General features: G+C 42.1%; 3 protein-coding genes across 3 annotated transcripts; 2 read left to right on the plus strand and 1 right to left on the minus strand.

Annotated features, from left to right (window-relative positions):
* The first annotated feature begins 18,873 nt into the window (after nt 1-18,873).
* On the plus strand, nt 18,874-27,907 carry LOC139464900 (putative defense protein Hdd11-like). The gene is made up of 4 exons (XM_071246479.1): nt 18,874-19,063; nt 24,847-25,081; nt 25,899-26,011; nt 27,795-27,907. Exons 1-4 carry the CDS (start codon nt 18,874-18,876, stop codon nt 27,905-27,907), a joined length of 651 nt encoding a protein of 216 aa, XP_071102580.1.
* A 3,265-nt stretch (nt 27,908-31,172) lies between these two features.
* LOC139464242 (UPF0538 protein C2orf76 homolog) lies at nt 31,173-34,522 on the minus strand. Its single transcript, XM_071245765.1, has 5 exons — nt 34,367-34,522; nt 33,731-33,781; nt 32,922-32,959; nt 31,987-32,068; nt 31,173-31,375 (listed from the first exon to the last, which is right to left on the minus strand). The coding sequence occupies exons 1-5, from the start codon at nt 34,503-34,505 to the stop codon at nt 31,299-31,301; spliced, it is 387 nt and encodes a 128-aa protein (XP_071101866.1). The 5' UTR covers nt 34,506-34,522; the 3' UTR covers nt 31,173-31,298.
* A 1,936-nt stretch (nt 34,523-36,458) lies between these two features.
* On the plus strand, nt 36,459-60,113 carry LOC139464838 (transcriptional repressor NF-X1-like). Its single transcript, XM_071246370.1, has 23 exons — nt 36,459-36,616; nt 37,360-38,177; nt 38,603-38,767; nt 39,243-39,320; nt 39,556-39,658; nt 40,944-41,015; nt 41,690-41,829; nt 42,468-42,558; nt 43,361-43,569; nt 44,164-44,295; nt 45,322-45,404; nt 46,868-46,976; nt 47,965-48,084; nt 48,502-48,581; nt 49,086-49,190; nt 50,105-50,233; nt 51,158-51,249; nt 52,578-52,658; nt 53,630-53,764; nt 56,259-56,325; nt 57,267-57,412; nt 57,815-57,922; nt 59,570-60,113. Exons 2-23 carry the CDS (start codon nt 37,421-37,423, stop codon nt 59,685-59,687), a joined length of 3,120 nt encoding a protein of 1,039 aa, XP_071102471.1. The 5' UTR covers nt 36,459-36,616; nt 37,360-37,420; the 3' UTR covers nt 59,688-60,113.
* The last annotated feature ends 835 nt before the right edge of the window (nt 60,114-60,948 follow it).

Below are 60,948 nucleotides of genomic sequence, written 5' to 3' on the forward strand. Positions count from 1 at the left end.
AGCATGCCCCTGAGTGGTGTGGGAATATGCGCAATATGAAATAGCCTATTATTATTATTATTATTATTATTATTATTATTACGCACAATGAGTTTGATCAAACATTACGACCAACCAATCTCCATTAAATGAGCGTTGACTCATATTGACCAGACAAATACTGAGTCTAAGAAAGAGGGGGTTGTCCTATTGTGTTAACCATGATTCAATTAAATACATGATAATATGGCTGAGATATTGCAGATGCGAAAATATTCAACTTTTACCTCTCTCACTTACCGTTCAATGTTGGACTTGTAGAATATGGTCTTCTTTTGAACAAAGAGGAAGAGGCACTCCGTTTCATTTCGTAGGATGGTGCGTTCCTCTCCAAACGGCTGCTGCTTGGTACTTTTAATACTTTTATTCCCACTGTATCCACTTTCCACCCAGTACAGTGTCTTGTCTAAAGAAAAATAGTATTTTCATACTAAAAGCAAAATAGCCTGTATACTTTAAGTGAGGTGAGGGGAAATCGGTATCAAAGTCGCGTTCAAGATTATGACACTTATATAGCGTGCGTGTACTAGACGGGACTAAAACCGAATTTATAGTGCTAACCCACTGAGATACCATGACGCAGATTAACATGAGTACCCCAAATCAGACACAGTACACTCCGAGCCGATCAGTCCTCAATGCCGAGCGGCAGGCAGGGTAACAACAAGTACCATCTTTTAACGTCTTTTGTTATAACGTTGGCGGGAATCGAACACCCCACCTTCCGCTCTCCTGGCAGACGCTCTACCACTAGACCATGGAGGCTGTTGCATAATTTAAAGGAAACAATTATCGGACTGGAGTCTGCAATTTAATCAATACTTTAGTTTTGTTTTGGGCTTCACAATGATGACACGCAATCCACCTCGACCTCGAATCTACATTTTAAACTGTAAGACATACTCGTAACGAGACCCGTTTTCAATTAAATTTATATCAATAAAGAGTTCATTCACCACAATTTCGATATATTTATATCAAAAAAAATATTAGACACCACAAAATTAATCGATATCAATCATGATCATGGGTAATGAAAATAATGAGTTCTAAAGTCATATCGCAGTGTATAACATCTATTACGAATTTAATTTTTACGTTTGCAGTTTTAACAATATGTGTCAAGACTGCCATTTTATGAGCTAAACATTGTTATGTATCAGTGGGTTCGTATAAATATTTTGCAGTAATTGTCAGTGGCAGCCAATGATTGAAGGGCGAGTAAACTGCCAAGGGTTGTCGCTGACTGCGAGTGGAATTTAGAGTTATCCACCCCTGGTTGTTTACAAACGCCATGCTTGTTCGTTTGAGAAGTTTTGGGAATGGGACCGTTTCTAGAAGGGTAGCTGTACCGACACGAGGGCGATTCGAAGTCTTTTTCGAACTAACGTCCTATCATCTTTCCAAATGTAGACTGGATATTTCAAAACAGTGAATTCCTGCCCAGCAGGGGGGGGCGTTAAACCCAACTCACTCACTCACTCACTCACTCACTCACTCACTCACTCACTCAAGACATTCCTGTTCCAAGATAATCGACAGTGACAAACTCCCGGACATTCGTGAGTGAACTAACACATTATATCATTGCTGCTGCCACTTATGTCACACGTTACCTGTTTTGTTTGATAATATCCCCGTGTTGTGGGTTTTCGGACGCTTAAGAAACATTCGTAGTTTTCTCGCTAATCACAAGAACAACAGTAAAACATCTCAATCACTTATAAAAGATGACATTATCTTAAAAACAAGGCATCATCTGAGTATTTACAATGTCTTCGTGACGCCACATCCCTCGTTACAGCGCGAGTATTCGCGACAAACATGGCCTTAGAAAACGTATGATGTCCGAAAACCTATGATCCGACGCTATAACATATGATATAGAATCTGTGATATCCATATATTCTTTTGGGATATCAAGAACTGGATTGTTAATATCATAATATAGGGAAGGAAGAGTGAACCGGTGCCGCATGAATATATGCCCATGTCTCGTGCTGTTAACTCACCTGCCTCGCTGTAAAAGATGGCGCCAAGGTATCCGTAACCCCTAATACTGATTATTTTTTTCAACCCTCTTCCATAGTAGTCAATCCTATAGACTGAACTACTTTCTCCAATAAAGATGTGCCTGAAATATGACACAAGCATGATGAGGAGGACTAAGGACCAATATGCATAGTATTATCTGACTCATGATCCAATTAAGGTGACCATCATCTCAATCTTATTAAAATCAGGACCCTTGAAGATCCGGGTTAGAATTGGTCTTCCGCATCAGGTGGTCAGGCTCGGTTGACGCACGTCGTCGTATCCCAATTGCGTGGATCGATGCTCGTGATATCAATCACTGGATTGTATGGTACAGATTCGATTATTTACAGACCGCCGTCATATAGATGTTATACTGCTGAGTGCGGCGTTAAACAACAAACAAACATTAAAATCAGATTTTTTAGTACCATACTATTCTCCACTGTACCAAGAACGATACCTCTAGAGCATAACGCGTCAAAACAAAGGGCGCGGGGGTTCTTGCGCCAATGAGATGTCAGCGTTCTGAAAGATTCGGCTTCATATAGTTACCTGCACCTCGATGCGAAGATTTCGAAAACCGCTTCAGGCTAACCTCTATAATACACCCTCTTCGGTGTAGAAACCATGGCGCTAAGAATTGGCACGATGACCTATACACAACAACATACTCGTGTGGTTTTATATTTTTGCACTCGGAAATCACCGATTGAGCATTGTTTTACGCCGCTTTTAGCAATATTCCAGCAATATCACGGCGATGGACACCAGAAATAGGCTTCACACATTGTAACCATATAGGGAATCGAACCCGGGTCTCCGGCGTGACGAGCGAACGCTTTAACCATTAGGCTACCCGATCACCCCTCGTTTCCGAAATACGGTAAGCATACACTCTTCAAAAAAGAACCGCACAGGTAGATATTTAGGAAAGTTATTGTACCTAATAAAGTCGATATATTGAATACAATATCACAGATACAAATATGAAATTTTGGAGCTCGATAGTCACATGTTGTCGTTGTATAAAGGCATTGAAAACTGTTCATTGTCATGTCACATAAGGCCACAAGGTTGCGCTGAACTCGTGTATCTCGTGTGACCGCCCCGGGCAGCAATCTCGGCTCTGCATCTCCTCGGCACTGACTGGATAAGTGTACGACTTCTGTCCTGCGGAATTCTGCCCCATTCTGCTTGTAACGCGTTGGCCAGTTGTGGAAGCGTCTGTGGCGTTGGTCAAAACGCTCATATCGACTACGATAAACACGTTGTCTTCCATCTCGCCGGTGAAGAAGAAATCGTGATTCATCGCTAAACCACACTCGTCTCCAGTTTCTCAAATTCCCAGGCTGTAAGGTATGGCACCAACACAAGCGTCACTGTCGATGGATCTGTTGCAAAACAGGGACGATAACTGGTCTTCTGGGTCGGATTCCAGCCTCGCGAAGATGGTTCCTGACAGTCTGGTCGATATCCTCTTCAAACCAGGGATGCATCCTGCAGTCTCCGTAGCTGTGGCATTGAAATGACGTCGGTGGAACAGTCGAATGTAGCGATCCTGTACAGGGGTAGTAACTCTTGGTCGGCCGGTTCTCGTACGGTCTGCAGTTGAATTGAACTGTGTGAATCGGTCACAAAGGCGGGAAATGGTGCTGTGGTGGACGTTGAAGTGGCGTGCAACTGAAGACTGCGATTCCCCTCTTTGGATACGTCCTATGGCGATGTTCCGATCGGCAGCGCTGAGTCTCTGCATTTACGAACTTGAAAAATGTTGACAATTGAATGACAAATTATTGGCTTATGCTTGCCTTTTATAGCCACTACCACGAGTTACGAATGCCATGACTTGCACGTGCATTTTTCTTTACTGTTTTCCTCCATGACATTTTTTAACAAGGGTGAAAACAATGCCGGTTAAGACATTGTAAATCGACAATGGCTGCGTTTTTACGCACCGTTTGTCGAATATCAGGCCACCAACATTTTCCAATAACAAATATCCAGTTTATATACCGGATTTTTTGTGTAGTCAGGATCAATGAACTACATACTACCAGTGCGTTTCTTTTTTTTTTGGAAGAGTGTATATGTTGGTCTGTATGTTTCGCCCATTGTACTAAATATGTAGAAACCTCGACACCAATTTGTTGATTCGAACCTTCCTCTCGCACGACCTCAAATAGATATGTCTTTAATCATTACGCAGAGGTGTCATGTCGGAGCAAAACTGAATAAGATTACAGTTATTTAGAATTCGCATATTAATATTTCTGCGTTTATTGTTTTATATTGAATCTTTAATAATTGAAATAAACTTAGTTTCCCAGAGCTCATTACATCAATCACCGGTTTGTCTGGCTCGGTGTCGATTATGTACGGACGCCGTCATATAGCTGGAATTTGGCGGAAAACAGGAAAGAACGACAAAAAGAGATCTTACTTGTTAGCTCTGTCAATAGCCAGATGCAAAATCCATTTCCATGTGATGAGAGGTTCAGGGTCTTCATTCTCTTCCTCCTCTGTGATGGAAAGGGAGGTGCGTGATACTGTTTGGATTGTCATCCAAATAACCTCATTTCTCTCAATATGTAGTTCAAAGTGGTCGATGTTAACACCTGTAAACAATTACAAATAGATCAGTAGAATGTGGAGTATGGGGAGACGATTGAGGGCTCCCATAGGTTAGACTAGGTCCCCAGCAGCCTTTGCTTGTCTCCACATGGGGAGTCGGGGTTAGAATAGGTCCCCAGCAGCTTATGTTTGTCTCCCAGTGGGGGCCCGAGTTAGAATAGGTCCCCAGCAGCCTATGTTGGTCTCCCCGTGGGAGTCCGGGTTAGAATAGGTCCCCAGCAGCCAATGTTGGTCTCCCACTGGGGAGTCGGGGTTAGAATAGGTCCCCAGCAGCCTGTGTTGGTCTCCCAGTGGGAGGTCCGGGTTAGAATAGGTCCCCAGCAGCCTATACTTGTCTCCCCGTGGGGGTCCGGGTTAGAATAGGCCCCCAGCAGCCTATACTTGTCTCCCCGTGGGGGTACGGGTAAGAATAGGTCCCCAGCAGCCTATGCTTGTCTCCCAGTGGGGGTACGGGTAAGAATAGTTCCCCAGCAGCCTATACTTGTCTCCCCGTGGGATTCCGGGTTAGAATAGGTCCCTAGCAGCCTATGCTTGTCTCCCCGTGGTGAGTCCGGGTTAGAATAGGTCCCCAGCAGCCTAGGCTTGTCTCCCCGTGGTGAGTCCGGGTAAGAATAGGTCCCCAGCAGCCTAAGCTTGTCTCCCCGTGGGGAGTCCGGGTTAGAATAGGTCCCCAGCAGCCTAGGCTTGTCTCCCAGTGGGGAGTCCGGGTTAGAATAAGTCCCCAGCAGCCTAGACTTGTCTCCCCGTGGGGAGTCCGGGTTAGAATAGGTCCCCAGCAGCCTAGACTTGTCTCCCCGTGGGGAGTCCGGGTTAGAATAAGTCCCCAGCAGCCTAGACTTGTCTCCCCGTGGGGAGTCCGGGTTAGAATAAGTCCCCAGCAGCCTAGACTTGTCTCCCCGTGGGGAGTCCGGGTTAGAATAAGTCCCCAGCAGCCTATGCTGGTGGTAAGAGGCAGCTAAATGGATCAAAGGGTCAGACTTGGTGACTTGCCTGACCCCTTGTCATCGTACCCTCATGACGCGGGACGCTATTCGTTATATATGTATGTGTGTATTCATATTCAGTTACAGACAAAAATGATAACGGAATAGAGATTACCAATTCATTAAAGAAAAAAAGGATACATATAAAGAAAGTCTTTCATACCATGAGGAACACCCCAATGTAATTACCGCAATATCCTTGAGTGAATTATTTTTTTACGCCAGCCAATAGCCTTGTCGATTCTCGGTGTCTCACGCCGTGATGTTGCTAGAATATTGCTAAAAGCGGCGTAAAACCATACTCATTTCTACTATTGTCCGGAGGTCCTACGGGACAACAGTACCTTTGAACATTGCACGCTTTTCAGGGCCGATCTTTCCAAGTGATAGTTGAGCAGAGTGAATCCCTTCCAGGTGATCTGTCACCCAGTATAATGTTTTCGTTGCCTGAACATATCCAATGTCGATGACCAATGAACCATGGAATTTCTCCTTTGCCACGAACTGCGATCTATCCCCGCCGTACCAATACAGGACGCGTCCATCGCAGATCAAAAATGCCGCTAAAACAGAATAAAATTGGTACAATGTAACTAGTATTATAATAATAATAATAATAATAATAATAATAATAATAATGATGATGATGATTATGATGATGATAATGATGATGATGATGATGATAATAATAATAATGATGATGATAATAATAATAATAGTAATGATAATAATAATAATAGTAGTAGTAGTAATAATAATAATAATAATAATAATAATAATAATAATTCAGGGTGTTGACACCCTCACGAAGGATCATGTCAGATCCCACCACCCTCGCTCTTCCCCCAATCGCTTATATTTACCAATCATTATGGGAGGGCGTGGTTTGATTAACGTTTGGGCTCTTCGTGATAGAACTGTTTTGTGCACTTTTGCACGCATTTATCTGTCTGATGATCATTTTTTGAAGCATGTCAAGACTCATGATGAAAACAAGGCATTCCACACTTTTCTAAAACGAGCCAAGGATGTGGGACATAATCTCAATGTCGGTGTTGATTTTGTTGATGGTTCTGTACTGCTGGGCGGTACAGAAATGAGTGTCAACCAAGCGAAGTGCCATATCAAGTGGGCCCAGGCTCAGTTTTTCAAGGAGAGGCTATCTGAACGGAGACTGCATCGAGTTTATGTGCAGTGTGTTGAGAAGATCAGCAATCTTGGAGTCCTTCACTTGAATGAAGTCGTCTGGCTTGAAAAGTGAAACACAAGGATTTCTGTTTGCTGCTCAGGACCAGTCACTTCCCACTCGAAACCGTCAATGTGTGATTTTGCGTCAAAATGTAAATATCAAATGTAGATTATGTAATGAATTTGATGAAACTTTCCAACACATTGTCAGTGGATGCCCAGCTTTGGCACAAACACAGTATCTTAAGCGCCATGATGGTGTAGCTCGATCATTTTATTACCGTCTTCGCCATGCTTGTGGTTTTGACACAGAGGTCCATCCATAGTACGTCCCGGAATAAGAAGAGGGCGTCATGGAAAATGATAAATACAATATTCTTTGGAATAGGCCCATTTACTACCTTAGACGTATCCAGGCCAACAAACCTGATCTTGTCCTTTTTGATAAATCCAATGAAGTCATTTATATCATTGAATTTTCTGTCCCCTTTGACACTAATGTGATTGACAAGATTGAGGAAAAACATGGCAAATCTGCGGACCTCGTTTTCGGAATGTTACGCTGGCATCCCAAGTACCATGTTGTCCGACTCCCCATTCTCCGAAAAGTTCTGGGTGGGTTTGACAAGGCAGCGCTTCCTGGGAGAAGTCCCATTCGCTGTCTGGACTGCGTGTTGAGGGGGCAAGGGCCCTGAGCTGATGAAGAGCTTAACCAGCCTGATTGTGCCAGGATCATCCAAACCCTCTTTGCTGCATTATTTTATTTTCATCTGTAAATAATAACAATTACCCGGGCCATTCCATGAGTGCACTCACTTTTGATTCTTAGCTCAATGGGATGTATACAAAACAAACGGCCTTGGCAGGCGCTAGAAGGTTAAGAGTCACGTTTCCATGTCTTCCCACCGGGTATCCATTTTTACTGCTGGGCACATTTCAAACAAAGTATCATGCCATAGGCCAGATTCACACAGTGCGATTGTGACTCCTGTTTGAGATCAGACAGCGCTCCAACACGAAAAGTGAAAAAAGTCGGTTTACTATCCTCAATGATCTGGAATGTCCTATCATTGTCTGAACGCAGTCGTATACGTTCGTAACAGATTCCTACGGATCGGGAAAGGTCCAGAGAGTTCGGCCGACAGTATGGTGCGTCCCAACTCAGCCGATATTGTCTAGTCGGATTACAATCGTGACTATGTCATGACAGATTCTGCTGTATCGGAACAAAATCGTAACAATGCCCTGTGTTGTCTGGACGGTGTCCTCTGTATCAGGACGCTGTCGTGATGAACGGGCATGAATTGTACATTGCCGTTTCTTGTCGATTGAGTCCAGATTGCGTCCAGATCTTGCCGAATGCGACCGTCTTTGTCGGTTCACTGTCCGGTCACTGTCGGATCTCTGTTGGATTGCATTTGGGAGAACCGGGACGCTGTCGAGACAGATTCGGTCCGTTTTTTTCCATGCGGAAGATACAAATCGGATCAGATTCGGACTGAGAACGGGAGAATCGGGACGAATTCGGCTTGAAACGGCTGAATCGAGACGCTTCCTGAACAATATCTGATTGTTTGTGAATTTCACGCCACGAATCACAGGATCTTGATCAGATTTTTGGCAAATTTTAACGGGAATGGTCCTATCAATGACGGCAGTAAAATTCCTGAATGTGTGACTGAGACCTTAGGAGACACCACATGTGCTACATGTGCTACCTACATGTGCTACATGTGCTTCATTGTGCGGCAGGAGTGAGTGAGTGAGTATAGTTTTACGCCGCTTTTAGCAATATTCCAGCAATATCACGGCGGGGGACACCAGAAATGGGCTTCGCACATTATACCCATGTCGGGAATCGAACCCGGGTCTTCGGCATGACGAGCTAACGCTTTAACCACTAGGCTACCCGACCGCCCCTGTGCGGCAGGACTGAGACCTAGATACGCACGCTGCCTGTTACCTGTCCAACAACTCGCCGTTGCTCCGGCGTTGCTTGAATTCACCTGATTTGTCACCATTTTAAAGGTCATAAGCAAACACGGAAATGAGTTCCCATACGTTGCTTCAGATAGTGACCCATGGACATCCGGAGCAGAATAGGTCTTCAGCAACACATGCTTGCCGTAAAAGGTGAACATGTTTGTCGTAAGAGGAGACCAACGGGATCGGGTGGTCAGGCTCGCTGACTTGGTTGATGCATGTCATCGTATCACAATTGCGTGAAGCGATGCTCATGATGTCAATCACTGGATTGTCTGGTCCAGACTCGATAACCCACAGACCGCCGTCATATAGCTGGATCATTGCTGAGTGCGGCGTTAAACAACAAACCAAAAGCTTAAGATAGTTATCCGTCTTGGCAACAATATAACAAGTTGACACCACTGGTGCTCTATCGGGTTCAAATCCGGGGATCTGGAGGGCCAGGGGATAACATCAACGTGCGCAGACAGGCTCTTGTGTGGTCGAGCGTTGTCCTACATTGCCCTTGTCTGCAATTGGGAGGACGTGTGGTAGGAGAATTTCGTTGAGCCGTAAGATTGCCCTGCATATGGACCAAACCTGTCCTGCCATGATGAGGGATAGCCGCTCACATCATAACGCTACCCCCTCCAAACCTGTCCAAACAGGACGTCTTGCTCGTAGATTTGCTGCTCTCAAACGGTTTCGTACGGTCTGATTGGAGTTTCTGTGCAGTCCGGGTATTTGGTATGCAGTTGAGGTGGCTGTGGTCGTCCATTCATCTAGGTGGCGCAGTCGGATGTAGCGATCTTGGGCGGAGGTGGTTACTCTTGGTCGTCCCGACCTTGGCCGATCACGCGTTGACCAATGTTGTTGATCCCAAAGCCTTGTTATGGTGCTGGGCGCTACATTGAAACCATGGAAACAGCTGATAGTGACTGCCCTGCCTGCAAGCGGGCTATGGCTTAAAACCCTGCACTTTAAAACCGTCCATAGTGCTGCTGCACGTGCAGTACGTGCAGCTCCATGGCCCGTTTGTAAATGCACTGGGTGCGTTTTTCCGAATCGTACGTGTTCCCCGACTAATGGTTTGCATGTCCTTTGGTGATCCTTTTGATCCGGGAAATTTGTCACTGACACTATAAGACATCAAACCTCTTCAGTTTGCACCTCTTGGTCCAGTAATTTTGCTTTTATAGCCAAAAATATCCGTTTTGCGTTTCTTTTTTTTAAGAGTATATAATACTCACACGCAAAAGAAACGCAGGTGGTTTTAAGCAAATAGGTAACAAACACGGAACCATAAATTGATACGAGTTTTAGCATGTTGTGAAGCCTGATGGTGTTATCAATATTTTTGGTTGCATTTTGGAAGCCCCGAGTAAAAACTCAACATAAAAAACGAATCGCCAAAACGCACCATTATAATTAATATGTGGGTATCATGCACCCTTTTCTCGGGGAATCGAAAATGCGCGAACTGTCACGAACTGTAGAGGGTATAAAACTGTGGCCGATTCTTGGACCTACCACTCCTTGGTCAACAATGCCACGCCTAACTCAAATTCAGAGAAACCAGGCTATGGGACGTTTGGAAGCTGGAGTCTGTCCAAAATGTTGCCCGTCATTTCAACGTTAACATAACCGCAATCTACCGACTCCTGCATCGATACAATGCTACACAGACCACAGATGACCTTCCTCGGAGCGGTCGTCCTAGGGTCACCACACCTCCACAAGATCGGCAGATTACCCGTCAACACCAACGACATCCGTAACGGTTCCTAACTGCAAGTGAAAGTGCTCGACATACCATAGGAACACATAATCGACACATTAGCCGGGACACTGTTATCCGACGTCTCCGTTCCAACAACCTCAGATGTCGCCGACCAGCACGTCGTCCTGTTCTCCAACTACGGCATCGACAAGAACGACTTCAGTGGGCACAGGGTCATCACAATTGGCGTCATCGTGAGTGGAGGCGTGTCATCTTCTCTGATGAAAGTCGCTTTTGTGTCTCCCATGCAGACGGAAGAGTCAGAATTTGGCGGCGTCGAGGTTATCGTTTCGCTGACAGAAACGTTGTGGAAAGGTATCCATGGGGTTGGACCTAGCGTCATGATATTGGCAGGGATTGGACTTAATGCGAGACTTGGACCCATGTGCTTTCTGAATGTTGGTCAAGGTCGGGGACACGGCGTCACTGCTCAGCGGTATATCGACCAAGTGATCAGACCCCACGTTGTTCCATTTTTTGCACAACATCAACAACACATTTTTCAGCAGGACAACGCTCGTCCCCATGTTGCCAGAGCTACCATGGCCTTTCTGCAACAACACAACATCCGTGTTCTACCGTGGCCAGCCCTCAGCCCTGATCTGAACGCCATCTAACACTTGTGGGATGAGGTTCAAATGCGTCTGCACAATGTGCGCCCAGTCCCTACAACTGCCGATGAACTACGCACAGCTGCTCTGGATGTGTGCAGCAGGATCCCTAGGGCCTTCACAAATCGTCTGATCCACTCAATGTACAGGAGATGTGTGGCAGTGATCAATGCTAATGGTGGTCACACCAGGTATTGACTGACATTTTGGGTATTGACCCGAAACTGTGTAAGCCCTTAACATTTGAAAAAAAACAATTATGTCATCTGCCTTTTAATCCATTAAACTGTCTTCGGTCAAATTTTTGTCAATCTTGCCCTATTAGTATTTCTTGTCTTTACTGATGAAAATAAATAACCTGTACACTGCATATTCGACTTGCGTTTTTTTGCGTGTGAGTATATAATGTCATTCTTAATTGCTATCGTCGAAACAAATCAAACTCACAAACAATACCTCAACATTGTAGGTTTTACTGGATTGCGCACATCAATTTATTACATCACAAAGTCAGTGGTTAGTCAACGGACAGTTGTGTTTCAGACAGTGATCGCCTTTCGCGGCTATCCATCGGTTCGCCCGCTAGAGTAATTCAAAATTTGACAATGTACTTTCTGTTTTAGTCCCCTGAAGATCCGGGGTAGAATAGGTCTTCAGCAACCCATGCTTGCTGTAAAAGGCGACTGTGCTTGTCGTATGAGGCGACTAACGGGATCGGGTGGTCAGGCTCGCTGACTTGGTTGATGCATGTCATCGTATCACAATTGCGTCGATCGATACCCATGATGTCAATCACTAGTGTGTCTGGTCTAGATTTGATTATTTACAGACCGCCGTCATATAGCTGTACTATTGCCGCGTGCGGTGTTAAACAACAAATATACACACAAACAAACAAACCTGTTTTGATTTGAATCTTCCATAACTCGAAGGTTCCCTTCATCAGGGATGCAGAGTCCGCATCAGTCACACACTGACAGCGTCCGTGGTCAGCGTACAGTAACCCGCGGGGGCTTCTCTCCCCCGTGCCACATGCCATAGCACACTCCAGCCTGCCGTTTACAGCAAAGTGCACCGCGCCTTTAAGTTGAACGTTGTCTCGAAGTTTCTCGAGGTGGGTTTGGTCAAACTTTGAAGCCACTGCACAAACTACACAGAGAGCTACAAATGTGGCGCTTTTCATTCTCATCAATGTTTGGGGTTGTCCTACGAAGTTTCTCGACTGAGCTCATATGAACCCGAACGTAGTTTTGTGTTGTGCTAGCCGTTATTTGATATATACATGTACATGCAGCTATAAATAATGTACTTGCGCATAATAAATAGCGCATGGAAACCCGTTAAAAGGTGCGAGTATCAAGTGTATTTCATATATTATTGATAATAATGTGTGTTTATTTGTGGGCAACAGTCATGGTATTAGAACTGGTTAATATTTCTCTATTTTAGAAAAATACTAAACATATAACAAAAAGTCATAATAATGTACGAGCTAAGAAGAAAAACGGATTTTTGTCAAAAGTAAATTTAATTTAAATACATTTCGTATGGTCCGAGCATTGCTGGGGACATTAAAACCGACTCTATAATTTCGAATTGAGCAGGCCAAGTTTTGTATTACCGTCTGTTATATATTGGTCTGTTAAACAAATTGTTGTCTTCCCTTTGACATAAATAACCATCACTAAAATGTGTCACGTCAAGACACAATTGATGTATATTTCTGTCTGAAGTTCTTGGTCACCTTTTCAGCATAGGAATTTATGGTCCGAAAAAAGTTTTATGGGAGATGGGTGGAGGACGTTTCCTTGTTTGGCGCGTCATTGGCAGAATTGGTGTACGGTGCTGGTCCCTCTTTTGACTTCTGCCGTGTGTTCCCGTTTTCTTTAGGTGAAATGTTGACTTGCCTTTGCATGTGTTTGTGACGGGTGCCACCGGTGGGACAAGATACGTTCGCTTTAGTCACATAGACACATGCTCATGATATAGTCGGATACGTACACTGGACTTTTATGGGTAACGGAAAATCAATGGTTCTGTAGCTTTTATTTCGCATCCCGCCTCTGACATTTCTTAACTACGTGGCCTTCGAAGATGATACTTTCAATACAGAAGCAGCCACACGTTCATTTTTCAGATTTTTGGATACCACAACTGTCTGCAACCGACGGGTTTCACCATGTAATGTAACAACATAGTGATGCTCTCTGAAGTAATATCTTATATAGACAGATAGATTTTATATATATACCAGATACGTTTGACGCTACAGACAAGAAACACCAGGTCACTACATAGCATGAACATCTAGTGGAAAGTATATAACGCCTTGTTTAGTGGAAAGTATATAACGCCTTGTTTAGTGTAAGAACGTGTTGTTAAAAGGAGTCTATATCGCAGGATCCCAGTTAGGTATAGATTCGTATGCGCGGAATTTGATTCCAGATATCTTTCGTCGATCTGTAAATAATCTAGTCTGGACCAAACAATCCAGTGATGAGCATGAACATCGATTTGCGCAATTAGGATACGATGACATCCATCTACCAAGTCGACGAGCCTCTTACGATATGCGAGGGGGCACGGGTGGCCATGTCGTCTAAGGCGCTGCGATTCGCTGTGCAGAATTGCGTCCCTTGGACACGCCAGAAACCTAATAGTATGATTGTGGGTTCGAATCCCGGTTCGCCCCGATTATGTTTCTACGTTTGTCAGCACCAGACCCGTGCTCGTGGGTTTCACCGAAGTGGTAAACGTCTGAGACCTGCATCACTTCGGACTTTCCTCCCACATTAAGCTGACACGCCGTGATATAACTGGAATACTGTTAAAAGCGGCGTTAATCCCAACTCACTCACTCACTCTTACGACAAGCATAGTCTCCTCTTAAACCGCTTTGTGTGTGTGCGTTCGTGCGTGCGTGCGTGCGCGCGTGTGTGTGTGTGTGTGTAAGCGTGTGTAAGGTTTCCAAAAGGGGGCACGTGACCAGCCCCCATAGCATAATGGCCGGAAATTACATTTACACCCGGTTGGGATGTGCAGAGGATATATATACCCACATTTCAAGCAGTTCAAGAAGATAAAGAGGTTTGTTTACTTCTTTCCATATGAGTACTACCACTACCGCTATTTATTCGGCGCATCTCCCGTCTTACCGTATCTCGGTATGACACGAGTGTTCACGAAAAAACGCGCATAGCGAAATTTGACCTACATTTCGTTATGAAATCCTCATAATCGTAAAATGTTTTCTAAAAGTTAAGACTTAGCGATAAAAAACAAATGGGGTTATATATATAGCGTGTTCTCGATAAGATTACCATGTGTGTGACAATGAAAGCGGCAAAACCCTTTCCATAAGCATGGCAAATATCTGCCACAACCCAAGTCCATTGTACGATTCCGACTACATCTATATCATGAACATGTCTTTATAAATCACTATCAAATAGTGAAGATACCAGTTGGTCGTGAAAAGGTGAGCGTACCCTGCCCCATCGATGACACCCGTCACAAACACATGCAAAGGTAATTCAATTGTTCACCTGAAAGAAACACGGGAACACATGGCACGAGTCAAAACAGGGAACCGCACCGGACACCATTTGTGCCAATGACGTCCTCCACACGTCTAACATAACACTATTTTGTCTGACCATATATTCTTATACTGAGTAGGAGAGCTAGAATTTCAGACTGAGAAGTATACATCAATTGTGTCATGAAGTGACACATTTTAGTGATGTTTGTTTATGTCAAAGGGAAGACAACATCTTGTTTAACAGACCAATATATAACAGAAGGTAATACAAAACTTGGCCTGCTCAATTCGAAATTATAGAGTCGGTTTTAATGACCCCAGCAATGCTCGGACCATACAAAATGTATTTAAACTAAATTTACTTTTGACAAAAATCCGTTTTTCTTCTTAGCTCGTACATTATTATGACTTTTTGTTATATGTTTAGTATTTTTCTAAAATAGAGAAATATTAACCAGTTCTAATGCCATGACTGTTCCCCAGGAGACCATGGGTAACACAATACTTGGCCTGCACAGTTCGAAATACAGTAAACTACGGTTATAACGAACTCAAAGGGATCATTAATGTTAGTTCGTTATAACCGCAGTTCGATATATGCATATATACAGCATAACTACAGCAAGTGGCAAGGACCAAAAATAAGTTCGTTATATGCATATATACAGTCTATATACTGCAAGTGGCAAGGACCAAAAATAAGTTCGTTATATCTGTTAGTTCGTTATAAGCGTGTTCGTTATAAACGTAGTTTACTGTATATTGATTGTCGGTTTAAATGTCCCCAGCAATGCTTGGACCTTACAACATGCATTTAAACTCAAGTTACTTTTCATAAAAAGACGCGAAAAAGGAAATGACAACACACAGCAGAGTCTAGGTAGAGACATAAGCATTAGACACGGTGACAGGAGAGACACACGGACAACACAGGATGACTCTGGGAGCGGGGAGCAAAGGAGACGTTATCTTAGGTCAACCTCTCGCTCCCAGACCCCTGGTCAGAAGGCTGTGAGATAGGGGTGTGGCCAGGGCCATGACAATTTACGGGTGCCTCGAACAAGTGTACCCCCACGGTACTATCAACAATGTATCAGGGCTGATGGCTAAATTACAGGATCGAGACTTTGTAAGCTTTATATGTAAATGCGACATCATTGGATTGACAGAATCCTGGTCCAAAGAGATTGACTTACTATCCATATTTCCAGATTTTAAGGTTATAACAAAACATGGAGAAAAAATATCTAAATTCGGCCGCCTTTCAGGTGGAATAGTAATTCCTATTAGAAAAAAGTTTGAGAATTTTGTGAAATGGACAAAAATCCGTAAAAGTGGAATATTTGTGTTATTAGACAAAACCATGTTCAATACAGATAAGGATGTAGTGTACTCATGTGTGTATATTCACACAGAATCGTCACGCTGGTACAGTGCGTTATCACCTGATTGTAGTAACGGTGTGCTATTGTTGCAAGAGGAGCTACTAGATGTACCATTTTAACATGGTACGAGCGTCAGCAGATAATAATAAACAACTTTGGAAAAAGTTTGATAAATTTATGCAGTGTCTTAAATATACATATCATGAATGGAAGATGTGGGTCAGACTCAGAAGTTGGAGACTATACGTTTATTGGCAATCAAGGTGCTAGCGTCATAGATTACATAATCTGTTCATCTGGGTTGTTTGACGTATGCTGTAATTTCACCATTGTATCACGCACGGAATCTTGTCATTTTCCTGTCATGGCTAGCATACATACTTCTGTGTAGACTTCACCCGTGCAAGCTCATGGTAATAAGAAGGCTTCCAAATTCGTTTGGGTCAATGATAAAGCTGACCAATTTATGTATAACTTGTTTAGCAGTGAATGCTACTCTTTATTAGAAAAGGCTGTTGATGAAGTGTTTACACAATATAGACGAAAGTGTTAGATACATGTCAGAGGCCTTGTGCACGGCAGCAAGCGACATGAAAAGAGTGTGTACTTCTAACACATCTAGTCAACAGTGTTTTGACAGTGAATGTGAGCTACTCAAAAAAGAAAGACGAGGGTATCCAACTCCATCCAGAAACTATTAAACTTTTCCTACTCCTTTTTGCTGATGATATAGTTATGTTCTCGAGCACTGTACCTGGACTTCAAAAGTTAATAAATGAACTTGAGTATTATTGTAACAAATGGAAATTGAAGGTCAATATCGACAAGACAAAGGTTATAGTTTTCAAAAATGGAGGGAAATTATCAAAACGAGAAAAATGGCTATATAAAAGTAAAAGACTTGTGGTTGTAAGAAGTTACAAATATTTGGGGGTACATTTTACAAATCGACTAACTTGGTCACTGTATTACAACAAAGCCGCACTGCAAGCCAAAAAGATTTTAATTGGCGTTTTACAAAACCTAAAACCCCTTGGAAATATTAGCTATGAGACATTCTCTAAGATTTTCGACACTAAAATCAGTCCTATTCTACTCTATGGTGCTGAGGTCTGGGGCCTAGAGAACTGTTAAAATAGAGAAGGTACATCTATTTGCGTATAAAAGATTTTTAGGAGTAAATTCCAACACTCCAAATGTTACAGTTTACGGGGAATGTGGGACATACCCAATGTATATATTTAGTTACATAAAAGTAATAAAATATTGGATAAAATTGCTTAAAATGCCAAATACCAGATTCCTAAAGAAATGCTATAACATGATGATTCTTTACGATAGCAGAGGTAAAAATAACTGGGCCTCGGGTGTCAAAAAGATACTCCAATCTTGCGGGTATGAGTATGTTTGGAGAGAGCAACATGTAACAGTACCAGATCGTTTCATATATAATTTAAGACAAAGGCTAAAAGATATGTATTTTCAAAAGTGGTACTCTTCACTAGGTTTACACAATAAGTTAAAGCAATTACACCTGTTTTAAATCATTCATTCTGACCGAAAAATATCTTTTGGATATAAATGTTAAGAAATTCCGAACAGCACTATCCCGTTTCAGATGTAGTTCTCATGACCATCTAATAGAAAAAGGTAGACATTTAGCGATACCAAGGGAAAACAGATTGTGTAAATATTGTACTTGCCAAGAGATAGAAGATGAATACCATTTTTTGCTAGTCTGTCCATTGTATGCAAATATCAGAAAAGAATACATACAAAAATATTTTTATCTGAATCCTAGAAAAAGACAAATTTTATATCTTCATGTCATCTCAAAATGAAACAGTCACAAAATATCTTTCAATGTATATATATCATGCAATGAACATCAGATCCTCTGCATTATAGATGTGATATTTTGTTACGATATATGTAATTCCTATTGCACCCATTGCTACTGTATGTATATATGTACTATAGGCCTATGGTCTTTTCAGTACTTGAAATAAAAATTGATTGAATAAAAATTCTTTGCTTGAACAGTATTTTTTAGTTGTTTTTTTCTAAACAGAGAAATATAAGCCAAGTTTATTACCATCACTGTTCCTCACAAATAAACACACATTATTATCAATAATTAATTAAATATACTTTGACACTCACACCTATTAACAAAAATAAATACGAGAACAAGAACAGTCTACTATCAGTTATAAACTGTCGGGGGCAAAAAAGTATACACTTAAAAAACGATTTGACCAAAAATAAGTTAGAAAACGGTCACCGAAACACTGCAAACTTAAGGTTTAAAACATAACTATGATTCCCGTATCAAAGACCTCACCATCCTTGTTGGTTTCATTGTAGCCACTGTCAAACATGGGTGTATACCTTACTTTTCCCGGCAGTGTATACGAGATATTACTAATATCTTAGCATGCGTGGTATCAAGTGGATTACACACCCATGTGATAGAGATCGTTAGTGATCGTGATTGATTGATGTCGCCTCCAGCACCTCCTTGTCACGTGATCAGGAAGTACCGATGCACCTGTAAAGACTTCCGACCTGCCCGACGTCGTCATAACTTGGTCAGGCCTCATCGTTGATACATAAGTAAACGCCCGTCAGAGGAGCCACGGAGTAGAGAACGGAGGATAGACAGAATACCCAAGATAAAGAACCACCATTCAAAGGAGCTTTATATCATAGGATGGAAATGTTAGCCCTACTGGCGTATGTGCTCCATGCAACGTTGATCGCAGCCTACCCCAGCGGTGCCCCCAACAGGGCGTGTCCTGGGCTTCTCCCCCTTCACAGAGGGACAGCCCCCCAAGGGACCAACGCTCCCTACAGGATAGGTGTCAGTAGTCTACAGTATGCCCCCAATATGCCCATCACTGGTAAGTCAAATGCAGTTTATCTCACTTTTAAATGTCATTCAAGAACATTTTGTATATTTTGCATTTCAAGAATGTCCATAATTTGATTACATTTATTTTCTTTAAAGGATTAGGAGTTTTGTAGGTCAGTTTTTGTTGTTCATCAAATGTAAAACTAAATCACCTTTGACAAAATGTATGAACATTCTATTATGACGTTAAACAGAAGATAATCTACGTAATCAGTAAGTTGTGAGTTTAATATGAAATATTTCCAAGAACATATTTCATAATTAATTATTCATATTTTTACTTAACTTGTTCTGTGGAGCATCTGTTACGTCTTCTATCCCCCCCTCGGGGCTTTCACTCACTTGTTACATAACATCTTTGACGGCACTGAAAAGATAAACCCGCCGGTTTTTCCAAGGTGTCAGGTGAGAGGATATGGCGCTGTAGCACGCCTCCAGCTGTTGGTACTTGGCTGCTGGGGGCGACATGAAATGACTCGATATCACCTCATGCTTATTAGGTATCCTCGGTTTGTTAATCCGGAAGTTTCCGGGTTAGAATTCAGTACCTCATGCTTGTCGTAAAGGGCAACTAACGGGGTCGGGTGGTCAGGTTGATTTTCATGTCATTTATCCCAAATGCGTGGATGGATGCTCTCGATCTCAATCTTTAGATTGCCTGGTCCAAACTCGATTATTTACAAACCACCATCATATAACTGGCATATTGCTGAGTGCGATGTTGAAAGGACATGACGTCAATTGTGACGTCATAATGCATATCATTTAAAATTATAACATCTTTATAAGTATGCATTACGTCATCAATGCTTCAGTGTTTATGACATTATCATTCCATGTGTCCTCGATATGCGTGTTTTGTTAAGTTATAGATCGTATGTAGGATAAATAGAAAATCTCCTAGAGGTATGTTATATCTAATACAAAAAATGCATGAGAGAAAGATTTGATAGTTAATTATCTGATGTAATTTTAGGTCTCACATCTAAATCTATTTTTGTTGATAATTTCCGAATCCCTACGGAGAAATGCCACTATAGGGGCTTTGGGGTAGGCTTGTGGTTTAAGCGTTTGTTTGTTTCTCCGAAGACCCTGGTTCGATTCCGGTGTAATTTTTAAATGCTATTCTTGGACCCTCCCTCCGTGACATGGGTGGAACAATGATGAAAACGATGTGAGACTCAATACTACCATGAATCTGAAAAATACTCGATTATGTTCAGTCAATCAGGGGTATCAAATCCCAATAACAACTTCTGATTGAAACATCTAATTTGACTCTCAACTTAATACATATATCTAAAGGTGGAAACGTTATACTCAATTATGGTCGGTAGGCACATTTAAATCTCCCGTAGAAACCCGGAAAGGAATACGTCATGATCACTTTATTAGGTGTCGTGAGAGCCGACGAAATGGAACGAGTAGGTACGCATTGTTTCGTGTCTTCGTACCCGGACAGAGTGGGACGTTGCTTACAACAGTAAACATTTATATCACTGCGTGACAGCTTAATGTGGGAGGAAAACCCGAAGTGATACAGGTCTCAAACGTTTACCACTTCGGTGAAACCCCCGAGCACGGGTATGGTACTGACAAACCTAGAATCACAATCGGTAGTGTAATGTAGTGACGTCAATACATCACAAGGGTTTAAATATTCCACCAACAGTATCCATAACGCCATCAGTGCTGTAGTGTTTGTGAAATTAGCATTACATGTGTAGTTTATCGGCATGGTTAGTCAACTGGATTAGGGCCACACCCGATAATTTACAGTAGCTGTGATTTTAATGGAATGTCGCTGACGGCGGCGTTAAACAACATTCACTCACTCTTGTAAACAGGTAAAATCGTTCTAGAATAGACTACACAGACATTCTCTCTACTTCATTCCATCATTGTCTTTAGTTGATATTATTGCGAATTTAGTTTTTCTACTGCACAAATAGTGAGAAACCAATATTTTGTGGTCTGACCAACGAACTGCTGTGTCGTATTCGGGCGACAAACGACGCCTACAGCTAGTATGCGTGATTCATGCGCATTGACGTCTTCACGAATCACTTAAACGACATGGTCCGACATTGCTTAGATTCACCTGTCCACACAGATATTTGGGAAGTAATGAGTAGCAGTCCATACTCAGTGACAAAAACATGATGGCAAATATAATCTGTGTGTGGTGGTGCGTGGTTGATGAACATATAGAATAGCTGTCAGCTGGATGATCGAGCGACGCCCGCAAGAGATCAGATCTACATGCAATATGGGATTTAAAAAAAATTATTAATTCTAACGAAAACCTTATTTTAACAGTATTTGGTCCTATGCCTCGCAATCTCATTAAAATCAGATCTTCGTGTTCGCTACCGATACACAAAAAAACATTTGTGTCGAGGAAGCGAGCAATTAGATCTGATGTAAATGAGACTGTATGATTCGTTAATCCGAAACATTTGCAGCGCGGATGATTGGCAACGATAGTGTCTGGATAAATGGGGTTTCTAAATTGTTTGATAGGCATTGCTTAGAATTAAGTTGACGGATGACAAAGGAGACACAGTTTATAGATAACAACTTCTTTAATGCTGTAAAGGCGACGTTTCGGTATAGATCCTTATACCGTTGTCAAGCAAGACTGAATGAGGACTTACTTACTTACTTACTTTGGAGATTTAACGTGCGCTTTCCGACTGATGCGTATTTCGCACACGGGCCCGGCCAGGCCATTTAATGTGTTTCTGAAAGGGGCGAGGGTGGTCTGTGCAACCCAAGAGGGTGCTTTAGGGGTTGCTTATATAGAATTTGGGAATTTTGAGATTTGGAATAGATGCTGATGGGGTTGGGGAGGAGAACTAAGGGAGCTGGGTATGGTGGATGATTGTTTGTTTATGTGATTTTGATTTGGCAGGTTATTATGGTTTTAGATGCGTTTTATTAGTTCCGTTTTTATTAAGAATACGCCTAAGGCCTTGAAGTTTTCTAGTTTATTTTGTGGGTTTAGTATTGCTTCTAGAGTGAGAGCCTTGTTTAGATTGAGGGTGGTTTGTAATGCGGTTCGATGTGTTAGGTAGTGTGTGCAGTGGATGAGTGCGTGTTCTGGGGTTTCTGGTTGTTTGCAGTGTGGGCAGTTACCTGTAGTGTGTTTTTTTTAATTTTTTAGGTGGTTATTTAGGTTGGTGTGTCCTGTTTGGAGTTTAGTGATTACTCTGTCGATTTTTTTTGATGGATGGAGAATTTTTGGTTTGGTTAGTGGTTTGCTGAGCACTCTTTTGATTTTGCTATTTGAGTTTAGATATAGGTTATGCCATTTTTTTGTGATTTTTTGTTTGTTTACACTTTTAATTTCTGTTTTTGAGATGGGTAAGTTTAAGCTTATTTCTGGGATTTTAAGGGATAGTTTAGCTGCTTTATCGGCGTTTTCATTACCGTATATTCCTACGTGGGCGGGTATCCACAAGAAGGTTATTTGTTTGCCTGCTTTTGTTAGGTCGTTGGAGCTTTTAAGTATTTGATTTATTAATTTAGGTGGGTTTTTGGTATTTTTGTTTTGGAGGGCTTGTAGTCCACTTAGGGAGTCAGTAAGTATTAGGATTTTTTGGTTGTTTTTGGATTCTTGATTGTGGAGGGCTGAGGCCATGCCCATTAGTTCGGCCGTGAATATTGATTGGTTATTTGGGAGTCGGAAGGATTGTGTGGTTTTAGTTGGTTGTGTGGTATGGACTCCGAAACCCGTGTGTTTGGAGGTCGGATCTGAGGATCCGTCCGTGTAAATGTGACACCAATTTGGCCAATTTTTGTGTATGTATGCTAGTGTGGTAGTTTTAGCTATGTTTGGGTCGGTTTGTTTATTTATTTGGCTAGCTAGTGTTGTGTCTATTTTGGGTATTTTAAGTTTAGGGGTGAAGATATTTGATTGTTTGCAGTTTTGTTTAAGATTTTTTTTAATTTGGTGTTCATTTAGGTAGTTTGTTATTCTTTGGGATATTGGGGTAAGTAAGGGGTGTTTACGAGCTAGAGCTTGGTTTTTAGGGCTGATGTTTTGGTTTATTAAGTTTTGGATGAGAGGGTTTGATTGGGACGCGGCCCAGAAATTTAAGCTTAGCTGTTCCCTGCGTAGACTTAGTGGCATTTCTCCTGTTAAGGCCTGAAGTGAGGTGTAGGAGGTGCCATGTTGGGTGCGTGTAATGAGTTTGAGAGCCTGATATTGTATTGAGTCAAGTTTTTTGGATAGAGAGTTGTTTAGGGTGTTGTATATGGCGCAGCCGTAGTCTAGTTTTGATCTAATTAGGGATATGTAGAGAGAGAGGAGAGTATCTTTGGAGGCTCCCCAGTTAGAGCCAGTTAGGCATCTTAGGGTGTTTAGGTCTTTACTGCATTTAGTTGTTAGGTTTTGGATGTGAGCATCCCAGGTGAGATGTTCATCGAAAATAAGTCCTAAGAATTTGGTTTGTTTTTGAAATTTGATTGTTTGGTTGTTTAGCTGGAGGATTGGGGAGGCGGGTTTCATGTTTTTATGTTTGAATACTATTCCTGTTGTTTTTTCTGAGTTAAGGGAGAAGCCCCATTTGTCAGCCCATTGTTGTATTTTATTAAGAGATTTTTGGAGTAGATTTGTGGCCATTTTCATGCTTTTAGTGCGGATCCAGATGGCTCTATCATCCGCGAATTTTGATGTGTTTACTTTAGGGGATAGACCCTCGAATAGATCGTTTATCATTATATTGAAGAGGGTGGGGCTGAGGATACTGCCCTGTGGAGTGCCATTTTCTAGGGGACATTGGTCCGATAGAGTTTGGTCTATACACACGGTTATTTTACGATTGTTTAGGAAGTCCTGGATGTAGTTTATTATCTGACCTTTGAGTCCTATTTTTTTAAGTTTTTGTATTAGCCCATCGTGCCATACCATGTCGAAAGCTTTAGAGAAGTCTAAGAAGATGCCTGTGGTATATTGTTTATTTAGTTGTCCTGTCTTAATATCTTGTTCTAGTCGGGCGAGGTTATCTAGGGTTGAGCGGCCAGGAGTGAAACCGCTTTGATCTGGGTTTATGGTGTTATTTTGGGTTAAGTAAAGATTGTAATCTGAATTAGGAACATTGTACAGAATATATATAGTAGGTGGAGGATTAACAGTAACAACCATTGCATGCATGAGTGGGATAACATGAGAAGGTAATAACAACTGAAGGATAACACTGTCACTACATGATGGACAGAGAACACACAGGTGGAAGCCAATGGGACATGAAACCAATTAAACAGGATAAGTTTATATAGGTGTGGCAATTATTGCTTAATGAGTTCACAGTAGGCGGATGGGATGAAAATGGGGTTTCAGTGTATGGAGTTTCGTTTCAAGGTAGGGGGCACGGGTGGCCCAGTCGTCTAAGGCGTCGCGATTCGCTGTGCAGAGTTGCGTCCCTTGGGTACGCAAGAAACCTATGATTGGGGGTTCGAATCCCGGTTTGCCCCGTTTATGTTTCTAGGTTTGTCAGCACCAGACCCGTGCTCGTGGGTTTCACCGAAGTGGTAAACGTCTGAGACCTGCATCACTTCAGGCTTTCCTTCCATATTAAGCTGACACGCCGCGATATAACTGGAATGCTGTTAAAAGCGGCGTTAAACCCAACTCACTCACTCGTTTCAAGGTAAAACTGCGAAAACCAGAGTGGTTATTTATTGACTTGATATGTATATCCCTTGAAAAGTTGACTTTGTAGAATGGAGATTATACCCTCTTACAATGTACGTGTCTATCTGTTCCAGTTACCATCCACGCCAACGATCAGTCGCTGCCGTTCATGGCGTTCCTGTTGCAGGCGCGAGTAAAGGGGAACAACAGCACGTCTGTGGGTCAGTTCTCCCAGCCTCCTGTGTCAACCAAGCTCCTCACTTGCTTCTCATCCGGCGACTCCATCACGCATTCCTCTGCGCAGCCGCGGGTCATGCTGCAAATGACGTGGATGCCCCCGACTAGAGACATGGGGCAAATTGAAATACTGTGAGTTTGTTTTCGTTTCGGCTTGTTTTTGTTTTGTTTTTGTTTTTTATAAATTATTTATATCTCTTTACTGTTACCAACATTTACTATCTGAAGCTAAACAATACACTTTAAAGGCAATGTGAAATTATTTTTTTTTTTAAATATCAATAAATTATGTTTACAAGAACGTCCAATCTCATTAAAATTAGATCTTTTCACTCTCATTTGATACCTCTCTACGTGAAACCCTAACCTTGGAGGTCGCATCTTGTGAACTTTCGTACAAGCCAATCGAGCCTTCTGATGTATCTCGAAAACGAACTTAGACGACCTGTTCCGAATTTATTAATAAAGGCCGAGCCATTCTACCCGTTGTGGATATTTTTTACACCATGTCGTTTCTGAGCGACATGGCATCTACGCCGAAAAGGGATTGCATTCGAAGGAGTATCTATATTGTGCATGGGTTTTCTTTTGTGAAAATCGATATTTCCTAATCGAACTGATAAGGAAATGATGCCAAGTTGTCATTGGCCTCCTGTGGATGGGTTACGAGATCTTTAAGCAGAGAGACCGTATCAGAAAAAAAACATCTGATCTTAATGAGATTGAGAGAAGGTTAAAAATGGTATTTCTTCATTGAGAGGGGGATTATGGCTAGAGTCAACTCAGAGAAAAGTGTTTAGGGAAAATCATACGGTAGGGTCATGGGAATTAACCTTATTAACTTAAATTTAACAGACATGTTTTTAACCATTTCGTCATAAAACAAATTGAAATACCCCCACCTTAAACATATGTGTCACGTGTCTGTGATTTTCCTTTATCCATTCAGCGGCACTGTAGCCCAGAGCAAGCAGATATACTTTGGCGTGCTTTCATCCGGGGCCCTCTCGTTCTCAGGCTCGTCCTCACCACCAGCAGGTACATCCGCACCCAACCCTGAAGGTGAGCTACACCGCCTGTACAGTGTTTTTTTTGTCTACCAAATAGACGCATGTGCGCAGTGCTTATTGCATACCTGGAAGACAGTCATTTCTATCCAGTCTAAATGTTTAAATATATGTAAATAATGGTCTACGTTTTAGACAAGTTTGTGTTGTGTTGGATACATTTTGATGTTACACAAACCGACGTCTTAATTTGCTGCTAATGTCGCCATGATGCCATACGTCAGGTGCACGTATTTGAATGTGGATGGAACTGGATGCTTTTCACAGAACATATGGAATTTGTTGTCGACGTTAAATTGGCCATCCATATTTTTTATGTTTCTCATCTCCAACCTCAATTTGCAAGGGAGAGGGCAGACGAAACATATTTTGTTTAAAATATATATAAATATCTAAAACTGTTTTTCACAAAGTGTGTAACTTATGTTATGCCATTTTAAAGTTTAAAACACTTGGTACAAGTCTTTAAATTAATGTATGACGTAGATCGAGTCGCTTTGCAACAGTAGTAATAAAACTGTTATCACATCGGGGCATAATCTTCCACAGAGGCGGGGATACGAAAACCTTTTTTTTCACGTCGGAATGAAAAGTCATGGCGGTAGGAAGATGGGAATCTCAGAAAGAAATACAGACAGACATATATTACGCATCACATTTGTCCAATAGTGACACACTCCTGCAAGCGGAGTTTTCGGGAGTTTGCGGCGAAAAGATACAAATCTCCGCATATGTCTACTTCTTTCATATAATTCAATGATGAACACTTCATCTAAAAATGAAAACCTATAGGGGATCACAATTTAAGACATCTTTAGATACAGTTGGGAAACTATTGTGGAAGTACATCGTTGGTGCAATGGACATTGATGTATGTGAATACGGGAGGGGGAAAGTGTAGGGCTGGCGAAAAGGTAGATATCGAAGTCTCAGCAGAATGCCTAATAACACAAAACATGTATATATTTATACAACTGGGGTGTGTTATGGCCATTGTTTCAGTTGGTTGTTTTTTATAACTATCCTGTCTGTGCAGGGGCCGAGGTTGGAAGATTCGATTTAAAAATACTCAAAGAGTAAAGCGAATCCTACTTAGCAATGATTTATTAAAGATAATGGTACGTCAAAGCTTTCGAGTATGTCACGTTAACTGCTTCCGCATATGTCTTCTCTTATACACGTCTGAGGTGATCATGTCGTTCATTTTTAGAGCTGTTAATTATATACGTGACCCATAATAATAATAATAATAATAATAATAATTATCATTATAATAATGGGAGAAGTCCCATTCGCTGTCTGGGCTGCGTGTAGAGGGGGCAAGGGCCCTGAGCTGATGATAAGCCTAACCAGCCTGACTGTGCCAGGATCACCCAAACCCTCTTTGCTGCATTTTTTTAAATTTTAATCTGTACAAAATAATAATAATAATAATAATAATAATAATAATAATAATAATAATACATACAATAATACATTTAAGGAGATAATGAAATTCGTCTCCAACGGCAGTAGAATTACATAATTAATCATATCAAAACGTTACTAGGCAGACCTTGTAAGATACTCATTGACACGAGGCACGCAATATCGCCTATGATACCCGTACTAAATACATCACCATCGAATACAAGGAACCATTTCTTGTTTTTTTTCATTGTCAGCCACCTTCAAACATGGGTGTACTTTCCTTTGTCTGGCCGAGTATTCTTCCATGTTCGTTAGCTGTATCTACAAACAGCGTAGTAAAACCTCTCTGTCCGTCTTCTGTATTACAGGCACAGCGGAGGGGGCAGGCATGGGCGGGGCGGCGACGTCACCGTACACGACGGTGGTGACAACTCTGCTCTCTGCAGCACTGATGACATCATGTACCCTGTTGATGAGGTAGTAGTTTCAGCGAACCAGAGACTGTGGACAAACTAGCCAGAGGATCAACAGAGATGGAACATGGAAGAACGGATGTCCCCTTGCCCGAGGCATCGATTGGCTGGAAAACATGACATTTGCATGATTTGCAAATTTGTGATACTTCTTGGCCCCGATCTGATTTTTGACATGTCTACAGATACACGTCATTCCTTTCCTTGTGTAATTTATTGCATATGTACATTTCACTGTATGTTTTCGTTATATTTGTTGTAGATATTTTCCTATTAAACTTCATATTATAAGTGATTTCATGTTTCCGTCGTTACCGTCACGAAAACCAGGAAAGGAACTGTAACATCAAGTCTTTTAGTGTATAGAAAACCGTGTTGACTGCTTTCAGATATAAAATTTGAACCACCGCAACCATCTCCATTTGATCATCCTCGATTACCCAGGGAATTATATTTCCAAACATATTACCCGGATTCATCTCGAATTGGACGTCACGGTTTCTTAATATTTTGTCACCAACTTAGCACGGATTTCTATCGCTCGTGACAAGACACTACTGCCTTGAAGTCTATTCCCCTCACTCGCATGGGCAACGCGTGACGCAACTCGTGTGAACCCCATTGGTCACTCGGGTGCAACCCGTGACACGCATTTCGAAGGGAACAAACGTTTGACCAAAGGAGGTCCCATGTTAAGTTGAAAATGGAGGTTGTAACAAAGAAAGCATTTTTTGAAGTCCTGGTGAAAATGAAACACAGTATGGCTGTACTTGCTGATGTCTCTAGATGTGACTTTGTAGTGAGTTGAAATGGGGTTTAACGTCGCGTCAAAGATTATTGCACTTATATAGCGACGTGCATGTACAAGTGTTTGTGTTTGTGTGGCTGCTTGTACTAGTCCGGACTGATGCCGATTTATAGTGCTGGCTCACTGAGATACCATGCCGCAGTTTAACATGAATACCCCACTCAGACACAGTATACTAACTCCGAGCCAACCAGTCTTTGTTTTAGACCCTTAGTGCCGAGCGCCAGACAGGGTTACAAGTACCATCTTTTAACGTCTTTTGGTATGACGCGGCCGGGGATCGAACCCCGGACCTTCCGCTCTCCAGGCGGACGCTCTATCCACTAGACCTCAGAGGCGGTCAAGTCCAAGAATGCTCAACAAGATACATTTGAAAGTCATGTACTGTTTATTATGCAAATATATACATGTTTTTTCGGGAGGTATTTTCTACATTACCTAATTTACGGATTTTCGGTTTCAAAACAATAAATTGAGTCGATACGTAATAAAACTAAAATGTCAAATAATATTTTTTTGTGATGTCGGGTTAAGTAAACAAAATATATGGAAGATAAAGGATACTAATGGCAGTCTGTTTTACCAATAGTACATTTTAGTATATTTACCTACTTAGTGGATCCGTAAACCAAGTCATGAAACCCCAAGTTAAAAAATATGAAAGAAAATTATAAGAAATGAATGAAGTGATTATTGAAAAAATGTGAATAAAAAGTGAGATGGGCACTCACTCGTGTGGAGACTCGCGACATGGTCGCTCCTAATATTTAACCCAAAAGAGGACGTCGCTCCCAAGATATTCCCATTAAACTCAGGTCAGTGATAGCTGTCGGCATGAAGATCTAAGGACACTTGATTGGAGGTTGTGCCAGGTGAACTTTCTAACAACCAAGGTGAACTTTGCAATAAGCCAATCAGCGTGGAGGCTTCAAATTCCCGGTACCGTGAGTGACCGAAGCATTCAAGCAAGCCTATCGGACCATTCGTGACCAACTCGTGTTATTCCGGGACAAGCCGAATAGCGACTCGTGCCCCTCTCGTGGCCATTTTTGCGACCGGGTTCCGTCTTAGCGCAAACGGGCATACCTAAAACAACATTGTCAACTCGTTGTGTAATGGTTCACGCATTTTCCCCATATATTATTTATATTTTAGATGCAATTTAAAGCACATCGGGACGTGCAGAATTATACAGTATGATTGAATACATTAAACTGTGTCTTTGGTATATTTTTAGATGCAAGTCATATGTAAAATCAAAAATTATTTCTGGGGGATTATTTGACGAAGAACTTGAAATCATACGCGCATTCTGATTGGTTTGTCGTATTTTCGCACATAACATTCATCGATAGGGGGACGAGTCTTCTTGCAGGTTACGGAAAGGGGCGAGTGTTGACGAATGCCTATCGGACCTCTGTATCTCGAACATGTAACAAAACGCCTTTATAGGCATTGTAACAAAACGACAAATTCCGAATGCAGATCATTAACGCCGCGCCCTCATATTGTCGTGGATATCTGTCTGTGTGGCATGACATCTATACTCAAAAAGGAATAGGTGTTTTGTGTGGGTTTTCATTGAAGTCGACATTTCCCACTTATCCTTCATTTAGACAGGACGGTCAAAGTTCTCTCGGGGTTCAACTGACATGACCTGCTATGGGAGTGTCCTCGGATCTTAACGTTGCTTGGTTGGTTGATTGGTTGGTTGTTTTACGCCGCACTCAGCAATATTCCAGCTATATGACGGCGGTCTGTAAATATCGAGTCTGGACCAGACAATCCGGTGATTGATATCTTAAGCATCGATCCACGCAATTGGGATCGATGACATGCATCAACCAAGTCAGCGAGCTTGACACACAAACACACACACACACACACACACACACATTCCGTTAGTCGCCTCTTACGACACGCATAGTCGCCTTTAACGGCAAGCATGGGTTGCTAAATACATATTCTACCCTGGATCTTCGGCTCTTAACGCAGAGGTCTGTGTCGAAGTAAAAGGTAACACTTTAATGAGCTTGCTTCCAATAAACATTGACGTTCGGATGTCACTCGGATGGTATACATTCCATGGCTCATAGCGTTCCACGCACCAAGGGTTACACCTGTACACATACACTAGGGGACGAAAGATGGAGGTACACATCTGCCAGAGCGGAATCAGCATTACTCGAAATGCTCTGTAAATCCCCAAGTCGGAATAAATGTTATTTTACGCTGCTTTGAGTCTGCAGACGTAACGTTTCGAGTTTTGGCCTGACAAACCAGTCACTGATATTATGAGCAAAGTCCATTGGCGTCGGGATGCGACACCCAAATAAACCAAGTCTTTGAGTCTGAACATCGGATCCAGTAGAACAATCATAGGTTCCTATCATATCTATACCCACTTGGAATCCCCAGGTATGGTCGTATGGTACCATTGAGTGATGGTAGTGCGGAAGGTTATCTGGAAGCGCTAGGAAAATCCCCAACAGTGACCAGTATCAAGGCCTGAGAGTACTGACACATAACACATGCACCCTCTACACATGTGGTTGTGGTATGCATGTGGGGAAGGCTACACCTGTTCTCTCTCAGAACAATGTAGTCGGGTCTTGCTGATAGGCTCTGTAGTCCGTCATCAGGAAGTAGGACAGCTCAGTCTCATTCTCTGAAAGATCGATGCTCATGATGTATATCACTGGATTGTATGGTCCCGACTCGATTATTAACAGACCGCATTCATATAGTTTGTTTGTTTGTTGTTTAACGCCGCACTCAGCAATATTCCAGCTATATGACGGCGGTCTGTAAAATAATCGAGTCTGGACCAGACAATCCAGTGATTGACATCATGAACATCGATCCACGCAATTGGGATCGATGACATGTATCAACCAAGTCAGCGAGCCTGACCACCCGATCCCGTTGGTCGCCTTTTACGACAAGCATAGTCGCCTTTTACGGTAAGTATGGGTTGCTGAAGACCTATTCTACCTCGAATCTTCACAGGTCGCATTCATATAGCTGGAATATTGCTGAGTGCGGAGTTAAACACCAAGCAAACAAACAAACTCGGAAAGATCAAGTCATGCCTGATCACAATATTGATGACTGGAGTGAGTAACGTAACGTTGTTTGAGTCCAGATCTCAAAACTATAAGTGTTATTTTTTTATCTTATTAAACTTTTCAACTTCGATCAAATTTAAAGTATGGGCATTTCCGTTCAAAACAGATACATGACATCAGGGCTTTGTTGCCTCCACGTCTGTAGACTTACCTACTCCACAGTCTGACAGGGTCTTCTCGGGGAGGAGAATCAGCTCTGCGTCCTTGTTCCTATTGATGATGGGATCTGCCGTCTAGACAGAGAGTAACACCAACATTTAAGGACCTATTCTTTGACGCTTGTCAGCCGTTATTGTCGGGCTACGGGAGCCATTACGATGAACTTTTGCTCTGTTTGTTTGCTTGTTTGTTTGTTTGTTGTTTAACGACGCACTCAGCAATATTACAGCTATACCACGGCGGTTTGTAAATAATCGAGTCTGGACAAGACAATCCAGTGATTGACATCATGAGCATTGATCCACGCACATGGGATCGATGACATGCATCAACCAAGTCAGCGAGCCTGATCACGCGATCACGTCGCCCCTTATGACAAGCATAGTCACCTTTTAGGGCAAGCATGGGTTGCTGAAGCCCTGTTCTACCTAGATCTTCACCGGGAGACAAGCATGGATTGCTGAATACCTATTCTATCCGGATCTTCACGGGGAGACAAGCATGGGTTGCTGAAGATCTATTCTACCTAGATCTTCACGGGGAGACAAGCATGGGTTGCTGAAGCCCTATTCTACCTAGATCTTCACGGGGAGACAAGCATGGGTTGCTGAAGACCTATTCTACCCGGATCTTCACGGGGAGACAAGCATGGGTTGCTGAAGATCTATTCTACCCGGATCTTCACGGGTTGCTTTTGCTCTGGCTTGTTTTGAAAACAGGTCGTACACGGAAAACACGTGTATACACGTCGCGTCGCTACACAGGTGCAATAATCTTGATCGCAACGGTAAACCCCTCACATATCAGACATATTTGAGGTTCTTTCTTCTATTTGTTCATTGTCATGCTTCAAAGACCTGGTTGCTTCTGAAAGAACCAGACTTAATTTGTCTTTGCCCGAATGATAATCACAGAAGACCGACTAACCTTCGCACCGTAGGCTTTATGGGAGATCTTCAACGTGTCTGAAATAGATTCCATCATGAAAAAATCATTATCCCTTGTTCCACGGTTTGAGATAACCTTTCTGGAATCAGCGACGGTACATATTTAATAGTCTCTGCTGGAATCTACATGTAGAGTACGTTAGTGAGTACATGTTAGTGAGTGAGTGAGTTGGTTTAAAGCCGCTTTTATCAGTATTCCAGTTATATCACGGCATGTCAGCTTAATGTGGGAGGGAAGCCCGATGTCATGCAGGTCTCAGACGTTTACCACTTCGGTGAAACCCATGAGCACGGGTATGGTGCTGACAAACCTAGAACCGGGATTCGAACCTACAATCATAGGATTCTGGCGTGCCCAAGGGACGCAACTCTGCACAGCGAATCGCGACGCCTTAGACGACAGGGCCACCCCTGCTCCCTGAGTACATGTTAACGTTACATTTAGCAATATTCCAACAATATCACGGTGGGGGACACCAGAAATGGGCTTCACACATTGTATCCATAAAGACCTATGTGCACTTAAATGTTGATTTGATGTTGAACAGAATATATATACATATATAGTGTATACAGCATTCGCATATTTCCATACATATTCATAACTTGTTTAATATTTCCATTAATGAATAATAATATTTTTACAGTTGGAAAAAGGTGCGTGTTTGGCATAGAATATCCTTCACTTTAGCAAATATGAAAGCTATAAGGAGATTGGGTACATTCGGAAATACGTTTGAGTCAACCATAAAGCATATGCACCCTAGACATAGATAAGGGGGCACTTACCGTAAGTGAATTTCTTAAACGGAGGCGGCAAACCCGGCCTTGTAGGAATATCTGAAACATTGCGGATTCTGCATTTAGAATTGTTGTTATCATACACAATTTAAAGGTACACAAATCAATGGTTATAATACGACAAGGTTACGATGTGCTTAAGATTGTCCATGAGGCGAGACACAGCGACCATAACGGGATCGGGTAGTCAGGCTCGCTGACTCGGTAATTCTAATCGTATCCCATTTACGTAGATCGATGCTCATGATGTCAATCACTGGATTGTCCGGTCCAGACTCGATTAATTACAGACCGCCGTCATTTAGCTGTGTTATTGCAGAGTGCGGCGTTAAATAACAAACAAAAACAACATTTCTAACACACACACACACACACACACATGTACACAAACACGTGTTGGGACGGAAGAGAATAATATATATGTATATATGGTTCAGCACGGACCTATATAACCGGTGGGTTCAGGGACCGTGAGACATACTAAATTATTGTATTGTAAGGTCATCTTTTAGCATGTTTAGTACAAGTCAAGGCCTATTATCCAAATAAGAACGACAGACTGATCTATATTTTCTCGATGTAACGCACAAAACGGTATATATCAATGCGTCGTAGTATCCATACCTTTATCTAGCATCTGGCGGAAGTCAGCCACGGTTTGACCTAATTTCACATTATGGTAAACTAAATGTTTTATATTTCGATGAGTAAAAGACCTAACGAGTCGCACTGTTATCGTCACGTTGGTGGTTTCTTCCGCCATCGACACCGTATACCGGACCTCGGTATAACGCGAAAGAATTGACTGTAGTTTCATAACGACTACTATCAGCTTCGTATAACGTCAAGCGACCTTCTCCGATCAAATATCTGTTTGAAGTTGTTCAATGGCCGAGCAGAGCAGATAACTGTCTTTTTTTCTCCGATGTAAGTTAGAATCCGAAAATGTGAGTAAAAAGTTAAGCTCCTTTTTATCTCACGTGATGAAAAGATTGCTACTGTGACATAATTTGTTTTGAACATGTTATCGGTGCTCGCTATGTATGAACGCATTAACACATAACTAGTATTCTTAAGTGTAATCGTTAAGAAAAAATAAATAATTACATGTAATTGTATAAAAAAAAACTGAATATAGTATTGCAGAAACATTGATTGTGCACTACACTAAGGTTGTGATGTGTCCAGTAACAAATTTTATTATAGTATAGCTCTTCTGAACTGTCACAAAACAACATAGAGGATATTATATTCGTGTTCATGTCATACCATGTTTACTGCACGAGTGTCATAAACATAGTATGACATGAACACGAATATAATGTTCTATTTATTATCGAAGAAGGTGTCTACATACAGAGCCGAATTTAGAAAACAAATGCACTGATCGCCACCGCTGTCTTAGAAAACCACAATTTGTCGAATGACGTAAACAATCTTCAGCTATGACGTTGTTTCTTGTGTGACGTCATTCCGACCTGACGTCACAATAAGATTCGAATGACGTCAACAACGCCGTGCGGATGACGGAACCAATACACTTGTCTCGTGACGTGACATGACCCTAGTATCTGTATAGGGCACGTACAACTTTTATTAACCCTGATATGTTTGCCCTAGTAGGTAATAAATAGAGAATGTCACCCGAGTGTCTTTGATATCAAATATATCAACACGAGTTGATAAAAGTGGAAAAACTCTTAGGCTTGCCGAGGATAATTTTGATGTCTCCATATCTTATTTCTTTAATTTACCGGAAACTTGATTGGTAACCTGGGTTATAACCTCTCCAGACTACGGAACTAAAAGTATCTTAGACTTTTATCTTTGAAAATCAATAAATTTGCTTTTTACGGCACAAATTTACAACATTTCAAACAAGATAGGGTTCATGTGATTATAAATTTATGTCTTACCCCAGTCTTAATGGAACCAATTTATTTTTACACAAAATTACCCAGCCACAGATTACTTTTTACAAACTTTTGCAGGAATGAGTGATGGTTGAACATACATCATCAAATTTAACAACACTTCTTTCAATTTTCATTTACTTAAAACAAACTTGGTATACTTTCTTTTGCCTTTCAGTTTATATACAAAACTTACAAATGATATTGTTCTCCAAAACATCAACCACCACCCCTTGCGAACCGCCCATTTCCCAATTTAAAAGGTTTATAAGCAATTCACACCACGTATGTTCACATTTAGACGTCATTTTAGACGTTGTTTACTTTAAAAATAAAATTGAAATTTAGCATACTTGAATATTTTTGTTATATTTAGTACTAACGTGTAGATACTAATTTGAAAGTCCAAAACAGACATTTTATAACTCACAGTAATAAATATCTATTCATATGATAAATTGTTAGAATATTATGTTTTTGGTTTGGAATAAATTAAAATGCATGGTGAATGATAAGATATCGATTGTTTTCTCGATATTAACGCCCTTCTACGAACGGTGTCGTTTTAGCCTGGCAAATTTGGTGACGTTTGGATGGGCGCCGTTTTAGCCTAAACAATTTAGTTTACAAGGGACACTGGCGGAGAAATCAACATATATGGTGTACAGAATGCGATAATACATTGAACAATTTGTTTTCATTACCGTTGAAGCGATATATATCTCAGGCACTCGTGTATAAGTGAAATAGTCTTTAGGAGAGCAATATATGTGGCAATCTTATCCAAGGGACATAACTCTGTTTTTGCTTCTGAAGCATATTGCACCACGGAAACAGTTATTGAGTAGGAAAACAAAGTATTTAAGAGTACAATATTCACGACGAACCAAACAATTTTGAAAGTCGCAGCGAGAGCACATCTTTGAAGCATTGCTAGAAAGTCGAGTGTCGCATTTACTTGGTGAGAAGGCTGACTATGCCCTGAACGTTATGTGTTGTCATTTGGTTAATTTGGGCACACTAGGAAGGGGGTACCTGTGACAGACCTACAGTTACCGGCTATGTTGACGCCGTTTGTTTGATTGATTACTATGTATTTGCTGACAGTGAAAGCCTCTTATGAACCATACCATGTTTTTTACAGACTTAATGTTAACATCAAAACCCGAAATTAAATGTCAAAATGTTCTTCAGCATGCGATGAGTGACACCCTCATCTCAGAATAATCGTACCCCGACGCCGAAATTTAACTGGTGTGAAACGGCGGGAAAAATTCCTGTTGGTCTTGTTACCAATCGCCCATGTGTTTGTCATTTTTAATAGTATTTGTTTGTTGTTTAACACTGTACTAACTAATCATCAATTGACAGTCACGGAAAATCAGAACCTTGGTCCATCCGAATTATTTTCATCATAGATTTGGCTCACTTAATTATTAAACGACCCGTGAAGATCTGGGTTAGAATAAATCTAAGCTACTGAGGGGATCAGGTGGTCAGGCTCGCTGACTTGTTTGATGCATGTCATGGTATCCCAATTGCGTGGATCGATGCTCATGATGTTCATCACTGGATTGTCTGGTCCAGACTCAATATTTACAGACTGCCATCATATAGCTGAAATGTTGCTGAGTGCGGCGTTAAACAACAAACCAAAAATCAAAGACAAGTCTTTTTTAACCATTTTCATTTGCTTCCTTCTAGCCAGAGACTAAGTACCAAAATATCCGCGAAAAAGAAGCAAGTTGATTTACAAGAACCAGCTATGAGTTACAGTCAGAACTCCCAGAATAGCTACATCGACTTCAGCTACAGCGACCCCGCCAACGCTTCAGGTGCCACCCAGGCATACTTTAACCCCTATAACGGTCAATACTACTACACATACGACTACCAACAGGCTTACCCACAGCAGCCTGTGTATGGCCAGCAGTACCCACTGTATCAATACCAGGATACTCAGTGGGTTCAGGAGCAGGCAGTACCCTCCCATTCCTACAGACAGAACCGCCCCCGGGGGCGTGGCGGAGGGGGGCAAAACACCAGAGGGAGGGGGACATGTTATTATAACCAGAACTATTATGGACAAAACCAAGGTTATTACAACCCAAATATGCACGATCAGCAATATTATGAAGCTAATTCTGGTCCAAGTCTGTCGGACGTAAACGAACAAAGCAACGAGTCAGCAAAACAGTTCGATCAAGGACAGAGTAGAACCTCAGAGTACAACAGCAGTACTACCACAGGGAGTTCTAGAGATGGGAACTCAAGCCGTCCAAGATATGGGAGTGATCGTGGGGGGAAACGGAAGCAGTATAACTACAGTGCGAGGGGGGAGCACAGTGGGCGGGGTAGAACCAGTGAGGACAGGGGAAAGGCATCTCCAGTTCCAGGTAGTCGGCCGAGGTCAGGCGACAAGAACAGACGAGAGGATGGCAGAGAGGGTGATGAGAGGGTTGGCCAGGCTGGTGTCAGGAGAGGTCAAGGTCATCGTGCAGAGAAGGATGAGACACAAAGAGGTAAGAGGACTTAACATGCTTAAAAATTAACTTTCACTTTGTGCATGTTGTGTGAATTCATTGGAATATGAGTGCGGTCCAAACCTTATGAACACCAGAGCTTGGAAAGGCTGTATGAAAAACTTCACATCATAAAACTGTAAATATTGTCTTATTAGGTGAAGCTGTTTACCACGGTAGAAACTAGCAATTTTTGTCCTCCAGTCCCTATAATGATAACATATAGCAAGACCCTTAAAAATGACAAATTTCTACTTGTTCCTATGGTACCTAAACTATTGGGCAGTTTGGCTCAGACTATAGGACAGTTTACAGAGATAAGCCTCATGTTAACTCAAGTACATTTGAAATTAACAGTGCAGTGGTGGAGGTTGCCATGTTTATATGTAACCCCGGCTAAATCTAAATGAATGTTTGTTGTCCAGGAACTCTGTTGAACCAGCTGTCCCGCGGCAAGTACGAGTGTATGGTGTGCTATGACAACGTGCGGTGCGAGCACGCCATCTGGAGCTGCGGCAACTGCTTCCACGTCTTCCATCTGCACTGCATCAAGAAGTGGGCTCGGACATCCACCGTCACAGAGAGAGATGGTGAGACGCTCTAATATGGTGCATCACTCTCATGAGGTGGCATGCCTATGTCATTTTGAAAAGAAAGAGAGAATCATCATTGACATTTTTCTGGAACATATCAATGAACCAGGAACACTAGTAGGAACAAACTGATGGGTTTTATTATCTTGTCTATTTAATCACATGTTTATCTGTGCAAGGAAATACTAGACAGTAATATTTTGTGCCAGTTAGATATATTTTGCCCATTTGATTCCTAGAGTAATGATTTTCCCTCAAAGACATTTGACAGTATTGTGTACTTTTTTATGTGACTTTGCTTTTGAAACACTCATCCAGTATCAGTCTGACCCAGTTGGATAATGTCAGCATGTTATTTGTATTAAGCCTAACATATTCTGTCCTGTTTTAGTGTTTAGGAGGAGGGGGGGTTGAATGATTGTGCATCACTGAGAGGTTGTTCACACCCGGCCCTTGTGTTTCTATCTTTCAGGGAGTGTCACAGGCTGGAGGTGCCCCGCTTGTCAGAATGTCACCGAGAAAGTGCCCAACCAATACCGCTGCTACTGTGGTAAGTATGTGTAGGTGCTTGTCAGAATGTCACAGAGAAAGTGTCCAACCAGTACCGCTGCTACTGTGGTAAGTATGTGTAGGTGCTTGTCAGAATGTCACAGAGTGAGTGCCCAACCGATACCGCTGCTACTGTGGTAAGTGTGTGCAGGTGCTTGTCAGAATGTCAGAGAGAAAGTGCCCAACCAACACTGCTGCTTCTGTGGACTTTCACAGAGACTGTGTTTGTGTTTCAGCAAAGATGCGGGACCCAGCATACAGTCAGTATGAGACCCCTCACAGCTGTGGGGAGGTGTGTCACAAGAAGAGGAAGGGTGATTGCCCTCACCCGTGCACTTTGTGAGTAGAGTTATGTCCCTTCACTGCCCTTGTACTTTGTGAGTAGAGTTATGTCCCTTCACTGCTCTTGTACTTTGTCAGTAGAGTTATGTCCCTTTCACTGCCCATGTACTTTGTGAGTAGAGTTATGTCCCTTCACTGCTCTTGTACTTTGTGAGTACAGTTATGTCCCTTTCACTGCCCATGTACTTTGTCAGTAGAGTTATGTCCCTTCACTGCCCTTGTACTCAAGCTCCTCACAGCGATAGTACGTTCCCGGAGCTCTCTATACTATCGCTGCCACCAGTCAAAACTCCCCACTGTGAATAGGTGGCCACAACCATGCTTGGAGTTGAACTCGCAACCGAATGACCGTTATGTTTACAAACAAGTGTCGACTGACGTGCGCCGAATACACTTATCGCTACTAAATTACTTTCTTCGTTTGTCAGTTTGAATTTCTGTTTCATTAAAACTATCATGTTATTGATATAATAAGAATGTAAGGAAGAAGTTGGTTGATTTTCCGTTAGTCTGCAATCTCGAACCAATCTGATTATCAAAACAACAAAGTAAATTCGTCTGGAAAACATGGTCAGTCGTAAACCTTTTCAAATTGAAATATGATGGCATTCCCAAAGACATAAACAAAAGTGTAAACGTTACTACATATGGGGTTGGAGGGCAAATTTCAAGATTCTTGAAATGGCCGCGCCCACACTGGTGGCAGCGATGTTACCGAGAGTGTAACGAAGGTGTCACGCGCTGGGAAGGAGCTTGCCCTTGTACTTTGTCAGTAGAGTTATGTCCCTTCACTGCCCTTGTACTTTGTCAGTAGAGTTATGTCCCTTCACTGCCCTTGTACTTTGTCAGTAGAGTTATGTCCCTTCATCTTCAGTCTCGAACCAATCTGATGGTAAATGGTAATTTCATCTGGGAAATCTAGTCAGTCGTAAACATTTTCAAAATTCAGTATGATGGCATTACCAAAGACATAAACATAACTATAAACATTTGGGGTCAGAGGCACAAATTTCTATATTCTTGTAATGGCCACGGCCATCCTGATGACAGCGATGCTTGCCCTTGTATTTTGTGAGTAGAGTTATGTCCCTTCACTTCGACTTTGCACTCTGAGTTCCCTATGCCTCAGATTAGAATGAAATACACAGCAAACAAGGAGAGGAAAAGTCTTTGTTCAGCATGGTTGCTCTTCTCTCCATGTTGTTGGATAAGGCTGTGTCCTTGTACATCATGTAGCAAGCCGTCACTAACTGCAGTCACAGATGTATGTTCCTCCCCTCAGACTGTGCCACCCCGGACCGTGCCCCCCGTGCAGTGCGACCGTCAACAGAAGCTGCGACTGTGGCAGATCAAAGTAAGGAGACACTATACACAAGGCTTTATCAAATAATCTAGTTTCATCTCAATTAGCAGAATACACAAAGTGGCCCCCATTATTTCGTGCTGAGCAAATATTGGGACTATAATGCAACAAGGAGACATCACTACTGTATGAACTAGTTTCCAAAGTTCACTGGTCAGGAGCCGTCATCATATTTTCCTAACCTAAAACACTTCCAATAAACTACAAATGCAAACAAAATGATGTCTTAACTGACTTGACAATTTGTAGAAATAAGTATGTATTGACTAGAATTGTCAACTTGATAGTCGGACCAGCTTTATGGAAATGTCACTGGGCCAATTTAAGAGGTCGGCAGCTATTGGATATCACTAAGCAATTACATCACAATGCTTTGCAGACCATCGATTTCCATGACATCACAATCAAATGATGTCACTTTTGAAACTGGTTAGCTCTGTTTAGTACTTTTACTACAGCCAAGTGGTTAAAGCATTCATAGTCACGCCAAAGACCCAGGTTCGATTCCCCACATGTGCACAATGTGTGAAGCCCATTTCTGGTGTCTCCCGCGGTGATATTGCTGGAATATTGCTAACACTCACTCACTTACTCACTTCATACTACAAACTATCGATTTCTTTCAAGCATATGATGAGCTACAGCCATGTTTTTTGTTTGTCCAGGAATCTAGTACGGTGTGGTCACGACACAAGCTACAAGTGTGACGCTGTGTGTGGCAAGTCCCTCAACTGTGGCAAACATGAGTGCCAGGAGGTGTGCCACAAGGGCGAGTGCCACGCGTGTGAGGAGAAGGTCACGCAGAGTACGTTGATTTATCTTAGATCAGGGGAAGTTGGCTGGCTTAACGCCTAACTTTTCACTCTGAAAGCCGTGGTTTGATTCCCAACATGGGTTTAATAGTTACAGTTGTAAATGGATATGTCAAAATTGATAATTTATTTTCTAATTTATATATGTTTTCGTTTTAATTTTTTATTTGTCTTATCATATTTTTTGCTTTGTTTGTATTCTATTTGTTCCGGTTTCTTATGCATTTTTATAATGATGTTCCTTTTAGCTTGATGCCAAACATTGCTGTTTCTATGGAAACATCACAATTTAAATATATTGAACTGACATATGTCCTTGGAAAGAAATTCGATTTTCTTTCATATATATATGTTAATATATCAAGAAATATGAAGAATTTGCAAAAGATTTCTAAGTAACTAATCGTAAAAATATTGAAATATGGGTGTTTGAACTTGAATCTTTTAAACAGTGTTATTAGATGTACAAATTGAACCAGTGTCCTCATAAATCTTTTTGAAAGTACACTTGGTTTCACTTCTAGCCTAAAACACCCTGATCTTAGCCTTGAAAAAGCCTTGAAAAAGCCTTAAAAATGCCTTACATTTGGTAGGGAGTGTGGACTGACTCATTCACCTGTCTGTGTTACAGAATGTTACGGAGGCCACAGTCAGAGGGACGTACTCTGTGGCAGTGTCGAGTCCAGAGAGGTGTCCTTCTCCTGTGATGAGGAGTGTCGACGGTAGGTGCATGGAGCTTTGTCTTATATTTTCTGTAAGTTAGAGAAAAAACAGTGCCCTATATGGCCTACCAAGACATATTCTTTCTTGGCTGGAGGAAGGGTTAAAGGCACCACTGATCATATATTAAACAAAATATGATGCTGTACTTGATCTGATCTGATCTGGGAAAGACCATGTTTAGCATTTCTAAATAATAATTTTGGTTAATTTGTGTTGATAAAGGTTGATTAAGAAGTTGTTGTAGTCTCCGGCAGTAAAATTTATGTTGTCTGTTTTATATTTATTATTAAATCAGTTTGGTGTTTTTATGTTACGTTTTAATTTTATTGTATAATGATGTAAGTGTTTAAAACTGAAAAGGTATCAGTACTATAGAACAAGGGAATGTAGTTTTCACTAAAATGATAAAGTGATATCATGATACTTAAGCTTGATTGATAATCATAAACCCTTGAAAACCCGGGTTTGAATTGGTCTTTAGCAACCCATGCTTGCCACAAAAGACAGCCAACAGGATCTTGTTGACAGGCTTGTTGACTTGGTTGATGCATGTCATTGTATCCCAACTGCATTGATCGATGCTCATGATGTCAATCATTGGATTGTCTGGTCCTGAATTGGCCATTTACAGATCAGCGTCATATAGCTGGAATATTGCTGAGTGCGCCGTGAAACAACCAACAAACTCAAAATGATAAGCATGATGATGATGATGGAGATTGTTCGGGTGCTTCAGTTGGAACTGATGTCGCTCTTGGCTAGTTCTGCTGCTGTCCTGACCAATGTTCTCTGTGTCCCCAGCGCCCTCAAGTGTGGCACTCACACATGTGAGCAGTTGTGTCACCCCGGGGAGTGTGGCAGGTGCCCCCTCCTCCCAGACCTTGTCACACACTGCCAGTGTGGCCAGACCCCCCTGACCGACCTCCCTGATGGCCAGCGCTCAAGTTGTGCTGACCCCATCCCTGTCTGTGATAAACTGTGCTCAAAGCCTCTCAGTTGTGGCCCGAAAGGTAGGTTAAGTTGAAATATTCTTGTGCATCATGAAATGCCTTCTTCCCGAGCAAAGGGAGTTAACTGACTCTACAGGTCCAGCTCCAACCTTACCGACCTAGACTGGAATTTCTGAGTTCTATTTTGGATGGAATGACGATTCTATGTATAGGTCAATCAAAATCACGAAATCGAAATCCAGTTTGTAAACACATGGCAACTGCAATGCAGGTTTCGGTCGATTGCAGTATTTGCAAAGCTTGTGTTCCGCCACCATGGTTTTATACACTTCCCAACGTAATTGCTTATTACAATATATATATCATTATCAATCAGATCTTGACTTGGCGGCCCCATTTTGTTTGAAGCAGATGTAACTGCTAGTGGTATGAGAGGTGGAATCTGATTAGTCAATAGGAGGGTCATAGAAGGGACTCGTAGGAGACACTGGTGTCGCTACGATCGAGCCTAGTTTGGCAAGGGTGGAAACTGGACTTTTATAGTCAGTCAATTAAAGTCAGATGTTGGTCACTTGGATAAATAAGGATCAATAAAAAAACAGAGTTGTTTCACTTTTGTGATCCATTGAGTATTTATGCCTGTTTTACCTGCAGATGCCCCCCATACATGTGAACGTCCTTGTCACATCGGGGAGTGTGGTCCCTGTGAAGGGGAGACAACTCTAATGTGTCACTGCGGGGCCAAGGAGAAGGTTTTCTCTTGTTCAGAAACAACCAAATTTACAGGTGAGTAATGTCCAACTGTTTCTATGTTTGAAGAAATTGTGCCAGTCTAACAGGACACAAACATATTTTCTCATTGCCCTGAGAAACATGTCACAGGTTTTGTTCAACAAGAACACAGTTCCTACACTCATATCATGACAAGTCATTGTTTATTTGTGAACAATAGTCAAAACGAAAAATAAATATATTATTTACATATTTCAAGTTTGTTGTTTGATTGATTGTGTATGTCAGATGTTGTCAGAGTTAATTAAAAGTACCATCTTTTAATATTACCCCATGGGGATTTGGGGTTGAAATTCCCATATCTATCGGGTATGCTGTTTGATTGATTGTTGATCTGATGTCTATGATAGCAGTCTATAACAATCGAGTTTGGACCAGACAATCCAGTGATTGACATTATGAGCATCAACCCAAGCAATTGAGAAACAATGACACGCTGTCAACCAAGTCCCCGAACAGAACTTCCCGATCCACTTAGTCACCTCGTACAACAAGCATCGGTTGCTGGGGACCTGTATCCTTGCCCGTAATCCTCACAAGCAACAACCTATGCTTGCCCAATCCACTTAGTCACCTCTTACAACAAGTCATCGGTTGCTGGGGACCTGTATCCTTGCCCATAATCCTCACAAGCAACAACCTATGCTTTCCCCATCCACTTAGTCACCTCTTACAACAAGCATCGGTTGCTGGGGACCTGTATCCTTGCCCGTAATCCTCACAAGCAACAACCTATGCTTGTCATATGAGGCGACTTAATGGATCGGATGGTCAGGCTTACTGACTCCCTCGATTGTATGGTTTCTTGTCTTGGTTCTTGGGGGAAGTCGCCCATATCATCAATCATAAAGCGGCTTAAAACCATACTCACTCACTCACTCATATTATCAATCACTGGTATATCTGGTACAGACTGAAGTATTTACAATACAGGTCAACATAATGTAGATGTATATTACAGGTGCAAAATAAACAAAAAACAAATAATGTATATCGTGTATGTTATTTTCTGTTTTGTAGTCACTAATCCTTACAAATGTGAGCGGCGATGCACGAAGAAGAAGTTGTGTGCTCGTCACAAGTGCACTGAAACGTGCTGTACGGTAAGAATCTTTGCAAAGATGGGTGATGAGTTCGTTCATCCCGGCCATATTGGGTTACATGTCGTTGGGTTTATTAAAGGGCGGGTAATTTAGGATCGCGAGAACCACGGGAATGGATCCAGGGGTTAGTGCAGGTGTACCGAGATACGAGCCCTGGAGACACAGAGTATGATGATCGTTGGGATCCCGCCTGATTCCCATCATTGTACTGACGCTGTATCAGTGCGTGTGCTGAGAAGCCTTTGACCTGTCATAGATCAGTGGTAATAAAGATGGGAGAAATAGAAGTCAAGTCTTTGAAAGGCATTTAGAAGTGCTACATGTAAGGAAGAGAATTTATGGATGTCAACATCTTTATCATGAGGAACTCAACGATTTGGAGTATATGCTTACTCCTTTGTCACCTGATGATATAATCCGAAACATTGTGTTCCTTCCCAAGAAGTTGACATCCATAAATTCTCTGATGAAGGAGTTAGCAAAAATCCGAAACGTTGTGTTCCTCATAATAAAGAAGTTGACATCCATAAATTCTCTTCCTAATGAAATATAAGTCATTTTGAACTTTTTAATTTGTGTGTGTGTCTTACCAGGATACATCATCAGGTCTATCTGTATGTGTAACATGCAATTTTTGAAATTTTCTTTTCATTAATATTATGTCTCAGTCATTTTTGGCATCCCACAGAAATGGATCTGCATCCATTCTCAATTTGTATTCATATAGGATGAGACAGCCTCCGTGGTCTAGTGGTAAAGCGTCAGCCCGGAGAGCGGAAGGTCCGGGGTTCGATCCCCGGCTGCGTCTTACCAAAAGATGTTAAAAGATGGTACTTGTTGTTACCCTGTCTGGCCCTCAGCATTAAGGGGCTAAAACAAGGACTGGTCGGCTCGGAGTTAGTATACTGTGTCTGAGTGGGGTATTCATGTTAAACTGCGGCATGGTATCTCAGTGAGCTAGCACTATAAATCAGCATCAGTCCGGACAAGTACAAGCAGACACACAAACACACACACGTACATGCACGTCGCTATATAAGTGCAATAATCTTGGACGCGACATTAAACCCCATTTCACCCATCACCCATATAGGATGAAGTACCGTATTCAACGTAATAAGCGCCCAGGGCACTCTTAAAATTAGAAATAGTGGGCTCTTAATATGAATAGAATGTTATTTTGGTGAGAGAAAAAACAGAGTTGAAAGATAAATTTCGTGGTTTATGCTGACAGCCTGAAATGTTTATATACGACAGATATATTTTTTCAGAATTTAATTGCGTATTATACGCGAATAAATAAGTCTTTTGTACATTGATCAAACGGAAGGGGTGCTAATTGGGATTGTTCACCAGCAAATATATTAGTAAATATCGCCGTGGGCGCTTATTAGAGCAGGGCGTTTATTACGTCGAATACGGTGTTTTGCGTTGGCTAAACCTCAGGTTGATCTGTGTTCCAGAGAGATGTTCACATCTGTGAAGTGACGTGCGGCAAGAAGCTGAAGTGTGGCCGCCACAAGTGTAAGGCTCTGTGTCACCGTGGCAACTGTCAGCCTTGTCTTGTTGCGGGTAAGTCTTGACTGGAACATGCTGTAGTCACCACATTAAGTGCCCGACTCCAATACATGTCCCGACCAATTTCTAGATTCTTATAAGCGTCCTCTTAGACTATGACTGAAAATTTACATTACAGTCCATATTTACTTGTGTAAAATACAGATTTTGTATAGAAAACGGCACTAGAATATTGCCTTGTAACTATTATCGAAAGTGTTATCTTTTAATTGATGTTTGAACTTGGGTCCCTAACACTCGATGTCTGATAATAAATTTTACTTGCATATGGTTTAAAGAAGCTCTCCTCTTTGTCAATTTGCTGAGTGCCAGGAAGCTTATTACAGTGAATACGGTACATCCAACTATATACAACTAGCACCTGACAACTGCTGTGCCCCTTCTGGTTTATTCTCGCTGCAGTGTTTTATTGTACGATAAACAACTCCCACTCGTCGTTTATTTCTTATATGAGACATCAACGTTATGTACAGTTTCTTTAAGGATAACGATAAATTGTACAAGCTGTAAAAATATTTACTGCATTTAAATAATGATGATTCCCTGAATAGAATCTGACCTCGGCAATCTCAGACAAGTCTATTTTGTGTGGGTATTTCCCCTATATTCTCATAATCCTCACCTCGATTACCTGTATCTTTTCTCCCAATACCGATTGTCATATCTCTCCCGCTTGGGATGCGATCGTTCGGCTATCATGTTTATCTGCATTGCCCTGCTACATCTATAGAGGAACAACTCACTAGACACTCCCCTCTCAAAATTAACATTGTCATATATGCAACGTTATCAAGTTGTTCAAATCTCCAGAAATGACGTCATGATAGAACAATGTTTTGTTGAAAAATAAACTATGCTTCGTTCTTCATTGTTCTTTGCATTTTATCACAGAGCTATGTTATTTAAATTAATAAATACTTGTCACAAAATCTGTGTTTAGTTGTTGTAATTATTAAGATGCATGCTGTGTTTAATCTGTCAGGTTTTGATGAGTTGTCCTGCCACTGTGGAGCAGAGATCATCTTCCCACCAATACCGTGCGGGACACGCCCACCTGAATGTCACAAAACATGCGTCCGAACCCACCCATGTCAACATCCAGGTGAGTCCTTCCTCCTTTTCCAAATTTCTAGTATGACCATGTTAGGGAATTGAGCCCATTGAGTGAGTGAGTGAGTGAGTATGGATTTACGCCGCTTTTAGCAATATTCCAGCAATATCAAGGCGGGGGACACCAGAAATGGGCTTCACACAATGTGCCCACGTCGGGAATCGAACCCGGGTCTTCGGCGGGACAAGCGAACGCTTTAACCACTAGGCTACCCGACCGCCCCCCGAGCTCATTGGTTTAAACTGTTTTGCCAACTGGGTTTTTGGCCGTGTGAAAGCAGACCTGAAATACTTTGTCATTGAAGCAAAAGTACTTTGTTTTTTAATAATATCATACTGTTGTGGCATCAAAGATTTGCTCCAATCAATGAGAGTTTTCATCCCATATACAACATTCTATTGTCTTCAGTTCGCCATAACTGCCACAGTGACAGTGTGTGCCCACCCTGCACGGAGCTGACAGAGAAACTCTGTATGGGAGGTCATGAGGTAAGATCACAAACTCCTAACAGGAACACGTTATGTGTGTCATTAACATGGCTGGAGAACCAGTTAACTTCGTACTTAAAGATCTGTATAGAAATTATGACATACATTCATCGGGAAAAGACAGATAAATAATCTATGTTTTACAAAAGTAATTTGAGTTCTCTTATGACATTTTCTTATGTGCAAGCCTGTGCGTGCGTGCATGATTGTTTGCATGCTTGCGTTATTGGTTGCGTGCTTGCGTGATTGGTTGCGTGCTTGTGTGATTGGTTGCGTGCTTGCGTGATTTGTTGCATGCTTGCGTGATTGGTTGCGTGCTTGCGTGATTGGTTTCGTGTTTGGTTGCGTGCTTGTGTGATTGGTTGCATGTCTGCATGATTGGTTTCGTGCTTGCGTGATTGGTTGCGTGCTTGCGTGATTGGTTGCTTGTGTGCGTGCATGCGTTGTTTTGGGTGTTTTTTTGTGCCACAAATGAGTAGTTGAGTTAATTATTTCATGTTTCAGACTCGCAAAAACATCGCCTGTCACATGGCTGACATTTCCTGTGGGAGACCGTGTGGTAGACTGCTCCAGTGTGGGATACACAAGTGTCTGCGTATCTGTCACAAGGTGAGCCCCTTCAGTGTGATGGTAGGGTACTCGTGGTTACTGCAGTGTACAGCCCTGTGGAGATTCCGGGTTAGATTTGCTCCCCAGCAACCTATGCTGGTCGTATATAAGTGGCGACTGGATGGTGTCTTGTCATTGTGTCTCTGTTGTGTGGATCAACGATCATGTTGTCATCCATTTGATTGTCTTGCTAGAGTTGGTAATTTATATAGCCGTCATAGCCCATGAAGATCAGGGTTCATTGGTCTTCAGCGACTATGCTTGTTGTAAGTTGCAACTAACGGGATCGGGTGGTCAAGCTGGCTGAGTATTTTGATGCATGTCATCGTATCCCAGTAGTTTAGATCGATGCTCATGATGTCAGTCACTGAATTTTCTGGTCCAGACTTGATTATTTACTTGTCACTGTCATATAGCTGGAATATTCCTGAGTGTAGTGTTGAACAACAAACAAACTGCTGTGTACGGGGTTCCTTACTCTAGACTAGGGTTGGGACAGGTGACCCAGGGTCCTGAGTGTGGCGTTAACAACAAACAAACTGCTGTGTACGGGGTTCTTTACTCCAGACTAGGGTTGGGACAGGTGACCCAGGGTCTTGAGTGTGGTGTTAACAACAAACAAACTGCTGTGTACGGGGTTCTTTACTCCAGACTAGGGTTGGGACAGGTGACCCAGGGTCTTGAGTGTGGTGTTAACAACAAACAAACTGCTGTGTACGGGGTTCTTTACTCTAGACTAGGGTTGGGACAGGTGACCCAGGTTCCTGAGTCGGTTCTTTCAGTTTTCAGGAGCAATGAATAACCTATCTAATGCTCCCTGTCATTGGTCGTAGCTCATGTTATCAAGCACAGATGCACCTGGCCGTGGTGATGATGTTAGAGTGTTGCTGATGTGTTGTATGTTGGTGATGCAGGGGGACTGCGAGAGGGAGGGGGACGTGTGTGTACAGCCGTGCATCAGGAAGAGAGAGGGATGTGACCATCCCTGTGCTGCTCCCTGTCATCCGGACGATGCTTGCCCTAAAGTGCCTTGTAAAGCTGAGGTTAGTTACAAATAACTGTGATCATGATTCACTCATCACTATATGGCTGAGACTCTGCCGATGTGACGTTAAATATTAACTCACTCACTACCATGTGATTTGTAGTAACAATTTGTAGCATGCAATTTCAGCAAGAAGAGTATTTTCTTGTAGCATACGCCTCCAGTCTCACATTGTTCTTGTTAAAATTCTCATCACAAAGGATACTTAAAGCTGATGATGAATCGTTGCTGCTGCTGAGTGAGATCTTGTCACTTTGTGTACGAAATATTGACAACACAAACCATGGGAGGTTACTCTAGAGTTACCAACGATATACACTTGTTGATTGGGTGACTGGTTACAATTTGTGACATGCCTTAGGGCAAGTTCTGATCCATTCAACTCACTTGTACAAGTAACAGGTATGAGGTGACTGAATCAGTGCAACTTAGGGGTTGTGAGAAGAACCTTCACAAGCGACAAGTCGTTACTGCAAATCACATGAGAATCTCTTCTAATGACTTGTCCTTGGGGGCACGGGCGGCCCATTCGCCTAAGGCACCACAATTCGCTGCGAAGAGTTGCGTCCCCTGGGAACACCGAAAACCTATGATCGTGGGTTCGAATCCCGGTTTGCCCTGATTATGTTTCCAGGTTTGTCAGCATCGTACCTGTGCTCGTGGGTTTAACCAAAGTGGTAAACGTCTAAGACCTGCATCAGTTCTGGCTTTCCTTCCACATTAAGCTGACTCGCTGTGATATAACCATGATAACTTGAATACTGTTCAAAGCAGCATTAAAGCCAACTCACTCACTCACTCACTCACTCACTCACTCACTCACTCACTCACTCACTCACTCACTCACTCACTCACTCACTCACTCACTCACTCACTCACTCACTGTGTCCTGTGTGTGACCCCAAGCATCCCTGTCTTGCAGATCACCATCAAGTGTCCGTGTGGCCATCGCAGCGCCAAGGTGTCCTGCTTGTTGGGCGGGGACAGTAGCACAAACATCTCCGAGTACCAGAAGTAAGAACACCTTATTCTGCTCGTATATGTGGCCCAATCTTACCCTTCCTGTATGAGTGGCCCAGTCTCACCCTTGCTGTATTAGTGGTCCGATCTCACCCTTCCTGTATGAGTGGCCCAGTCTCACCCTTCCTGTATGAGTGGCCCAGTCTCACCTTTCCTGTATGAGTGGTCCATCTCACCCTTCCTTTATAAGTGGCCCAATCTCACCCTTGCTGTATTAGTGGTTCCATCTCACCCTTCCTGTATGAGTGGCCCAGTCTCACCCTTCCTGTATGAGTGGCCCAGTCTCACCCTTCCTGTATGAGTGGCCCAGCCTCACCCTTCCTGTAAGAGTGGCCCAGTCTCACCCTTCCTTTAAGAGTGGCCAAGTCTCACCCTTCCTGTATGAGTGGTCCGATCTCACCCTTCCTGTATGAGTGGCCAAGTCTCACCCTTCCTGTATGAGTGGTCCGATCTCACCCTTCCTGTATGAGTGGCCAAGTCTCACCCTTCCTGTATGAGTGGCCCAGTCTCACCCTTCCTGTATGAGTGGTCCATCTCACCCTTCCTTTATAAGTGGCCCAATCTCACCCTTGCTGTATTAGTGGTTCCATCTCACCCTTCCTGTATGAGTGGCCCAGTCTCACCCTTCCTGTATGAGTGGCCCAGTCTCACCCTTCCTGTATGAGTGGCCCAGCCTCACCCTTCCTGTAAGAGTGGCCCAGTCTCACCTTTCCTTTAAGAGTGGCCAAGTCTCATCCTTGCTGTATGAGTGGTCCCATCTGACCCTTCCTGTATGAGTGGCCCAATCTTACCCTTCATATATGAGTGGTCCGTCTTACCCTCCCTATATGAGTGGTCCAGCCTCACCCTCCCTGTATGAGTGGTCCAGTTTCACCCTCCCTGTATTAGTGGTCTGATCTCACGCTTCCTGTATAAGTGGCCCAGTCTCACCCTTCCTGTATGAGTGGCCCAGTCTCACCCTTCCTGTATGAGTGGCCCAGTCTCACCCTTCCTGTGAGTGGCCCAGTCTCACCCTTCCTGTATTAGTGGTCCGATCTCACCCTTCCTGTATTAGTGGTCCGATCTCACCCTTCCTGTATAAGTGGCCCAGTCTCACCCTTCCTGTATGAGTGGCCCAGTTTCACTTTTCCTGTATGAGTGGCCTAATCTCACACTTGTGACGCCCAATCTCACCAATATTGAGCATAAATCCAAAGTATTGTTCTCGTTGGCTTACGTTTCCTAAGGAACACCTTAACATCTTTATGAATGCCTCGTGGCACACTTGAAAGAAGCTACCTCTGTCCCCCTGGACTGTCACTGACCATGTGTTGTGTTGCCAGGGTGACCGTTCAGCAGCTGTCCAGTGGGCGTGTCATGGACATGGCCAAGTTGGCGAGTGTCATGAAGGGCGGAACACGGAGGTACGTACCGCTTCCTCCTGCATTCAGCAGGAGTCCGACTGCCTAGATTAAAGAGGACTTTTGGCTGTGAACGTATAAGGCCTCAAAGTAGACTATCTACTATCTCAATGTAACAGTTATCTTTTAGGAGAAATATATTCTTTTTGATAAGGTTTGATATTTGTTTGAGGATGATTTTGTTAGGATTTCCTGGACATGTACCAATTGTGAGGTCATTTCTAATTACCCATGTGAGATATTCTGGGTTAGAATAGGTCACCAGCGACCTGTGCTGGTCGTAAGAGGCCACTTAGTGGATCCGGTGGTCAGGCTCGGTGACTTGGTTGAAGGGAGTGTCATCTTATCTTGGATCGTTGCTCTCAATATCAGTCACTGGATTGTCTGGTCCAGTTATTTACAGACTACTGTCATATAGCTGGAATATTGCTGTTTGCAGTGTTAACCAATGTGCATGTGCCGAGCATGTCGCGCACACACACAGATCTCCAGAAATCAAATTCATTCACTCACTCCAGAAATTATATCCACAACATGACCCAGCTGTCACAGTGTGTATTACCTAGCTGTCTCACCTATACAGGGCCTCTGTGTTTTTGAGGGGCGGTTGGGTAGCCTAGTGGCTAAAGCATTCGCTCATCACGCCGAGGAACCAGGTTGGATTCCAGACATGGGTACAATGTGTGAAGCCCATTTGTGGTGTCCCCCGCCGTGATATTGCTGGAATATTGCTAAAAGCGGTGTAAAACCATACTCACTCACTCATTCACTCTATGTGTTTATGTACAGAGATAGGTTTATAGGTTGAAATCCTAGTTTTCTGTGATTATGTTTCTAGGTTTGTCACGACCATACTCGCCATCATTGGTTCCACATTAGTTGTAAATGTCTGAGACCAATTCAGGCTTTCCTCCCACATCAAGTGGAGTTAAAATTCATGTATTGTTGGTATATTGAGAGAAAATCACTTCCAGCTTGGACTGTGATGCTGAGTGTGCCATCATTGAGCGGAACCGCCGAGTGGCGCTTGCCTTGGAGATCAAGAACCCAGACTTTCAAGGGAAACTCGGCAACCCTACGTTCTCTGATTTCCTCAAAGAGTTTGCCAAGTAAGTTATAACAAATACTAGAATCTGTGATTACACAGGAAACAAGATGTAGGATATTTTCATGATTTTATTACCTTGGTACAGAATTATGGCCCTCAAACAACTGGTCACTGAGGACTACCATCATTGGATTTTTACTTCTCCTCAGCGCAGTTTATTACTGTCAGGCTTGCAGAGTAGCGTGACGTTTGAAGGCTGGTGACAGCCATAGCTAAAGGTCTCAATGAAGGACACTGGACTCAAGACACTATAACAGTACCATTGCAACCAACTAGCCACGGGAACTGTCTGATGAGATCCGAAGTGTGACCTGGCTCATAGTATGTCATAACATCCTGTTGATCATTGCTCATGCTGTCAGCCCCTTGTTTAAAGATCTGATACTGTCCAAATAGACCTGTGAAGATGCGGGATAGATCCAGGACAGAATGGGTCTTCAGCAACCCATGCTTGATGTAAGAGGCATCTAACGAGATCAGGTGATGAGGCTCTCTGACTTGGTTGATGCATGTCATCTCTTACCAATTGCGGGGATCGAAGCTCATGATGTCAATCACTGGATTGTCTGGTTCAGACTCGATTATTTACAAACCACCATCATATAGCTGGAATATTGCTGAGTGCAGCCATCAAACAAACCAAACCGTTGCCCAAATATGTCTGACATCACAATATATATAACACAACTTTTACTCATATATTTACTTGAGTTTTTCTAGCATTTCAGCCATCTAAGTAGCGACACTTTTGGTGGCCAATGTGACTTAAATCTATGATTGGTGTCCCATATTTATTTACTGCTTGCCATTGGCTACCTACAAGTAAACAGAACTAGTGACATAAACATAGTAATTCACCAAGTCGTGTTTGCATGGCCAATGTCAAATACATAATTAATAAAAGATGTTTTGTATCCTTCATGTACAGTTTATACAATTACAAGGGTTTCATTAATAGCGAGGGTATTTTGTAACCTGTTGCATTTCCATGAACATAAGTGATATTGTACCAAAGGGAAGTATTTACATGATTATTTAAGTACCTGTCTATTACAACTGAATACACATCTTCACACAACGAAACCCCTGCAAACATGTGGCCTATCTCAAATGAAACCCATACAAACATGTGGCCTACCTCAAATGAAACCCATACAAACGTGTGGCCTATCTCAAGTGAAACCCATGCAAACATGTGGCCTATCTCAAATGAAACCTATACAGACATGTGGCCTATCTCAAGTGAAACCCATACAAACATGTGGCCTATCTCAAATGAAACCCATACAAACATGTGGCCTATCTCAAATGAAACCCATACAAACATGTGGCCTATCTCAAATGAAACCCATACAAACATGTGGCCTATCTCAAATGAAACCTATACAAACATGTGGCCTATCTCAAATGAAACCCATACAAACATGTGGCCTATCTCAAATGAAACCTATACAAACATGTGGCCTATCTCAAGTGAAACCCATACAAACATGTGGCCTATCTCAAATGAAACCCATACAAACATGTGGCCTATCTCAAATGAAACCCATACAAACATGTGGCCTATCTCAAGTGAAACAAACGCAAACATGTGGCCTATCTCAAATGAAACCCATACAAACATGTGGCCTATCTCAAATGAAACCCATACAAACATGTGGCCTATCTCAAATGAAACCCATACAAACTTGTGGCCTATCTCAAATGAAACCCATACAAACATGTGGCCTATCTCAAATGAAACCCATACAAACTTGTGGCCTATCTCAAATGAAACCCATACAAACATGTGGCCTATCTCAAATGAAACCCATACAAACATGTGGCCTATCTCAAATGAAACCCATGCAAACATGTGGCCTATCTCAAATGAAACCTATACAAACATGTGGCCTATCTCAAATGAAACCCATACAAACATGTGGCCTATCTCAAATGAAACCTATACAAACATGTGGCCTATCTCAAATGAAACCCATACAAACATGTGGCCTATCTCAAATGAAACCCATACAAACATGTGGCCTATCTCAAATGAAACCTATACAAACTTGTGGCCTATCTCAAATGAAACCCATACAAACATGTGGCCTATCTCAAATGAAACCCATACAAACATGTGGCCTATCTCAAATGAAACCCTTGCAAACATGTGGCCTATCTCAAATGAAACCCATACAAACATGTGGCCTATCTCAAATGAAACCCTTGCAAACATGTGGCCTATCTCAAATGAAACCCATACAAACATGTGGCCTATCTCAAGTGAAACCCATACAAACGTGTGGCCTATCTCAAATGAAACCCATACAAACATGTGGCCTATCTCAAGTGAAACCCATACAAACGTGTGGCCTATCTCAGATTCTCAGTCTTTCTCCTTGAAAAAAAGGTTTGGCTTCTAAGGTATTCATGTTAGGAGCCGCTTGCTCCCTAACAAAAGAAAGAACTTGGAGGGCTGCATTTCTGACACATGATTATATTTCCTTTTGCAGAAAGTACCCGAAGTTTGTGTCGGATGTGGAGAAGGCCCTGAGTGATCTTGTCCACTCTGCTAAACAGGTGAGTGGAGCACACATGAGGAGGACATTCTGTTCCAACACAGAGGACTCACTCATCATAAGGCAGGTGGGCTGGAGAATGTTCCTCCCTGATTGTACTACAGTTGAACATGGATATAATGAACTACAAGGAACTTGAGGAATCAGTTCGTTATATATGTTTTTCATTATATACGTTTTCACTCAGAAACGTCCGCATCTTGGATAAAACAAAACACAATACACATAATTGCAGCATTGACTTGTATTAGCAGTGATCACTTCATAGTATTCAACTGATAACATAATAATAACATTAAATTCATAACATTTTTAGAACACTTAGCATTTCGCAGTTTACCACGGGGGGAAATGTGTAGTCGGTGATTTTGCTCTGGCCTCGTTTTGCTGACTGCATTTTTGTGAAACTGCAATGTTGAGATCAGCCAAACCATCAAATGATGTCATCCGTGTTACTTTTGCATGTAATCTTGAGTGTTTCAAGAGCCTTATTGGCATCGGCAGAGGAGGGTTCCACCCTGTCAATCCCGTCTTGAGTATCTTTATCATCGGAATCCACTCGACCGATTCCGTCACGCTTTTCTACGATCGTCATCACTCAGACGTTCTGCAACAAGGATGTCTCGGTCTGCGTCTATGAACTCTTGTAGAGTCACTTCCGGTGTAATGTCTGTCATCTGTTTCAACTCAGTCCAAATATCCCGCAAGTCTGATAACGAAATGTTGCAGATGCTCATGATATCAAACTCTGGATTCTCTGGTCCAGACTCGATTATTTACAGACCCCCATCATAAGCTGGAATATTGCTGAGTGCAGTGTTAAACAACACACAAAACAACATCTAGCCTTGCGAGCAGTCTCTCCATTACACCATCGGGGTTTGTTTGTCTGTCCGTCCAACCGTTACACAGGTGATAGTTTGAGACCATTATTTATTTCAGTCCAAGCATGCCACTCGGAGCCACGCCTTCAGTCCGATGACCCGGGACCAGCGCCATCTCGTACATGAGCTGGCAGAGTTCTACGGTTGTGAGACTCAAAGTTATGATTCGGAACCAAAGAAGAACGTGGTTGCAATAGCAAAAAGGTATGTACTGGAGTATTGGTCATGCCTTGTGTTGGTCAAGTCTCCTCAGTTCCACCCAAAGACTCCCCAAGGATTCACTCGTCAGGGGTTAAATATCCTTCTGTTGTATTTGCCCTCTTCTTTTCTACAACTTCTGACCTGTGAAGATCCAGGGTAGAATAGGTCTTCAGCAACCCATGCTTGCCGTAAAAGGCGAGTAACGGGATCAGGTGGTCAGGCTTGCTGACTTGGTTGATGCATGTCATCTTATCCCAATTATGTAGATTGATGCTCATGATGTCAATCACTGGATTGTCTGGTCCAGGCTCGATTATTTACAGACTGCCGTCATATAGCTGGAATATTGCAGATTGAGACAATAAACAAAACAAACAAATTCTACAACTTGTATTCCACTTCCAGAGACAAGTGTTGGCTGCCCAACTCGACCTTGACTGCCGTGCTGCAACGTGAACATGGCCGCACGGCACCGCCTCCAATACCTCACTTCCACCAGTCCAGTGAGCTTAGGTGAGTTTCAGGGAATTCCTCCGCACTCATGGCCTTATATTTATATTGTTTGTGTTGTTGGGATATTTCACCATACCCAACAGTGCTCACACTATCAACCACTAGATTTTCTGGTCCATGCAAGTTTGTGCAAGCTGCAGTTCTATGACTATTGCTGACAGGAGTGTAAGGCCTTTTTGTCTCCCGCCACGAAGTGGACGGGGGATATTGGAATGGGTGCTGTCTGTCCATCCTTCACGTTTCGTTTCCGGAGAAGATATATTAACCAAACTTCGCACATTGATAGGTCTAGTGGTGAACTGGTGCCTTTTGTTAATTTAGGATTTTGAAAAGAATTATTTTTTAAGTTCCATGGCAACACTTTGACTTTTACTGAAAATGGCAGTAGTGTTCATTTCCGAAGCAGATTTAGAAAACCGTACAATATTTCTTGCTTTGCGCACAACCGAACATGTCATTTTGGCAGGGGAGTATTTCATGCTTATATTTTTTTTTAACAAAATGGTGGGCATAAAATAACAGAAATCAGATAACAATAAACTGTCTTGTGACTCAGTTTTGGGAGCCGCTTCTGCGTCATTTCAGGAATGTGCATGTGATATTATTTATCGTTGTTTAGAGGACACAACTTTAAACTATTTGGTAGTTGGCCTTGAAATCCCAGTCACTACACTGGTTGATGTTCGCTTGGGTATTAATGGCAAATGTGGGGCGGTCGGGTAGCCAAGTGGTTAAAGCGTTCGCTCGTCACGCCGAAGACCTGGGTTGGATTCCCGACATGGGTACAATGTGTGAAGCCCATTTCTGGTGTCCCCCGCCGTGATATTGCTGGAGTATTGCTAAAAGCCGTGTAAAGCCAAAACTCACTCACTCACTCACTTGGCAAATGTTTGTGGGTGTAAATGACATCAGTTGAAACTAGTGTCAAACCATCCATTATGGACACTATCTGACAACAAACTCAATGTTTACAAGTTCAGGCTTATTTGTATTTCAAATCATAATTCTGTATATATTTGCCTTGAAGTTGGCATTTGTTCTTGTGACCATCTACTTTAAACATTCGGCCACAGATTTTGTAAATCAAGTAAATATTTAGTAAGAGAATCTCACATTTGACCACTTTCTAAATGGCATTGTGTGTTCATAGCTTTCGTGAAGATCCGGGGTAGAATCAGCAACCCATGCCTGCCATAAAAGGCGACTATGCTTGTCGTTAAAGGCGACTGATGGGATCTGATGGTCAGGCTCGCTTACTTGGTTGATGTATGTCATCAATCCCAATTGAGTTGGTCGATGCTCATGATATTAATCACTGGATTCTCTGGTCTCTGGATTATTTACAGTCCGCCGTCATATAGCTGGAATATTAAACATAAACCAACATCATAGCTTTCGGCCATGGGAGCCATGTCAATTTACACTTGTCAGAGGGCTATACAGAGACTACCAGTTGGACTTTTTGTGGAAGACTTGGTGGCTGGGTGGGTTAGATAGCTGACTTTGTGTGCTGGCAATTAGTTGCTGGCAGCGTGTGTTTGAATCCCGGTGGGACTCAACCCAAAAAGTCGAGAATCTGTACTTTACTAAGAAAGTGTTATCCCAAAAATGACATTTTTTACTCACTCTGAATTGTCCACCTTCCAGGCAGGGCTCCCCAGCATCCAATGTGGTGAAGCTGGAGACCAACTCCCCCTCCCACAGCCGCAGAGAGAGGACCCCCCCTGGTCCAGCCATCGACTACTTCGACTTCTCTGTCAGCTGATCAGCATCACACCCTGTCAAAGGGAGATAATATTGATGTGTGTTAATTTCAAAGTTATTGATTCAACATGGTGATACTTAAGGTTAAAGGAATCATAGAATTAACATTTACTCTGATGCACAAAGATACAATGACACATATTCAGAGTTTTACTCTGAAAGTTACTGGTGAAATTAGAAAATTTATCGGTATAGATTTGTGAAAGGCCATTATTTTTGTAATTGTTGGATATTAGATTTTTTCTGCCCGAGTCTGATGTCAGAGGGTTTAAATCAAGAAGCTCTCATTTATAGACTCTGCAACTGTGCAGAATTTCGGCTTTTCTCGGAAGATGCTGGGTGTTAATTGCAGGAGTCAGTGTATCAAGGGAGAGAACTCTGGATTTCTGCTGGATGGAATTAACAATGACTGATTGATTTGGTAAAATATCAACACTGGAGTTGATGATTTTTTGTGGCATTGATGGGTTTTCAACAAAAAAATGTATTTTTGTAATAATATTTTTTTCCTTCTTGTTTGTTTGTAATAGAGTCAGGACCAAACCTACAAAATAATGGCCTTGCTTGTAAATTGTCTTTAACCGAAGGTCCAGTGATGCCCTGTGTCCATGCTTTGCTGAAGGACCTGACTCCCCAACACGAAGCTAATTTGTGATCATGGTTCATACTAACATGGCTAAGGAACAGACCATGTAGTATTCAGGAGGGAGGTCAGGGAGACCTGAGATTTCTTTTAGAGACAGAATATTTAATTCTGTCATTGCTTCAAGACAAACATTTCTTTTCTCTGAACAACACTTTCTTTAAATCCAGCATTTTTATTTCTTTACAGCAATTTATGGAACAGATTATTATTTTGAAAAAATCAGCAACACCCTCCTCCCTGCATATGAAATGGTTGGTCCCAAGGACGGATAAAGAGTGTCGTGTGCAAACTGGTCCATTGGCCGCGGTGATAATGTAGTGCTTTGATCATGCTTCAGGGGATGGATTTGGAGCATCATATATATACAGGTTATTATTAATATTATTATCATCATGGACCAAAGCAAGGGAATTTGTTTTTAATACTTCTGGTCCATGGTAGACAGAGAGAGAAATGCTATCGGATATTCCAGAAAGTCCACACCACATGGAATACTAGGATTAGTATGTTAGGGATCATTTCTGATTGACTGTTGTGATGGTCTTTGTGATAAATGACTTTTTTTATTGTTATTTGTGTGTAAAGAATGTCTTTTGAGATAAACAGACTTTCCCAG

Source organism: Haliotis cracherodii, unplaced genomic scaffold (genome assembly GCF_022045235.1).
Source record: "Haliotis cracherodii isolate W230 unplaced genomic scaffold, xgHalCrac1.p SCAF_17, whole genome shotgun sequence".
In the NCBI taxonomy this organism is placed as follows: Eukaryota; Metazoa; Mollusca; class Gastropoda; order Lepetellida; family Haliotidae; genus Haliotis; species Haliotis cracherodii.

What these genes read in the sequence shown, in the direction of transcription:
- LOC139464900 (XM_071246479.1), top strand. Translation starts at nt 18,874, where the DNA reads ATGGAAATGTTAGCCCTACTGGCGTATGTGCTCCATGCAACGTTGATC. An exon ending in CCCCAATATGCCCATCACTG is followed by an intron (nt 19,064 to 24,846) that starts GTAAGTCAAATG and finishes TATCTGTTCCAG; the next exon opens with TTACCATCCACGCCAACGAT. An exon ending in ATCCGCACCCAACCCTGAAG is followed by an intron (nt 26,012 to 27,794) that starts GTGAGCTACACC and finishes TCTGTATTACAG; the next exon opens with GCACAGCGGAGGGGGCAGGC.
- LOC139464242 (XM_071245765.1), bottom strand. Translation starts at nt 34,505, where the DNA reads ATGGCGGAAGAAACCACCAACGTGACGATAACAGTGCGACTCGTTAGG. An exon ending in CCGCCAGATGCTAGATAAAG is followed by an intron (nt 33,782 to 34,366) that starts GTATGGATACTA and finishes GCAATGTTTCAG; the next exon opens with ATATTCCTACAAGGCCGGGT. An exon ending in CCTGTCAGACTGTGGAGTAG is followed by an intron (nt 31,376 to 31,986) that starts GTAAGTCTACAG and finishes TCGATCTTTCAG; the next exon opens with AGAATGAGACTGAGCTGTCC.
- LOC139464838 (XM_071246370.1), top strand. Translation starts at nt 37,421, where the DNA reads ATGAGTTACAGTCAGAACTCCCAGAATAGCTACATCGACTTCAGCTAC. An exon ending in TCTGTATGGGAGGTCATGAG is followed by an intron (nt 48,582 to 49,085) that starts GTAAGATCACAA and finishes TTCATGTTTCAG; the next exon opens with ACTCGCAAAAACATCGCCTG. An exon ending in CACCAGTCCAGTGAGCTTAG is followed by an intron (nt 57,923 to 59,569) that starts GTGAGTTTCAGG and finishes TCCACCTTCCAG; the next exon opens with GCAGGGCTCCCCAGCATCCA.